Below are 71871 nucleotides of genomic sequence, written 5' to 3' on the forward strand. Positions count from 1 at the left end.
ATCGACATACTCTTCTGACATATACTAAACTTCATGGGCTATTACTTAGCCATGAAAGCATGCGGGCATTCAAAAAATTAACCATTGCTGATACAACTCCTTCTACTAATCCTATCGTCAATACCGCTCAACGGTCCCCCCATTCTTCTACTGACCCTAGGCCCTCTATTGGCCGTAGCTTTAATCGAGGTCGTGGGGGGCGTGGCAGGTTTGATCGAGGTCGTGGTCGTTTTGGTTCACCTGATGGTCGTGGTTCTCAATGGTGCTCCTTTTGCAATCGTAACAACCACTCTAATGCCACCTGCTTTTATCGTCCTCAGCAACCCTATCCATATTCACCACAATCCAATGCAAATTTCTCATATTCACCATACCCAAATCCAAATCCATCTCACCATCACCCTAATCCGCCACTTCTCCCTATCCCTCACCCATCCATCGCTCTCACCTGATACCCTGATACAGGAGCATCTCACCATGTTACTCCTAACATTCATTCTATATCTTCCTATGCTGAGTACACTGGTCCTGATCAGGTGTATGTAGGTAATGGTAAGGGATTACATATATCACATATTGGTTATGATTTTTTTTTTCCTCCTCACTCTTCTCTTTCTTTTCAATTATCTAACATCTTACACGTTCCCTTTATTTCTAAAAATTTACTTTCCGTGCAACAGTTTGCAAAAGATAATAATGTCTTTTTTGAATTTCATCCATATCATTTTCTTGTGAAGGATCGAACCACCAAGACCACAGTATTATCCGGTCCGAGGGAAAGAGGATTATACACTCTCCATTCCAGCCCTTCTTCTTTGTCCGCATTTGTTCACATGTCCGAGAGCACCACTCTTGATGGCTGGCACAACCGTTTGGGCCATCCTCATTATCGCTTGCTTCGCTCCATAGTGAAGACCAATAATCTCTCCTACAAGTCTACATATCTTCTTCCTCTTTGTCCCTCATGTCAGTTAGGCAAGTCCAGTAAGTTGCACTTATCTCCGTCCCATCGTCGTAGTCAATTTCCATTAGACCTCATTTATAGTGATGTTTGGGGTCCTTCTCCTACTCCATCTTTGTTAGGACATCGCTACTGTATAATTTTTGTGGATGATCACTGTAAATATATTTGATTCTATCCATTAATGCGCAAATCTGATGTGTTCTCCATTTTCTTACAATTTCAAGTTTTGGTTGAACAACATTTCTCTCGTACTATTAAATCAATCCAAACTGACTGGGGAGGAGAGTTTCACTCTCTTCCTCAATTTTTTAATAAAATTAGCATTACCCATCGTATCGCAGCTCCCCACACCCACAAGCAACAAGGGGCCGTTGAACATCGTCACTATCATATTACAAAAACCGGTCTGTTTCTTCTTGCTTATGCATTTGTACCCATGTTGTACTGGCACTATGCCTTTGAAACGACTGTATTTCTCATTAATAGGATGCCATCTAAAGTCTCTAGTGGTGTGTCCCCCTTCGAACTCGTTTACAATAAACCACCATCCTATGCCTTCCTATGAATTTTTGGATGTCTATGCTTTCCCTTTCTTCGTCCTTGCAATCGTCATAAAATGAAGTACCGCTCTCAACCGTGTATGTTTTTCGGCTATAGTCCCTCTCATAGTGCCTATCGTTGTCTTGATGTGAAAATAAATCGTACATATATCGCTAGACATGTTCGCTTTGACGAATCTATCTTTCCTTTTTAATCTCACTCTCCATTGGATTGTCCACCACCACCATCTTCCTCTTCCCTACCATGGGGTGTTACATCACTTCGACCTCTACAAGAGGCCAACCCTCCACCATCCATTCCTCCATCTCCTTTGCCCCAGTTGTCCACCTCACCATCGATTGTATCCCCCATGTCTCGGTCTGCCCCAGCACCTCCTTCCATGACCGTTCTTTCTTCCAGCCCCTCTAGTACTACAGACTCTGTATCTGTTCGGATCAGATTACTTACTGACCCCTATTGCAATTCTTTATTCACAAAGCCCTCCCTTCCCACATCTTCCCCCATAACAAGTTTCCAGCAAGACACAACCTCTTCTAAATAACCTACCCAACCCACCCGTACACATTCCACGGTGCTTCGACCCCATCCCAAACAACTATCTGCCCTCACTAGCACTATCCTCACCACAGAACCTACTTGTTATACTCAGGCATCTAAACACTCCGTGTGGCATGCTGCAATGACTGATGAGTTTAATGCTTTAGTTCGTAATGGTACGTGGTCTCTTGTTCCACGTTCATCTCAATAAAAAAATTTGGTTGGGTGTAAATGGGTGTACAGGATCAAGAGAAAGGCTGATGGCTCTCTCGAGCGTTATAAAGCGCGCTTAGTTGCAAAAGGATTCCACCAACATCTTGGTCTTGATTACAATGAGACATTCAGTCCAGTTATCAAACCTACCACCATTCGGGCTGTTCTAAGTATTGCCATCTCTCAAAGTTGGTCCATCAAGCAATTAGATATTCATAACATTTTTCTGCATGGCAACCTAATAGAGGAAGTCTACATGTCACAACCTCCAGGATTTGAAGATCGTGACCATCTAGATTATGTCTACCATCTTCATAAATCTCTATACGGGTTAAAACAAGCACCCCATACCTGGTTTTACCGTCTCTCCGAGTTTCTTCTCAGACTAGGATTTGTTGCCAGCAAGACTGATCCTTCATTATTTATTTTGAGGACGAACTCTCATGTCCTCTATGTGCTCATCTATGTTGATGATATTTTGATAACTAGCAATGACTCTAGTCAGGTCTCTCTACTTCTTCGTCAGCTCGCTACAGAATTCTCCATTAAAGATCTTGGTGATCTTCATTTTTTCTTAGGAATTGAGGCTGCTCAAAACTCTACCAGATTATTATTATCTCAAACCCGCTATATTAGAGATTTTCTTTCAAGAGCAAGCATGGTTGATTGTAAACCTGTTCAGACCCCAATGGCCATGACACAGGGTTATGATTCAGGGGGTGCTCCTTATCCAGACCCTACATAGTATCGCTCCATTGTTGGAGTTCTTCAGTATGTTACATTGATACGCCCTGATATTTCCTTTGCGGTGAATAAAATATGTCAGTTTATACAGTCTCCTAGTTCTGATCACTAGGTTATGGTCAAGCGCATCTTACGGTACCTTCAAGCTACAGCTGATCATGGGTTACAAATTCAAAGATCAACCTCTCGCTCTCTTCAAGCCTCCTCCGATGCAGATTGGGCAAGTAGTGGGACTGATAGGCGTTCCACTGGGGGCTATGTAATTTTTTTTGGCCCCAATCTTATTTCATGGGCATCTCGTAAACAGAAGACAGTTGCTCGATCATCCACAGAATCTGAATACAAGGCCTTAGCAGATGCATCAGCTGAACTAATCTGGCTTGAGTTATTGTTTCAAGAACTTGGCTATCCCTTACATGGCCCCCCCATTCTATGGTGTGACAATATTGAGGCCACTTATCTCTCGGCCAATCCTGTCTTCCATGCTCGCACGAAGCATGTTGAAATTGATTTTCATTTCATTCGTGAGCATGTTGCACGACATCAACTATCTGTTCAGTTTATCTCCACCCAAGATCAGCTTGCCGATATTCTCACCAAGCCCTTGGGTACCTCACGTTTTAGGTTCCTAAGGGACAAGTTGAAGATTCGTGGTCCTGACTCTTCATCTTGAGGGGGTGTGTCAGCACATATTCATTCCACCTCATCGCTCTACTTTTGGCATATACTCTTATTTGTTTTCTCTCTATGTTTAGTAAGTCAACATATATTCATATTTAGTCTGCACATCTATTTTTGGTTTCTCTTTGTTTAGTAATTCTACTTTTGGTTCTTTGGCCTTACTGAGTATGTAATCAAGATGTTCCTTTTTCTTGTAATTACTGTAATTGCTGGCATTGTAATCTATAAATACACTCATTGGAGATCAATGAAATCAAGGTGTGAAAATCAAAAATTAATTTCAATAAAAAGGATAAAAGATATCTCGATTAAATTATGGAAGATTAAGTAACCTGTGAGATACACATATTACACGCGTTGAAACTAAATGCCTTCCTTGTGTCCGCTTGCACAGGGCACTCAGATCCAGGCCCGGAGAATCCAAGTTTATCTGGTCCGAAACTTTATAGGCTCAGCATAGCCTACGCGCAGCCCATCATGAGCCACCCAAACTAGCCCTAGACTTTCATGCTAAACTCAGGCTGGCTAAGGCGCCAGGAGGCTGCATTTTTAAAACTGTACTCTTACTTTAATTGGGCCTCTTTTTGGCCCAATTATTAGATCATATGGTATTTTTTTTTCCAACAAATATGATAATAGTGATGGAGATAGTTCGAGTTAAAATGAAGACATCAAGTTGGCGATGGTAGTGCTGGCAGATGGTAGTGCTGGCAGATCAAATGGTGATATAACAAAGGTGACGACAATGACTGCAGTAATGAGATGGAGGTGATGGCATTGCTAGCGGTGGTGACGCCGATGATAATATGTGACAATATTAATAATATGGTATAGATAATAATAATGAAGGCAATAGTATGGCTGAGGCGGTGGTGATAATGATAGTAGTGATGATAATGATAGTACTAGTGGTAGTGCAGGCACCAATAATATAATGAAGGCAACAGCTATATTAGTGATGATGGGATGACGGTTATAATTGTAGTATGAATAGTAACGATAGTGGCAATGATGATTGTAATTAGAGACCTCAACGACAATGGTAAAGGCAGTTTCAATGGTGCTGGTAGAAAATATTATTTTTTTATTTTTAAAATTATTAAAAATAAAAAATTATTTTTTTTATTTTTTTAAAAAATAAAAATAATAATAATAACATCCAATTTCATTGGCTTCAACTACCGATTTCAACAGAAATTTAAGTTTATCTCCGAGGGAAGCAAACGAATCCACTGTGCAACAGGTGAAGTACACCGTTTCATGTGGAACCTAGACATTTTTCTATTTTTTTTTTGGAGAGTAGGGACCTACACATGTTCCCTTCTCGCGGACGTTCCCATGTGCTAAAGCTAACGTGTCATCACAAAACACGCAAGTATTCACAATGATCTATCAGCTACTTTAGATTACAAAAGGGCCAAGTTGAGTGCCGAATCTTACGAAAGGACCAAGTATTCACAATAACATGCATTTTTTCTACGCCCCATGCAGTGTACAAAGAATTATCCTTCATGCTAAACTCAGGCTGGATAAAGAGCTAGGAAGCTGCATTTTTAAAAATATACTTCACTTTAATTGGGCCTCTTTTTGGCCCAATCGTTAGATCAGATGGCATCTTTTTTTTTCAGATAAATATGATAATAGGGATGGAGATGGTTAGAGTTAAAATAAAGACATCAAGTTAGTGATGGTAGTGCTGGCAGATCAAATGGTGATATAACAAAGATGATGATGATGACTACAATAATGAAATGGAGGTGATGGCATTGCTAGTGGCGGTGGCGACGACGATAATGTGCGACAATATTAACAATATGGTATAGATAATAATAATGATGGCAATAGTGTAGCTGGGATGATGGTGATAATGATAGCAGTGATGATAATGATAGTACTGGTGGTGGTGCAGGCACCAACAATATAGTGAAGGCAATGGCTATATTAGTGGTGGTGTGGTGACAGCTATAATTATAGTACGAATAATAACGACAGTGGTAATGACGATTGTAATTTGAATCCTCAGCGATAATGATCAAGACAGTTCCAAGATGCTGGTAGAAAATATTATTTTTTTATTTTTAAAATTATCAAAAATAAAAAAAAAAATATATTTTTTATTTTTTATAAAAATAAAAATGGACGATCATTGGCTTTAACTACCAATTTCAACAGATATTTAAGTTTATCTCCGAGGGAAGGAAACGAATCCACTGGGCAACAGGTGAAGTACACCGTCTCATGTGGAACCTAGACAATTTTTTTTTTTCTTTTTTTCTTTTTTTTTTTTTGGGAGTAGGGACCTAGACATGTTCCCTTCTCGCGGTCGTTCCCATGTGCTAAAGCTAACGTGTCATCACGTAACACGCTAGTATTCACAATAATCTATCAGCTACTTTAGATTACAAAAGGGGCAAAGTTGAGTGCCGAATCTTCCACTGCCCACGGCGTTCCCTCCTCTCCAAATCTCCTCCTCAGCACCGGATTCACACTTGAGCGTGGACACCAACGGCCAGGGGTTGGCGATACGCCAATCTGGCCACGTGCAACAAAAAGTCAAACAACTTCATAGCCACTCAAACATCTTCATAGCCGCACAAAAGTTAATGGGAATCTCGTGACTTCCATGTTAAAAGGGGTCCTAGAGAAAAGCTTCTAACTAGCTATCCTCTCAAAACAGCTGTCCTCTCTTAACCGACCCCACTAGTTTCTCACAACAGTTTCACTGAACACTACCTTGGGCTCATTGGGCATGACTTGGAGAATGGGGCACGTGAGAACAGATAGGTTTGGGAGATCTTTGTAGATCCTTTCAACCTTCAAGAGATATGGGTTGGTTGGATTCAGTTTGCGTCGCTTGGAAATTTCTCTCTCAATCTTGCTCGTGATGCTTGAGGATGACAACAGCAAGTTCGACTTGAGACTAAAATAACGGATATCGGACTGCTGCTTGCAGGCCAAATTTTTTGGGACTTATTTCTGCTAATATTAATTCCTTGTGGTCAATCCAGACCTCCAGTGCATCAAATATTATTGCAGCTTGTGGTAGTAATCAAGCTGGTGGTACACCACATCCATATTCTATGTCATGATGGACTTGGATCAACTAACAAAAGAAGTTAATGCTATTTGTATGTGTTGCGATAGGCAAAAAGAATAATTAAAAAAAAAAAAAATAAAAGCATACAATATTTATGTGACTAAATCTATTGATCCACGTCTACAGACAGAAACGATGCAAAAACTTCTCTAGAAAATTGGAGATTAGATAACATAAGATTTCCTCACAATTTCTAGTCTCCAACACATCTAATCTCTAGAACATTTATTTCCTCTTTGCCCTTAGGAGTATAAAAGATAAATATAATTCACTAGGTCGATTTAGACACAAAAACATCCTATAACTGGAAGAAATCTTATACTCAATGGTATGCCTGACTATGCCTGGTAGTTTTCTAATCGCCATCGTGGCTTGGAATCCTCTTCACTTATTTTCCCCTCTTTCAACACATTATTTTGCTACCCCAGAGATTAAACCTCTCGGTAACAAGCCGAGCAGGTGGAGACGACATCTTTTAGACAGTTTCTTTTGCTTGTCGTTTTGTCAATGGGATTTTTGATGCGTTAACGATAGAATCTCGACATAACTACCAGTTTGAATGACTCGTGATTAATTAGCTGCCAACCAAGCAACTGGAGTCACTGGCCTGCTTGCTATCATCTTCTCTATTTTAAGTTTCTCAGCAATCGAAGGATCCTTGCAAAGAAACAACAATTATAATCGTTTGGCCGTTCCGCTGTGCTGCTAAACCTTTCGATTTAGCATTACATGGACAGGTGACGAGCCTTGGCTCTCGTTTATAAAGAAGAAGATAACCTCAACAGTTGGGAGGTGACAAGATCCAATCAATTCTAGAGCAACCAAATATAAGATTTTATTTCTTCAGTTACTAAGACTGCAGGCCACATAGCAGAAATTTCAAAACTGGTTTCGTACGACCAAGTCTTCTTCCCTTCTCGATGAAAAGATGAAAAAACATGAGTTTTACCTTGCACAGACATTAACTTCCAAGAAGTCATTTTTTTTCTCACTTCGACCAGTTTCTGACAACCACTTATCGTATATCAGCATATGTTACAGCTTAGATAAAATGCGACTATATGCAAATATAAAGATTAATGCCAAAAATACTTCTTCTTGCCCAACAGTGATAAAAGGAAGAGAGATTTCCGTACCAAAATGAAGTTAATGGCACCTCCTTTCTGTTTGCGTTTCCAAATTCACATCAAAGATGGCTTCACTGCAAGCCTCATGGTAGGGGCTCTAATATAAGATAGGCTCTGCTCAGGCCGGTCAACATCATTGTCCCAGCCAATGAAATACCTGTCAGAAAGAAATCCTTCACATTATATCACCACATCTGACCGTTTTATTTTGTCTTTGGGACCAAATCATCCTATTGTCGCCAGTTTCCCAGACCAACCCTGTGTTCTTTGTTCCTATAGCTGCCTATTTTGCTGAAATATGGATTGCCAATTACTAATACCCACTCCATGATTCTTCAGTCCACTGGATGTTAATGGCAGAAAACCTGTGCAAAAAGTGAACAGTACTAATAGAAATTGTAGCCTTGTATCGGTGATGCCTCCAGAGGTTTACATCTTTCTCAACCTTTTGGCTTAAGATCAAATGCCTTCTGGATGTTTCCAAAGAGTACCGTATTCTGATGGCCAAGGATAAATAAGATGAGATGCCTTTTTTTCATGGCACAATACCACAGAATCCATGAGAGGTACTAGTTCCAAAAACCAATTCAAGCCTAAAGATGAGAAAATTACCTGATCTTCTCTGAACAGTGATCATTATCTAATGTGAAGAGACCAGGATACAAAAGTAACTTTAATTAAATGAAATCTGAGTTTTAACCAGCCATAAATCAATAAGATTTCAAAATCTATGCCTGATAGAGTGTTTGAGCCTAAATCTCTCGAGCATAAAGATGAACTGCATTCCCATGGAGTCAACTGCGTATGCTATCCCGGTGGAGAGCCCTCTGCTGTACAAAGAACTCGGGGCACTGAAAACATTGACACGGATGCTATAAAACCACCCAACAAATGCATCCTTTTGCTCCTCTTAAGAAATGCAATGAAGAGTCAGTAAATGAATGGATTGCATAATATGCATTTGATGCTCCATTTTAAGTTGAGGATCTTTTTCTTTATGGTTGATTCAAAAATCATTATCTAATTTGTGTATAAGTATCTAGTGTAGGACAGTGCAAGTATTACTGTATATGGTGAACCAAAATTGAAGGATGAAACTCAGTAGCACCACTGCAATCAACTTAAATACCTCCGTAAATAATAGCGATCCATCTATGTATTCTGAAGGACTCTGAATAGCTCTTCTTTTAATACATGTAGCAAAACTGGTTTTCGAATCAGGCCACTCATTCCCACCTGCACACATTTCTCCCACGTATCTTCCTCAACACTTGCTGTTAAAGCCACAGTCAGAGGCCAGCAACCACTCCTGAAATTCTGAATTCTCATGGCCACCTCAAAGCCATTCATGTCAGGCATGTTGATGTCCAGAATAACAAGTTGGAAAGGTGTCCCAGAGGTGCCTAGACATCTCAGGCATTGATTCCCTGAAGAAACTGATGAGACACAACAACCCAATTTCTCGAGGAGCTTCTGTGTCACAACTCTATTGATGCCGTCCTCATCAGTTAGTAAAACTTTGAGACCTTTAAACAGAGAGGGAGTAGGTAGGTGGTGCTTGGGAGATCCTCTTAATTCAGAGTTTGGCATAATGGGTTGCTGTTGGAATCGAAGAACTAGTGTCATCATTTCTGGATGTCCTTGAGAATTTGGAACTGCCCAGATGTTCCCCTGCATCAGCTGCAGATTACAGCAAAATATTACGATGATAAAGAGTTGTCAGCTTTCATCCAGATAGATAGATGTAGACACACACACACACACACACACAGTTGTCAGCTTCTAATATAACATGCTTCAAAGTCTCTAAATAACATTTGAAGATTCTGCTGTTTGGGGGAAAAAAAGTAGCATGCCGTAGATTTTATTGCATATTTTATGTCAGAGCTTAAAGATAAGAACTCCTAATCACAGCAGCTATATTCACAGATGAAGCAATAAAAGTAGTTGTGATAAAGTGTTTAACTGGATTGGGAACGAATTGAGATCAGTTCCCTTGGTTGAGATCACCATCTTTTAGTGTCAAGTAACAATTAGCATTCTGGTAAAGTTGCTTAAGTTACAGCAAAAATAACTTGTATGAAATGTTTTTGTTTTAGCCATGAACCAATATTAAATTGAAAATACCTGCACAAGCTTTTTGCACATGCTGAAGCTGAGGCCCATATCAAACCCCTCACCATTGGGTCTCCTGGAAAGCTGAACTGATGAGCTCAAATCAAAACTTTGCAATCTTTTAATCCCGATCTCGAACCTCACACAAGCACACCCACTAGATAATTTTGACTGCCATGGAGCCCATCTCAGACCTTGCCTGTCTTCCACTCCATTATCACTCCGTACCCGTAATGTCACATATCCTTCATCACACCCATTTAACAGATTACCAACCATATGCAGTATTACATGAAATATCCGCCTCTCATCACCAACAACTCGATCAGGCACCAAATTCTCAACCTGGACTCCAAAACCAAAACCCCTAAAGTCACAAAGACACCTTGCAACACTAGCAGCTTCCTTGATCATTGAATGCAAGTGGAAGGACCTCATCTCCAGAGCAAAGTGATCTCTGTTAATGGTAGAGATCTCCACTGCATCATTGATCAATGTTGAAACCACGCAACCAGTTTTTGCCATTGTATCAATGACGAGCCTCTGTTCAGGAATCAAATTTTCTTGTTGCATCATAGACAACAGACCAAGAATGGAGTGGACAGGTCTCCTCATTCCTTGGCTCATTACTCTTTGGAATGCATTCCTTGCCTCATTAGCCATCATGACATTCTGCTTGGCCTGATGCAAGGCCCTGTTCTGCTCTGCTAATTTGTCTCTCATCAGCTGAGACTCCTCCAAAACAGCAGCATGAGAGAGGGCAACAGCCACCTGATCAGCAACAACTTCAACGATCTCAAGTTCATGTTGTCTCCAAATCCTAAAATCATCCCTGGGGAGAACCAAAACCAATATAGCATAGCAAGTTTGAATAAATTCTGGTGTTCCACCTTTGAAATCAGAGACTTTTAACAAAGGCATTCGAATCGCCGCCACAGGTCCGGATTCATCCACTTCTCCACTACTTGCAGACCCAAGCAAAGATTCTGGCCTGAGTATCTTCACACCCTCAGACTTTTTAACCTCCATGACATCAGGGTCATCAATTGGAATTGAAAGCCTGTAAACATCTGAAGAGTTCCTCAGTCTCAACTCATGAGTGAGGTTTATCTTTGTCTTGTCATCATTCGGCATCCACACTGCACAATTCTGGAGCTCCAATGTCTTTGAGAGCTCGACCAAAGTGGTATACAAGATGGTATGCCGGTCAAGTGATTTCCTAATCTCTTGAGTCAGCATTCGCACATGCCAGCTCGCTTCCTCCTGCCTCTTCATATGCCCAACTTCCTGGTCAAGCTCGCGAGCTTTTATTCTCAAGAAATTCTCTCTCACCTTCACTCTCAGAAGCTGCGGGATCAAAGTCAACAAGGTTATTGCCGTCAGGAAGGAGACTAGAGCGGTGAGGAACTTGGAAATGGTAAGAGCCAACATCAGGATGAAAGAGTGCGGCTCGTAGGTGAATACGTTGAGAAAGTGCGTCAGTCCACAGAGGACTATGAAGGCACCAAATTGAAATAGGACCCATTTGAAGGGGAAGAGGTTGGAGCATGTCACAAAGTAAAAGAGCTCGAGGGGAATGGAGAAGTATGCTGCTGCTATAAGAAAATCACTAACTTTCTGGCATCCAAGGATGCTCTCGACGCTCCAACCGCTGTCGCTGTCACAATTGCATTGGGGGAATTCAATTTCAGCAGCGCAAGCAAAGAAATGTAAGGAAAGAATCAACACCCCATTGCACAATGCCCTTAACATTTGGATTAACAAGCATCATTCAATCTATGTGTACAGGAGATCCCAAAACAACTTCCAAGCTCTTAAGAGACTCCGCTGTAAAACTTGGAAGCTCTTCTTATGATCTGAACCCAATAAGAACAAAAAACTCATCAAACAAGGAAAAAGGTAAAAGGAAATCTATTTGCCAAATAAGATGCAAGAGAAAAGAATCATGCAGACTTGAATGCATGACTCCAAGCCTTCAATCTCTTCTAACAAATCTTGTTCTCTCTTCCAAGTTGTAAATTCTTTTATCTGTATTAATAAACGCCGGGTGGCTCCATTTAGTTCACCTTTATTCAAAAGAAAAAAAAAAAAAGAAGCTCTTCCATTACCAATAGTTTGGCAAAAGGAGAGGCCATTTACCTAACTTTGATGAACAAAAAGGATCCTTTCTATCACAGAAAGCTGGTGTATCAAATCCCGGCGCAAGATGAAAACTTTTTTTTCAACCGGAGATATAAACCCCTTGGCAAACCAAATTTCAAAATCTCCTCACAGACCGACACAAACTCAGATGAAAAAACAAAAAGAGAAAAGTCAACAAAATTCGATAGACCCATCAATCCCAAGCCTCAACAAATCCATCCCCGCCTAAAGATTACCTTTTTTTTCACATTCTCTCTCCCTCCCTCCCCCTCCATCTCTCTGGAAGTTCTTATATTTTTTAAAAAAGAGCAACAGGAGTCCATCAATTCGAGGTGAGGGATGCTCGGTATTAAAGGAGAAAAATACTAAACTTTGAACCAGAGCTCAGAAGCAGAGGGAAAGAAGAACCATTACCTATAAAACCACCATCTCGACCGCGCATCCAAGGAGTAGAAGATTAAACTAGAAGCATTTATAAACTCCCACGAGATCTTCACGCCAGAGCTCCCATCAAACGTAGATTCCAGCCCATTTCCATTGAATCCAAGAGCCAGAGGCCGTCAAAGGCCTTGCCTTCAGCCTCGCTTCTCCTCCGACTCCAGGGCCCCAGCCGCAGTACCACCGCGTGGGTCCGAACCTCTCTCTCTCTCTCTCTGTAGCTCGTACAGTCCCACTAAACCCTCGCCCACGGATCCCTCCGCCCCCCCCACCCCGCGGAGAGAAAGAGAGGAAAGAAAAAAAAACTATCTTTTTTCGAGCTTTGAGAGCAGGGAGTAGGGGATGGAGAGGAGTTAGAGGCTTAGAGCTAGGATGTAAGAAGAAGAGAGGAGCTCGTATCGGCAATTTATCTTCCCTCTTTTGGTAATCGCACCCCCTTAATTGCTTCCCCTTCCGGGAGAGGCTGACGGAAGGATCTATAACGGGGTCAAAATATCGGGAAACGCGTTCACAATGCGGTCACTTTCGGGATACTGGTAAAGATCTGATTCGTTTCCCACTTTCCCAATGGTGCCTCATTGGGCGTTGTATGATGACCACTGCTTTTTTTGGGCCACGTAGTGAGCAATGATTTGGGGACTCTTTGTAAGAGGCTAAAAAGGACAAACCGCCGAATTGAGAGAGATATGAAACGGTGCTCTTCAGCTGGGTGTATTTTTGATGTATTGTATGTCGCCTATCAAGGAGATACCTTGCATGTCCACGTTGTGGGAATGGAACCCCTTGTTTAGGGAAAAGGAGCAATTCTTCGTGCACCGCCGGCGGCGAAAAAAATCTGATGCGGACCGCATAACTTCATCCTATTAAATTATATAATTATTATTTTTTAATATATATTTAATATTTATAATTTTATTTTTTTATTTAAAATTTTAAATAATAAAAATATTTTTTAAAAAATTATAATATTTTTTCATAAAAATTATTATATCTTTTTTCTTCTGAAAAAATTATTATATCTCTCCACAGAATTATGACACTTCTTCATAAAAAATTATAACACAATTTTTCTTCAAGTATCATAATTTTTAAGAAGTGGTATCATAATTTTTAAAAATAAATATTATAATTTTTTTTAAAAAATTAAGATGTCATAATTTTTTGTCAGGAATGTCATAATTTTTATAAAAAAATATTATAACTAAAAAGCATGAATATTTTTGTCATATAAAATTTTTAAATAAAAAAGATAATTTGTAGATATTAAATATATATTGAAAAGTGATGTCTATATGGATCAATCGGATAAGATGGTATATTTTACGTCAGATTTCTCTTAAAAAAAGAGTTCTATGAGACCATAAGTGCTTGCTACTGGTCATTCAAAAGGGCCCAAACATTGAGCAGTGCAACTTGATCTGATTAGTCATGTTGGGTCATGGGCTAGGTTTAGGTCAAATCTAACTAAATGCTTACATAAGAATTAGCACATTGCATGATTGCCAAAACTTCCATATGTACCAAGAGCCACAAAAAGTTTCTGATTATCTTGAATTCTAATGGTCAGTCAAAACCAATTTTGGTCGATTTGGTTTTGCACCAAACCCTGGCCCTACCGAACTTCCCTTCAACCTTGCATCCAATCATGTGATGTTGCTTGACCTTGTCCAAGATGATTATGCAAAGAGCAGACATTTTTTCTCAAATACCGCAATTTGTCAAATATGGAGGCCTGATATGGTAGCCCTCTGCAACTCTTATAGAATGCGAACCAATGGGGCTTAAGAAGTATTTGAAAATAATTTTCATGCATGTTTCCTCGTCACTATGGTTTATATGTAGGCATATAGTTCTTCTTATCTACCACATGCTTTGATATCTCCATCATCTAGCAATAGTCCTCCATATGTTCTAGTTCTAGCAATAACCCTCTGCAACTCTTATAGAACACGAACTGTTGTGATCTTTCTTCGATGGATGCTTGTTAGTTGGTTCGAAGCCAACTACGGGCCGTGCCTATTAGTAGGCGACGGGATCATCAGAGAATAATATACTGTCATCGAAAAAGATGCATACAGTGAATGAGAAAGAGAGAGACGATGCTGGGCTCCACTCGAAATTGGAAAAGAAGAACCTGCAAAACAAGTTCTGTCGGAGATGGCTCCAATGAGGACCCTCCGACGCTCAAGTCAGTAAGATAGTTCGAGAGAGAAGACTGATAGAATCTCTGGATCGCAAAAATAATGTGAACACCCTCCTATTCACTTGGAGAGGTCTCTACTTAACTCTATTTATTGAATGAATGGTGAGAAGACAAATAATCATATCGATCATGTCCTATCATACGGTACCGCATGGTGCCGTGTGGGCATCTTTAAATACTGGCGACGAGCGTGCTTTCTACTCAGTGTGCTTATAGCGGTGGATGCTACCGGATGTGGGGTATAATAAATAACCCTGTGGGTGCATTTAATAAAATTATAGTATTCCATCACGATGTGCAGCTAGCGACTAAAGTATGGTGTCTGAGTGACATGATCTTGATGTGGTCTATTAGAATTATATAATGGTCATGTTCGATGCTCGGCTAGTCAGCTGAGATCCGTGTCGTCGAAGTCGTCAGAATGAGACCATCAATTTGCCTTGTCCTTAATTAGCATAGTCGGCCGCTAGCCGAGTATGAACTCGGTCAGAGGTCGAGCGCCATCAGATATCAGAAGTCATGGATGGTATATTAATTTTAATCGGATTGGTGCCAACCAGGGAGAGCAGTCTTCAGTCGGCTGAGAATTCGCATTAGTGTCCAGTGTCAATCTTGTCGGTCGGGACTCATCAATTCGAGTCAGATTGATTGAAGATGGTTTAGTCGATGTAGCTTCCTTAGTTAGTTCAGAGATGAGAAGGGTGGTAGTCGGCTAAATGATGGAGATCTACCTCAATACAGTCCAATGGAGCTTAAAAAGTATTTGAAAATGATTTTCATGCATGTTTCCCCGTCACTATGGTCTGTATGTAGGTATGTAGTCCTTCTTATCTACCGCATGCTTAGATATCTCCATCATCCAGCAATAGTCCTCCATGTGTTCTAGTTGCACTAAAATGATCGTGTTTCCTTATTACAAATTTTTAGCCCAATTTGAAATCTAGCTGAGCTTAGACCGTTGATTTATGAGTTCGATAGTCTGATCAAGCCTGATCTGCTACTTATATAATATGCATGCGTTCGTGTGTGTGTATATATAGTGCAAATTTAGTGAAGATGTGACTATAAATTGTCAATTATATAGATAAAAATATGTATCACTTAAAAGAGTCATTATCCATCTAATTAAAGCTTGCATATATGACTATAGAGAGGAAATGATAATGACTTCCTGGAATTTTGATTAGCTACTAATTTGGACTAGGTGGAATACAGCCCGAGCTTATTTATCCCTTGTTAGGTTGAGCTTGGGCTCATGCATGTTAGGTTAAGTATGTGTTGAGCTGGCATGGACCCAATATCTGGTAACTTGGGTTGCATTCAACGTATCTTATAATCTAGCCCATTCGGTTCGATGTGCATCCCAAAGACTCCTCATTCTTTCTTGTAACTAATAGACGGTCCAAATTCTATACGGTCAATTTGTGGGCATGGGATGGCAAGATCCATGCACAATTTGATGCCGTTCGCATAAGGTATATTGCAGTTTGAAATTCTGAATGCAGCTTATTTTTGAACAGTGTGCGTCTACTAAAAAACCTAGCCAACGAGAAAAAACTAACCGACAACTCATTTAGCAGCTCATGGCACTCCAAAGAAGAAAGGATCATAGAAAATAATATAAAAAAGAAAGTAGACTCCCCCGCCATGGCCCAAAGGGTGCATTGGATTGTCATTGGCCCACGTACCGGAGTTTAATAATGTACAATCCTTCTTCGAACCAGAATATGAAGAGAACCTGGACGCCCCTTGAAAGTAGTGAGCCCCATCAGACGTCACAACCTTAAAAGAGAGGTGTCAGGAGACACCACTTCTAAAACCCCACGTCGCGTAGGATCGCACCATATGTGATTTCAAGTTAGACGGCTTCAGACTACACCCCAGTTGCCACGTTTTAAAACAGAACTTATGGTAGGTCGTCTTCTATGTAGTGTTGGACACATTGATAATTAAATGAGTCAGAATTAAATTCATCTATAAATTTTATAGGATATCTTATTCTTTTGATCTTTTAAAATATATTCATATTAGATTAATATAAACATCCATTTGTATCGGAAAAAAAAAAGCTTGTAGCTGATGATCATATCGAGATCTTGTTAGCAAAATTTTGGCCCATCAAAATGAGATTATATTATGAACCAAAGCAAGACATTAATTGGATGGCTTTATATAATTGTAATGGATCATTGCAAATTGCCAACCATTTGCACCAATCCTTGTAATATACTTGTAAAATTAGTATAGGATGTCATAGATCTGGCCGTCTCTGATTTATCGAATTATATTCTTCTTCTTTTCTCTCCAAAAAATAACAATCATGGCACCACCTATGAAATTAGAGTCATGATCCTTAGTATGTGTTTTGTATGGTAAAGAGCTGTACACCTCTTGATGATAGCCACATCATCCAATCACAAAGACAGATAGTTGTCATATATCCAAATATAATATATCACATGTAGCACGCAACCTAATGTAACCAATCAGGCCTTCTTCAATGGCTATCCATCCGCACAATCATATGATATGATGGCTATCAATAGCTATACATATTTATACAGTGCAAAATAAACATCATAAAGGATTTGAACATATAGAATCATTCATATCTAACACTTAGGCAACCACTTTCCTAAATTTAAACTTACTACTTTGTTTCATGTTATCGAGCAAAGGACATCCACATCAACATCAATTGGAAGATGAATTCATGAGAAAATAGACAATACATAAAATAGGAGAAGGTGACTGACATGCCACATATTCTGTGTGGCTCCCCTGGCGTGCTTGTGAGTCCAACTGCAGAAGGATAATGACCAGGTCATAAAATACTAATGAGCATATCTTCATATATATTCTTGTGATGATATCAATTTATCTGGCTCTGCTTCGGCTTCGTGGAGCTCAAATTGGAAAGAAGCGTGGTGACGGTCCTTGGTTCCGAAGTCGGTAACAAACAATATGGAGCGGTCGAGGTCCTGTAAGAATAACTCTCGTTGCGGCACGTCACCCACTAAACGTACATGCTTTGGATTTAAAGCAATCTTAACGGATTGCTGTCTTAATCCTTGGCCGAGCCATAAAGCATTATTTTTCTTTCTGAATAATGGATCGTTTCTCACATTTTGGGTGGTTGGCAAAGAGAGGCCTTTGGCATTCTAGATTTCACGCGCTTGGTATCGAGCACTTGGCCTTCTTCTGATGTCCTTTTCTTTTTTTTCTTTTTTGATCTTTTCAGATTTCCCTTCGAGGGCACAAAGATTCTGGAATAAAAATGAGGGTGGATGATTTTATTTTATTTATTTAATTAAAAAAATTTTGTTCAGTTTCAATTTCAAAAACAATAAAAATATTTCAATTTTTTAAAATCTAATTTTTATTCTCATAAATTAAATATATTAAAAAATATAATTATTTAAATTTTTATTTCAATCATAAACTAAATGTATTGCTGTAAAGTTTTGAATCGAGATGGAATAGTTAAGGTTGGTACGAGTTTGAAGTGGAGCTTGATTTATCGATGAAAATTTAGAGATAATTAGATATTTTTAAATTCTAAAAGAACAGACTGATCATTAAAGATTTTTTAATAAAATATCTTTCAATACTTAAATGAGTCAGAGCATTGAGGATAATAAGAATGGAGTAGAAAAAAAATATTTTTTTGATTTTTCAAAAAATTTAGAGATAATTAGATATTTTTAAATTTTAAAAGAACAAACTAGTCACTAAAAATTTTTTAATAAAAAATCTTTCAATACTTAAGTTAGTAGCATTGAAGATAATAAAAATGAAGTAGAAAAAAAATATTTTTTTATTTTTCAAAAAATTTATTGAATTTTTTTTTATTTTTTTATAAAAAATATTATTTTAATAATTAATAATTATCATGAAAAATTATAGTTCATGATATTGTTATGAATAATATATCATAAATGATATTAATTATATATCATATTTTATCGTAAGCATCAAAAATTTTATCATAATCGTTTAAAATTTAAGAGAGATTAAATCACTCTACGTCTTTCAGGTAACAGCTCAACGTCTGAGATTTAGAAAATCACCGGTTAGGATCTGATCACAGGATCGATGCTAGTTCGGTGAAATTGTCGGATGCTGGCCGACGACGACATCCAATGATGAAGGTCGAGATGACGTGGACCCACAACAAAATGCATGTTGAATTTTTAGGTATGATAATGTACAAGACGTGGACGCCACATCAAAAAAGTCAGTCCATGCATTCAGTCGAACTGATCAGCACGGCAATTCAAGGACAGTCACAAAGTTCAAAAATCGTACGATATTACATTGAATTCGGCTAACTAGTACACACTAATTAATGAATAGCTCGATGGCTGAAGCACGCTTCTAGATTTTAAATTACATCAAAATAATTTGAACTTTGTTATAAATCAGTGCAAAATAACAGCACCTTAAATTGTTTTGATCTCCGTATCATATTGTACATGCGGATGTTAGTGTAGCATCATGAATATCTCAAATTTATAGCTATCTGAGCTATAATTATATTACGGAGAGATATGCTGTAAAGAACTATTTTTATAAGAGATAAGCTGATTCTAACATGAGTTTTTTTATACTGATACGAGATATTTTGAGTGCCTATGCTAATATGAGTTGGAGTCAAAAGTAATAAATATTTAAAATAAATAAAAATTAAAATTTCTTCTGATTGACAACCTATGCAATTAATAGATGGGACCCTCATTTGCCATGAGGTGATACTACTCATTCAACAAAATCAAAAAAATCAGGCTCGGACTTTGAGATTATTCAAAAGAGATATTCAAATTTCTCACCCAGTATACCGCCAGCAACGATCTCCTCATTTCACGAGAGTGATCGAGGGCTGAATTATCTCGTCCACTATGACAATTTCAATGGTCCGACAATTTCGAAATTGCACGATCACATAGCTATGCAATCAGCTGTCCGATATCCTTTTATATAAACAACCAGAGCTTCGAAGACCCAGGTAAGTCAAATCAAACCCCTCTCAGAGAACTCGTTGCTGCCTCTTTTGTTCTCTGTTTTTCTGACTTGAGCATCGGAAGATCCTCGCCGGAGCCACAACCTTCGGTTTGAAACTTATTTTGCAAGTCTCTGCAGTGCCAGCATCCCTACACTAGGACCAGGTGTCTGATTTCCGACCTCAAACGTCCGTCTTCCGACCTCGACCGATTGAGCAGTAACAGATGGAGGAAGGACCTACTTTTCACAATATGCGATCAATGAAAACTGCCATCAAATGATCGAGGTGATCTACCGCCTCTCAAACCGCTGCTGGTGCTGAAGAAAGCCATGCACCATCGATGCAGCCACCAGCGATTGAGGCTCCTCCGCCAACCCAACTAGTGCTGGTCACGACAAATCATTTTGACCTGCTCTTCTAGTAGGTCCAGATTTTGATGGCCACTGTTCAGACAGTCCAAACTGCTCATGCACCCCTTTCGGCGATACAATCGATACCTCTCTTGGTGGGGCCACTAGCATCTCCTATAGCGCGCGAGCTCCTCCCGACATTGGAGCTGGGCTTGGAGGCTCTAAAGCCCCCCCACTCATGTGCTTCACCTCCAACAATGTCGAGGAACTCGCGTGCGAGCGACCTTGAGGTCCTCTCCTTCCCCCATGTCCTCGAGCTCAACGGCATGGGCAGCCTTCCCACTGGCGGAGATGCTGATGTTCTAGGCCAAATTTTGGCTGTTGCACGAAGAAGCGAGCCCAGATGGAGACGTTTGTCGACCAGCTCGGCCTTTTGAGGGTGGTCGGTACCACCAGCGGCAGCGAGGGCCACCGCATGGTGAAGCTCCACTTCCTTCTCTTCCATTTCATCCTCGTCTGATGAAGGCCTATCTGCACGCCGCCTTCAGCAGCGACATCTACAACCTCTTCGTCGGTGCTCTCATCAACATCACCCTGGTCCCCACTAAGCTTAGCCGGCCGCAAGTGCTCTTCCTCTGAGCTTGCGATGCTCCGAGCTTCTTCCGTCGAGCTCACACCGCTCCGAGCTTCCTCCAAGCGTCCGAGCTCCCGATCTCTGATCAAATCTGAGGTAAAATCCTTCAAATCTGAGGATAAATTCTTCAAATCCGAGGTAAACTCTTTCAAACCCGAGGATAAATCCTTTAAATCTGAGGATAAATCCTTCAAATCTGAGATAAATCCTTCAAATCCGAAGATAAATCCTTCAAATTCGAGATAAATTCCTTCAAATCTGAGGTAAATCCTCCAAATCCAAGGATAAATCTTTCAAATCCCAGGTAAAAATCAGGCTAATCTAAAGCTAAAAATAAGTTCAAATTGAGGCAAACAACAGAAGTCAAGCAAAATCTAAAAAGCTCCCAAACAGTACTCACAACTCTCATAGTAAAAAGTTTTTGAACCTTATCTATTATTTTGTATCATTCTTTTTGAACAACAGGTCTTCAAATATTTAAATTGAAGTGGAGATCAAATCAAAGCCATAAAGATGAGGTGAAATCTATGAGACGACCTCCAAAAAATTAGCCTCAAAGGATCAATATCATCAGAAGGTAAATCTGAGAAAACCAAGGAGAAGCAAACTAACTCAAATGGGTACCAACAGTCTATTTACCTCCAAAAGTATGATTCGACTAAAAAATCAAAAAGCCCAATTAGAGCTGGTTTTACAAGTTTCCTCATCTTTTATGTGCAAGTCCACAACTCAAGATCTCGATGACTTCGAGATGGGACTAATTTATAAGACCCCTGCAGAGTTCGAGTCGTTCGAGAAGATAAAAAGTGCTAGATGCCACAGGCACAAGATTGCCGCAGGCATACAAAGCCACTCATGAGGGATAACTTATCAGACCCTCAGAAGGTTGCCGAGAGTGCATGCTACAGGCACAAGCTCACTGCCGGCACATAATGCCTCTTGCACAAAGACGAGAAGTGCTAGATACCGCAGACACAAGATCGCCGTAGGCACACAGAGTCACTCGTGAGGGATAACTTATCAGACCCTCAGAAGGCCACCGAGAGTGCATGCCACAGGCACGAGCTTACTGCCGACGCATAATATCTTTCGCACGAAGACGAAAAGTGCTAAATGCTGCAGGCACAAGATCGCCACAGGCATATAGAGCCACTCGTGAGGGATAACTTATCAGACCCTCAGAAAGCCATCGAAAGTACATGTCACAGGCACAAGCTCGTTGCTGGCACATAATGCCTCTCGTGCGAAGACGAGAAGTGCTAGATGCTGCGGGTACAAGATCACCACAGGCACACAGAGCCACTCGTGAAGAACAACTTATCAAACCCTCAAAAGGTCATCGAGAGTGCATGCCACAGGCACAAGCTCGCCGCCGGCACATAATGCCTCTTGTGCGAAAATGAAAAGTGCTAGATACCACAGGCACAAGATCGCTGCAGTCATACAGAACTATTCGTGAGGGATAACTTATCAGACCCTTAGAAGACCGTCGAGAGTGCATGCTGTAGGTACAAGCTCGCCACCGACGCATAATATCTCTCGCGCAAAGATGAAAAGTGCTAGACGCTGCAGGCATAAGATTGCCGCAGGCATACAAAACCACTCGTGAAGGATAACTAATCAGACCCTCAGAAGGCCGCCGAGAGTGCATGCCACAGGCACAAGCTCGCCGCCGGCACATAATGCCTCTCGCGTGAAGACGAGAAGTGCTAGATGCTGCAGGCACAAGATCACCGTAGGTACACAAAGCCACTCATTGAAGGCTCTTATTAGACCCTAAGAAGACTTCGACGGCTCCAAGGCGGGGCTAACTTACAAGATCCCTGCAGAGTTCGAGTCGTTCGAGAAGCGAAAGGAAACCTTTAGGCAACCTCCGGAGGGATAACTAAGCAGACCCTCAGAAGACCGTCGAGAGAGCAAGATGCCGCAGACACAAGCTCGTCGCTGGCACACACTGCTTCTCGCACGAAGATGAGAATAGCTAGATGGCATAGGCATGAGATTACCGCAGGCACACAACGCCATTCGTAAGAGATAACTAATCGGATGCTAGAGGAAGAATAAAAAAGAAAACGTATGGATCGAGGCATCATGTCAATAGTACTCTTTTCGTCTAATTCTCAGACTCAGGAGTAGGATGGTATGTTACAGTGGTATCACGGATGCCTCGGATTTACAGCTTTATGAACTATGACTATACTGTGAAGAGACATACTGTGAAGGACTATCTTCATATGAGCTGAGCTGACCCTGATATGAGCTCCTCTATGCTGATACGAGGTATCCTGAGCATCTATGCTGATATGAGCTGAGGTCAAAAATAATAAATGTCTCTATATAGAGAGCATATAAAGACTAAAATCTCTCCTGATTGACAATCTATGCAATTAATAGGTGAGACCCTCATCTGCCATGAGGTGACACCACTCATTCAACAAAATCAAAAAATCAGGCACGAACTTTGAGGTTATTCAAAAGGGGTATTCAAATTCTCCACTCAGTATGCTGCCTCATTTCACGTGAGTGATTGAAAGCTGAATTATCTCACCCACTATGACAATTTTAACGGTCCGATAATCTCGAAATTGCATGATCACACAACTATATAACCAGCTATCTGATATCTTTTTATATAAACAATCAGAGTCTGAAGATCTAGGTAAGTCAAATCAAATTTCTCTCCAAGAGCTCGTTGCTGTTTTTTTTATTCTCTATTTTTTTGATTTGAACATCGAAAAATTTTCATCAAAATCATAATTTTTGATTTAAAATTTATTTTATAGACCTCTTCAGTATCAGCATCTTTGAATTAGAATCAGATATTTGATTTTTGATCTCAAACATTCGTCTTTCAGCCTCGATCGTTTTGCGCAGCAACAGAGGGTATGTTCAGATATATCTACTTATGTAAACCAATAAAACTAAGGCCAATAACCTGATTCTGGCATGATTGAGGTACAAAATTGATCCTATTGGTACCCGTCAATTAAATGCGTGCTTCTGTAGCCTGTACTTTTCTTTGTTTCTGAGTGCAGCATGAATGTGATTATGGATCCAAACGTAGCTAGAAATCTGCCTGATTTTGCTCCATGAATTCAACGATTGGAAGTGGTTCATGCATTTGAGCCACCGTGCATGTATGATGTCTGAGCCAGTATGGCGACCCATGTGATGACTCAGGGTATCTAGTTTTGAGATAGAATCTAGTTTTCCTTGAAAGGTAGGCTAGGGTTTTGACAATTTGAAATGAGCCCAACCTGATAACAATTGAATCCTACCGGGGGGCCACAACCATTGAGATCCAGGTTTGGGAATGGGTCAACGAGAGTTGAATTAAATGGAGGCAAAATTTTAAAGGGTGTTTAGTTTGCGATTGAAATCGAAATTGTAGACTGAAATAGAAATTGAAATGATTATATATCCCAATGTATTTGATTTATGATCGAAATTAAAATCAAAATCAGAATGAAATTTAATACTATAAAAGAGCAAAGATTAGATTTTGAAAGATTAAAATATTTTCATTCTTTGTGAAATTAAAATAGAAATGAAACACTCCCCACCAAGCAGTTAGAATGAGATTCATTCATTTTTGTGCCCATTTTAAATCCAACTCTTCTTGACCAAACATATCCTTAAAGTTTTGACGTTTCGGATGTTTGAAGAAAAAAAAAAAAAAAAAAAGGGCCTACGAGACTCTCTCCCTATTAAAACTTCAAATTTCTAGGTCAGGCCTTCAATTAGACTAGCCTAGGCCACTTACAATCCAAGAAGAGATTAATCAATGATTTGATGTAAAAAAATTATAAAATGTTACTAATCGCCAAACAAACATTAGCAAATTCCTTACCAAAATAAAAAATGTCCCAAAATGCGATGCCAGATGCAACTACTATAACCAATCCTTGCACAGGTGAAGGATCTGAAGAATTAAAAAGATCGCAGCTTTAGCTTGAAATGAAATACGTTTGAAACGTTCACCAAAAAAGTAAAATATGAAATGAGAAGAAATTAGGACAAACAATATTTTTTTCTTATTTTTTGTGTGGCGGCTGCTACGTGATTCTATGGCCACAAATTGTATATAATTTTTATCTATAAGTACTATTATATTAATTATAACAATATCGATTCATATTATCTTATTGTAATTATAAAAGCAATGAAAATGAGGAACACATTTTAGAAAGTAATACATGCCTTTACAAGCACACAACTCTTAATGTCATATCCCCACCCTTGTGGAGAGTTCATATTCGACTAACTCTACAGGAGCAACACTGTTACACCCATCATATTGTGTCCCTCTTTTATAAGAGGAGTACTGTTCCAAGAAAATGGCCCTTCACCCTTCGTCAAGATTCTATGGAAGGAACCCATTCCTCTTATTGTCACTGTAGAGAAAACAGTATCTTGAAACATATATGATTTACCCTATAGTGAATCAATCATGACCAGAAAAAATTATATCTTACACTACGCACATCACATTAGCGATACACCATATGAGCAAACCAAGATAAGGGGCACCCGGCGGTAATCTAAGACCAGCATATGATACATGGAGCCCTTGGGAATTAAGACATATTATTGGCATGGTACACTGTCATATGGTACATATGTTGCCAGGTATAATTTCTCCACAACCAGATGCCTCTTTGGAGGGTTTTTTTCTAAAAAAAGTGCGGTACCATATCTCTAGTGGTAATATCTTGCTTACCAAAGTTACAGCCCAGCCCGGCCCAGCCCAGCCCGTTTGTACATAGACAAAAGACAAGACCCTACCATATCTTGCTGGCCATCTCGGGCTTAATTTGAGCCGACAGAGACCTACCGGCCTGAAGCCACCTAAAATGTTCACAAGGGGCCGAGGCTTCGAGCCCAAGGAATCCAATAACCAACCTATCATTGATGTAATCTCTTACGGTTCCAATAGCCAAGTATAATTTCAGCTTGTTGGCAGAGCATCATGCAACTGAGACCTATTGGCTGAGTACCTCAACCTATTGATCACGTTCTTATTTGTATCTTGATACTTAATCAAATGTGAACATCCTCTCAGAAGCTCTTTTTCAATCTGCACAAGATGTTCTTCCAGAAGACCTACTATTACTCGGTTTGTACTGGATGACTTTCTGAAGCTTGTTATTAATTGGTCTATGAATTGTATTTACTGACCTGAATATAGTATAAATAATGAAAATTTAAATAAATAATAGCCAATTTCTGGCTAATATATGTTCCCTCACAATGATAATTCACAACATCGTGATGGCCATATTTTGTAAATCTAAATCTTTACATTAATTAAAAATTACTTTAGTTCTATGAATATTGATCTTGTCATAATTGTAATTACCGTTCTATACCCAAAAGAAAGCTTAGTCTAAAAAATAAAATACTTTCAAATGGGATTGTTCGTTTTGCAACTAAAATCCCGATACTTATAGCCGAATATTATTTAGTAGATAAACGTGGTTTGTATTCCGGAGAAAACGGTCGTTACAACTTTACGATGGCAATCATAACAGTTTCGGTCCCCTCCGTTATATCATAAAAACACACCAAATTTGGACCAGATCGGCGCTGGCGAGCTCCCATCGATTTCTTGTCAATTACCTTCGCTTCGCCGGCGGGAGTGAGCTCGTCTCGTAGTAGGAATTTTTTTCTGGCATCTAATCATCCCCGAAAGAGGTAAACTTCTTCTTCGTGAATTCCTCTACATTCGATCTCTCCTAATGAAGAACTGTTAGGGTTTGGGGTTTTGGTATCGGTCAGCCTTTCCATCGTCTATTTCCTTTCTCTTTTTTTCGCATTTTTGTTCATCTTCTTGAGTGCAATCCTGGATTATTTCATTCAGATTCTTGCTTGCTATTTGTTCTCCCGATCATTTTCGAGGTTCTTGATTTTGGTCTGATATTGGTGTCTGTTTAATTTCTTCGATCTTATAACTGTTGGGCTCGTAATTTCCTCTTAGTTTTCGTGGTTATTATTATTATTTTTATTTCTTTTGGTTTCGTTGAACATTCTTTGATTTGATCTGATGAAGGATATCTACTTCACTTGGGATCTTTAACTGGAATTCTTGAAAGAAATGAATCTACGAGGAATGAAGCACGAAATTTGGTGGAATTTGGTCTTTCTTTGAAAGCCAAGATGGAACACCCTTTCTAAACCCTTTTATCTCTTTCTTTATCATTGTTCGCGCATTTTCTTTTAATCTTTTCATCACCTCGATGGATTTCCAAAACCACCTGAGTTCCCACAGAGTTAATCTAGTTGAACAGAAACATGATCACGAACAGTGTGATTCATAACTGGAGATCAAGGGTTTGACCTTCTTGGTCTTTTGATGGCGAGATTGATGCTGATCTCTTCTCTTCTTGGCTGAATCTCTTTGTTCTTCTTTCAAAGCACCTTCATATGGGTGGGCAGACCATGATCCTTTCTTCTGTCTTTGCCTATTACAGAATAATTACTAGTTACGTCTAAACTCGAAATGAAATTTATAATCAAAAAGCATTTTTCAATTATTCAACTATCGTGTTGATTTATATAGGTAGAGGAAAATTTGACACTGAAACTATAATATACTATCATGATTAGATTATTATAACCAGGGTAGTGCTACATACTGAAACAATAGTGATTGCAAGATGCCCCTAGTGTATTTAGGAAATTACTGGTATCAAATAACACTAGAGTAAAATATCGATGTTGGTAGAATGGCAGGGCATGATGGAGAGTGTTTGTCATTAATTCTATATGCCATAGTTGCTATTCTGATGTCATATGATGGATATTTGAGAACCTTGAACCTTTTGATTATTTATATGTTAGTTGTTTTGGCTTAGACTATTATAATTGCTATTCAGCTTGGCTTCATGGCTGTTATATAAGCAAATACGAGACTCACTTTCTAATGGGTCTATTCATTGTATTACTATGAACAAAGATAGATGTTCATATATTGATAATTTAGTCTCTTGCAAATGGTAGTCACTTTATGATTTTATAGATGAGGATGCATCTGTATCCATTATTTTGATCAACTCAAAGAGTCTTTTTTTTGTCCCTATATAATGTGTTATTTCTGCTGTGCTTTTTCTGAACTTTGAATAAATTCCATCTTAACTTTTCTATCTTTGTTCGTGGCCCAGTCACAAATAACCATGCCCCTCTTCTTTTATTAAGCATGCTCATATCATATGAATTAATTTTGTATCATTTTCCTTGTTAGTGCTACCACAAATTTTCTTCAACGTGCACAATTCTTTCTTCTACTTTGTATGTTTACCATGTGTCCACTTGAGCTTTATCATCATGCATGTCTCATAATTTTGTCCAAACATTCTATTCCATACAAAATCATCGATCTTGCTATTATGTGAAATCACATTTTAGAGAAGAGGCGTCCTTCACCATAACTTAAATGCTTTATAAATCTCCTTCTCCCTTCCCTCCCCCCACTATCTCATTTTAATTAGTTTGCAAATTATCATTCTTTTTACCCCTTAACATTCTTTTTTATTTAGCAATATATGATATCGGTGAGATCTTTGAAATGTGAAGGACTTGGTTGTTACTCTCACGCTTGTGTCTCTTATATCAAGGATTTAAGTCATGTCGGGATGGGGGCCGTCTCGGCCGTCCCGTCCTGTTCCTCTGAGAATTCGGCATCTGGGATGGGTGCGGGACCTCGAACGAGCATTCGTCCTTTGTCCCGACCGTCCCACCTTCTTTCCGACAGGATCATATGCCGGTACGGCCGTTTCGATCAGGATTTGCACTGTTCCTTTCGATTCGTCACACCGAGAGGGAGGAGCCATACTGACCTTTTTACCACTGCCGTCGTCGTCATCATCGTCATCGGGAGGGAGGAGCACGGCCGTGAGGGAGGAGCCGAGAGGAGCACAGACTGGAGGGAGGAGCCGAGAGGAGCACGGACTGGAGGGAGGAGAGAGGAGGAAGGAGGAGTGTTTGGAATCTTCGGATCTTCGATGAGGAAACAAGGGAGGAGAGAGGAGCGGAGGGGAAGCATCATCGGTTTGCCGAAACCCTCAGGCGGTCTCCACTCTCTACCTTTTCGCCATCGCAATTGGGAATCGATGAAATACAAGGGGTAGCGTGGTGTGGCGTGTTATCCACTGTGGGATTTGCTCGATCCAATTGCACCTGGTGCGGTTTTTGCGCGTGATTGCCCTTCCACGCGTGCACCTGATTGCTTTGCGCGCCCACGCATTTTGCTAAAGCACCTGTCATCCTTGGCCTTCACGCGTGATTTGATAATATGCAGCCTTTACCCGTGATTTTGTATGCAACGGTATTATTGGTCTTGAATCGTTGCGCAACGATATTATTGGTCTTCCCAAGTCCCAATATGGTTTGATTGAGTGCGTCTTGATCTCCGCAGCATCCAATGTGCCATGTAATTTCTATAAATATTCATATCCAACTCTCAGCCTCTCATAGCATAACATTCACCGACAGTTCAACTCTTAGTCTCTCATAGCATTAACATTCACCGAGAGTCTAACTCTCAAGGGAAGCATTGGATCGTCGAACATCTCAATCATATATTCACTTTTAAAGTTTAAATACATTTAAACAATAAATAGATCAGTAAAACTTCAAGATAAATTCAAAAAATAATTATTTATATATATAAAAGGGTATCCCAAGTGCGTATTGGGACGCCTGATCGAGACGGCCACCAGGACTGGGCAGGTCGCGGGGCGTCCCGTTCTGGGAGAAAACCGGGATGCCCCCGTCCCACATGATTCAAAACATTGTCTTATATATCCTTTTTAATCTCGGGCAATCCAATAACTTTCTTAATGCATACCAAAGTTACCTATCGTTATGCTCGATCAGCTTCATGTATTCCCATAAAGTTATTACGAGGATTATTTATATTCTCTGTAAATTATTGAATCAATTGCCTTTGGGGAAGGAAACTGAACTATCAGCAGTTTTAGCATAAATCTTAAAAAAAATGCAGCATTTTTTTTTAGCTTCTCCTTAACTTAGTAATGCAGCCATAAGTTCAGTTCTGCATCAATTTCCAGCCTATAAAGATATTTTGATCTATTTTGGTACTATATCCATACCTTTTGTTCTACATAAGTACATTCATTTTATTGGTCTAGGGTTTTTGAATTTTGAATATTGCATTGATTTCTTTCTGTTCTGAGCAAGAAGTAACCTGTAAACTTCATTGGATTAATGTATACTGAAATGTATCTTACATTTTGCGAAGCATGATAATTCTTTTGCTAAAAGTATACTGCTTATGTAATGATTGTGAGATCAATGTGGTTGCATGAAAATTCAGTTGAAGTCATACATAGCTTAGCTACCCATTTCAGTTTGTTGCAAATTTTCTGATATTATGATTTTTTTTTATAGATGTCGCAATCAAAAGAAGTAAGGTTAGTTGTGCTTCCCATAAAAATTCTCTTTGTTTTCTGATTATCATTCCCAGAAATGTATATACACAAATAATGATGTTTTCAGGTATACTTCTCGATCAATCACACCTCCTCCAAAGAGACGTAGTAGATCAAGATCATTATCGACATCAAGGGAAAGGAGTCGCTCTAGGTACATAAATTTATTCTGGAACTGTTCTCAAAAAAAAGTATTTATAACTGTATATGTTATATAATGTGTTACAAGGAGTCTATGCAGGAGTTAGTTTTTACCAACTCAATTTTCTTCTCTTTGCTGATGGTCTGTGTTCTAATATGTGCAATAGGAGCCAAGATTCTAGAGATACAAGGAATCCTGGAAACAACTTGTATGTAACAGGTTTATCCGCACGAGTGACTAGCAGTGATCTTGAGAAGTATTTTAGCAAAGAAGGAAGGGTATGTGCTTTATGTTTTACTTGTAATATTTTTCTTAACCTAAAAGAACTACTAGTGATACTTTGATGTTCATAATGTTTGTGAATATCCCTTTCTAGCATTTTCATTTTTTGTATTAGTGGTCCAAGCATATTTTAGAGAAATTATCTTCATAGGCACTGCATGAATCAGAACCTACAATTATGGCTTTGGCATATTATTTAAATTTAATTATAGGTGATGTTTTTGGGACTGGATAGAGATCAAATCGAACAGCTGTCTAATGGTGTCTAAGAACTCGCTGAATTGAATAACTTATCTTTCTACTAGGGTGTTGCACTTGGTTTGAGATAATATTGGAAATCACTCTTTTGCTTTGATGCTTGGTCTCCAATGCTTTAAGAGCCATCCAAAACTTTGTATACTTTATGTTCTATTTTTTCTTTTACTAAAGTCAATCTTATTTAACAGAAAATTTGTTATCTACTGTTGTAACATTTTTTGAATCCAAGTCATGTATTTTTCCAATAAAACAATAACAGAAAGCGTATATTTTGTTATTTTATTAATTATGCCAAAAAAATTTCCAATTTGCATATGTGCCCATCATAAAGTAGAAGTGAGGGTGCCTGCATGCGTGAGTGCATGCGTGCATGCGCGCGCATGCTCTTTTTTGTATAAGGATAGCCAATTTGTGCTAAATCAATTAGTTCGGGGCATCCAAACTGGATTGGTTAAGGACCGGTGTAGTTTAGCCTATAATTTCAAGACAAGGCTGGGGTTAAACATCCCTCCCTCCCCCGGTTCACTTATTAAATCCTTCTCGCCTCCCCCCAACCCCTCGCGATGGTTTGAGAGGCCCCCTCCATGTTTTTTGATAAGTTCCTCTTTCTGGATGCCTCCTTCCCTCCCTCTCTCTCTCTCTCTCACACACACACGCGCACTATTGGGGTTAGGGTTCCCTCGGCCATCCCTATTCCTCCCTTTCTTCCTCCCTCCCTTTGTGCCCCCCATCTTTCTCTGCCAAGTTTAAGGTTATAGTTTTTCTCGGCCCTCCCCCTTTCTCACTCCTCCTCTCCCTCCCTCCTCTCTCTCTTCCACTGTCCTTTTGTGTGCGTGCATGTGCGTGAGTGTGCTTGTGTGTGTGTGCATCTGTGCGCGTGCGCGTGCGTGTGCATGTGTGCATGTCGTGCATGCATGCGTGTGTGCGCGCGCACGTGCACATGTGTGTGTGTGTTTGTATGTAATATCGGATGGACCATACTCCTCTCAAAAGGAGATGACATCTACTCTCAAGTCCAAAATTAATAATGGGATACTTAAATGGAAGATCAATTCCATTGATCATGGTTTATGCAATTAAAAATGCTTATAAATAAAAAATCATATGTTTTGGTTATCTTTAATAAGGATGGCCAAATCTTGTGCTAAATCGGTGAGTTGCAGGCATCCAAATTGGATCGGTCGAGGACCGGCGTAGTTTAGCCTTTAATTTCGAGACAAGGCTGGGGTTAAACATCCCTCCCTCCCCCAATTCACTTATTAAATCCTTCTCCCCTCCCCCCAACCCCTCGCGATGGTCTGAGAGCCCCCCTCCGTGTTTTTTGATAAGTTCCTCCTTCTGGCTCCCTCCTTCCCTCCCTCCCTCCCTCCCTCTCTCTCTCACATATACACACACACACACTATTGGGGTTAGGGTTAGGGTTCCCTCGGCTATCCCCATTCCTCTCTCTCTCTCTCTCTCTCTCTCTCTCTCTCTCACATATACACACACACACACTATTGGGGTTAGGGTTAGGGTTAGGGTTCCCTCGGCTATCCCCATTCCTCTCTCTCTCTCTCTCTCACATACACACACACACACTATTGGGGTTAGGGTTAGGGTTCCCTCGGCTATCCCCATTCTTGTCTTTCTTCCTCCCTCCCTCTATCTCCCCTCGCCCCCCAACCCCTCTCTTTATCCCCCCCTCTCTCTCTTTGCTAGGGTTAAAGTTATGGTTTTCCTTGGCCCTCCCCCTTCCTCACTCTCTTCCTCTCTCCCCTTCTCCCTCCCATCTCTCTCTCTTCCACTCTCCTTTTCTCCCTCTCCTTGTTCTCATTACATCTCAGAACAGCATTGTATAGAACCGTACTTATACTGAATTGGTTGCTAGCCAGTACAATCTCCAGTACCGGTTCCAACCTTGGTCTCTAACTTATGCATCAAGTGGATGGAAAAATTTTATGGTTAAAATGACATGGGAGCATGTTTTGCTTCTATATAAGCATTAAAATCTATTGATTTTTCAATTTATATATATTTTGACTTGTCTAGATCATGATCGATAAAGTGGATTCTCAATTTAAATGCTTTATCATGTATTTTAATACACTAGCACAAAGAAAACAATCTATAATTTTTTTCACTTGATGCATAGGTTTGGTTTCTAGGCATTTTTAATGTTATAGACCTTGATCAAAAGTGTGGATCTTTGATTTTGGGAGAAGTTAAGTCCATCGCTCTCTCTCATGTGTGTTTGTGTGTTCTCCTCCTAAAGTCTTAAATATGCGTGTATACTCTTCATGTCATTTTTTATTTAGTTGTATGATTCTAACCATAGGTTGGCTGGGTCAGAAGTTAACTTAATTATGGACTATTTCTTCCTTAATTATATGTAGTTTTCAAAATTTTAGGAGCATGTCTGAGAATTATTGCCAGCATAGAATATATATGTATATGCACAGATGTATACCAGATATATACGTACATGTGTATTGAGGGTAAGTAAGCAATTATGCACTTTTTCTAGAGTCTTCATGCAAAAATTCCTTGAAGAATAAAAATTGTAAAGTAATGCAAAGTTGCAAACTGTTTTGTTGGAGGATGTCATCTTATCATAAGTGCATATATTCAAGTATTAGATATTTGAAGGGGCATATATGCTGCTTTCAGATTTTTGGTGGGGCTATAGAGGCACATTCCACTTTTTAAGTGGCAAATAAGAAAATTAGTTTTTTTTTTTTTTTGAAGTGTGTGCCTGCTTATGCATGTGTATGTGAGGTCTTCAGTAAAATTTTTAGCAATTCAAGAAAAATGGGCCATCGAAATTAGAGATACTATGCCATTACCATGTGCACCATTAAAGAGTCTCAAATTTATGGATATATAGAGGTCTCAAAAATTGCAGGATTTGGTAATAGTAGACTTCTGAAACAGACTTGCAGATTTGTTAGCAGTCCATTTAGTAGGTTAAATCATTCACATATGTCTACAAAGTTCTTATTACATCATTGAAAGACATTTTCTTATCAGAATGTTTAATTACTTATTAATGCAGCCTCTTTTTGCGTTATATGTTTTTGTAATAATTCAGAACTATGATTCATGTTTTATCTGGAAATAAGAAGGTTTCCATATATTTTATGTGGAATTATTGAATGAAACTTGATTCTATGTAATTTATTCTCTTCTTTTGGATGTATATTTATTTAATTTGCATGGCTTGAGAAAAGTCCTAATTTGCAGGTTCAGGAATGCCATGTGGTCAAGGATCCCCGAACAAAGGAATCTCGTGGTTTTGGCTTTGTAACAATGGAGACTGTGGGGGATGCAGACTGCTGCATTAAGTACCTGAACCATTCTGTCCTTGAAGGCCGCTTAATCACAGTGGAGAAGGTAGTGCCTTTCGTTATTTTAAATAGCAATAGGAAAGTGGTAGTTGCAATAACCTAATCAATTTGTATGATAGCTCTTTTCATCTTAAGAAATGTTGTGTGATAACTTTTGGCATCAGGTTTGGTGTGTGTAGCTTCATCGAAATCTCAATACGTGCTCTTAACAGTATGTACCTCCCCATCTCGACATGAGCACTGCATCGACATCTCAAAGTCACGAAACCTGACTAATTACAGAGGATTGTTTGCCCTGTATTCCTTTTTTACCCTGATTATAAACATCATACGGTATGCCCTACAAAATTACGTCAAGTTGTGAACCTTTATCTTTGATTTTGGTGCATCTCCTCTTTGGTGGCGATAATATCCTGATCATACAATGATATTTTTTGTTTTTTAATCCAAGAAGGTGAACTACCATAGGCTTCCTCCATTTGGCATAACTGTGAATGTGAGTCCTGAAATTAAAGTAATGGATATTGAACTGTAAAAATGATGGCAATAACCTCAAAAACTTAATATCAGGTTGTTTTCGTTGTTTTTTTGTTTTCTAATTCTTTTTTGAATCACCAACTAGCATAGGCCATATTATGCAGCTCACAGACCTTTGCATCGTAATTCTGTGTTGTCTTTGTTCTATGTTGATTGCATGGCAGGCAAAAAGGAGGCGTGGGAGGACACCAACTCCTGGAAAATACCGTGGTGCAAGAGAAAGAAGAGGTACATATGGAAGCAGCTCAATTTTGCACCTCTATTCAGTTGTAAAACTATGTCCTTGTTGCATGAATGGTCAATGCAAATATTAGTTTCAGTTTTAGTTTGACAATCTTTACATTATTTTGTTTTGGATATATGCCTGTATGCTGTAAATCATTGTATGATTCTTTCTCTTGCTGATATTCTGTTCATCCTGAATGTTTTTACTAGCTTTCTTCCATCTAACATCAACTTTTCCTCCATGCATTTAAATTATTTCTTAAACAATGTGCTGAAAACTTCTCAGGAATCAAGACATATTTAACTTATATTACTTATTAGTCTTTCAACCTTTTGCTTTCTAGATGGCCCATTTTTTTGTTTTCTTTTGGGCATCGTGATCTTTAATCCTCTCCATTGTTGCCTCTTGTTTTAAGTTTACTAATCCATAGTCTACGGAATCTCATTAACTTATTCATGTTATTAATGAACTCTGGAATATTGGAATCTCATGAACAGAATAGTTTCCATGCAGCTGGGCAATAAGATTTTTTGGTCTTATAATCAGATCAATACCATGGCAGATCACTTATATCTTACGTGTAGTCTTATCTTCTTCCTTTTTAAAAAAAAAATAAAAATGTTGCTTGTTTTCTCCCTCAATCTAATTTTCTGAGGCTAGGTTTTTGGATCCTTCTTTGTCATTCACTTCTACAAGGTGCTACATCTTTTCTTTAACTTTTTTTTTTTTTTTTTTTTTTTTTTGAAGTCCATTCTCACAACTTCAAGTTGTCACAGGTTTCCCTACTTCTTTGGGAAATACATTGCCTCTATCCTTATAGATGACTTTCAAATCTTCGTTGAATGTGCTCATCCTGGTAAATTATTTACCACTTCATCCAACAATCAAAATACTTGAAAACTTCAAAGCAAATATTTCAGAGGTTCCTCATCTGTGCATGAGTTTTGATGCTTCTAATTCGGTAAACCAAAAGATAATTATTTGCCATTAAAAAGTGTTTGTTTTGTGCCCTCCTTTTTCACAGCCCAGAAACTTCAGAACTATTGACTTTTGGTTTATAGGCATTTAAAATTCTGTAAATTATGCTAGTCGCATGGATTTTCAGACTCATGGCCTACAATGCATTCAGATTGAAGGGATCTGGGTGTTCATAAAATTAAAAGTACATGTTTATCTTCACTTGCATAAGATTAAACATTTTGAACACAATTATAACACTAATACTGAAGCATTATTGAACTGTGATTGTGGACGCCATTGACTGATTGACAAATTAAGATGTCCTACAAGTCCCAAGTTATGTTGTCTTGTATCCACTATTAAAAGTTAGAATAGGCCAAATTAAATGTAGCCTCTTATTGCTTAGACTCCAGTTGCATTCATATGTGATCAGAACTAGATCAACCGAACAGGTTCTCATAAATGATCACCATAATGGATATGTCAAAACACTCTTATCCACAAGTAGTCGTGAAATCTCACTTGATAAAGAAGGGAGCCAATCATGAAACTATCATGTCAAATTTTTCAGTTTTGATGCCAAGCATGAAGCATCAAGGGAAGATGTCTAAGGTACGAAATTTTTGATAATCTTTGACAGTAATCTCCAAGGAAGAATTATACATCTCCAGTAAACTGACTAACGATATGCTTTGAAAAATCACATATTGCATGCAGCACAAAGAATCAATTTGACTAGTAATTATAACCAACTGTGGTTCGACCCACTAGTCTTGCAAAAAATGAGAGCTTGGACTGTATTACAATTTTGAGCAGAACCAACAGATATGGTGATCTAGAGAGACAATCACCTTTACCTATTAAATATATCAAAATTCCTTCCATTTTAGAATAGAGAATGGACAGAGCTACTGGTCACATAGAAATTAGAAACTGAAGTGCATGCTTGTGATGTATAATAAACCATATGCCTAGGTGTGTGGTAGATTTGTTTAGTTGGTGGCTCCAACAAAAGTTAAATGTATTCGGAAAAAAAAATGAATTTGGAGCTTTGTGTCTATATGTGATTAGAAATACATTCAAGCATGTCAGATGGAAAATTGTTTCATGAAAATTTTGAGAAATTGTGTCTGTAATGTACATTTAGTCTCTGGGACATGTTTGACATGTTCTAAAGTATGCTATATCTGGTAAGAAGTTAGACCCAGTTTGCTTCTCAGTTTTATGACCAATTTTCTTTAGGCCTAGTTTCTTCATATGGGTAATAAAAAGATGATTATTCATGAGTAATATGTGCTTTGTGCTATAGATTAACATGAATATAGGTAAACTACCTTCTGAAGTCATTTGGCATGTTGATTAAATTCTAGCATGAATAATAATATTAAGACAAGGATCTTCATACTTACCATAATTCATTGCTAGCACTTGTAGAAGAGTTTGCCTTTTGTTGTTTGAAGTGGGAAATTATCTGATGTAGAGGACTAATCTCTGGATCAAAATAAATAAAGATATCAAAGTAACCAAATAAAGAAAGAAAAAAGATATTGAAGCAGGAATATTTTGATTTAACAAACTGATGGCTACTATATGATCTGAACATAACAAGCTGTTGTGGATTTGAGAATTTTCATTCATTAATTCAAAATTATAAACAAACAAAACTGATGTCTTTTCGCCTCTCGTCCGATGAGAGATATGCAAGCAAAAGAGCATTGAGAAACAGATGATCAATTTTATCCAGAGACTATTGTAATCCTCCCCAACTACAGTTCATTAAACTTTAATGTGACTGGATGCCTGAGACCTCTGTCTGACCAATTCCCTCCTTGCTGATCGTGATAGATGGACCTGTCCTTGATAGGAAACCCAAGGTTGCATTGCTGAACACTCCCTTTCTTATCCTTTTATTCTAACATCGTAGTATAAGTTGTAAGGTGCTTTGGATAACCAGACAGCTCTCCTTGTACTGGAGTCGCATGGTTCTTTTAATTGAGGGATGCTAAGTTGCCTGTCATGCCTCAACTAGGAAGCTTTTGATGGTAAGCCATTGGACCTGTTGAATCAGGTTAAGAAAAGATGTTAAGAGGTGCAAGGCAGTTGATGGGGCGCTGCTTGGACCTTTTGCATGAGATGTGGGTCCAACCATCTGAGAGCCTTTGTGCACTTAAAACACAACAAGAAGCAACTTAGATTTTGTTAGTGGAACACTTTGATTTTCATGTTCTAGCGCGTGACCCTTATTAACATGCTGCAATTAGGTCCATTATGTACATTACAAACCTGTTGGTGTACTTTGGCATAATCATATTGCTAGGGATTTTGCTTTATGGGTTTTTCATTTTGCAATTGATGATAAGAGATTGGGGAAGAGGAGTTTGTTCTAAATTAGGAGGTCAAAGGATGAGGATAGAGGAATAACAAATTGTGAGAATGTTTTGGACGTGTACAACAAGAAAAGGGGTGGTTTTTTAGACAAAATTGGGTTATCTTAGGTAAAACTTTAAATACTCATTTGGCTTGCAGGAAGAGGAGAGGGGAAAGTGTGGTCAACGAGAAAAAGGAGAGACGCCTCATGTTTGGTTGGAGCTTTCAAAGGAGAGAGATGAGAAAGTAGCTTTTCCATGGGAATAAGATTCCCATATTTCATGGGAAAGAAAATTCCATGTAGGACATGAGAAAATGACTTTCCCATGGGCTGAAAATTGGGTTATTTTTTTTTTCAAAAGTATCATTAATCTTTTAGATAGAATGGGATAAAATCTTTCCCTTTATTAAGGGCATAACAGATATTTTAAATGACTTTCCTAGGAAAATAGATGCTTAATCAAACATGCAAAAACCACTTCTTCAGGCAGTATATTCTCAAGCATCAACTTTCTAGGAAAAACATTCCAGTGAGGGGATTTTTTCGGACGAATCAAATGAGTTCTAAGGCTTCACATTGGGCATTTTTATGTGCACTTTTATTTAAAGGTTTAGTGTAAGATTTTTTACAGTAGATATTTAGAGGCTTTTGTTTTGTATTTTTGACTAAAAGTAGTTTGCTGTACAAGACCTTACTGCCTATTACCAGGCATATTGTACCATGCAAATAGTGAATCGATACTCAATTTGGGAGGTGTACCGTTGGTACTATGAACCGATCCATGCAGGTGCTGTACGAGAATGAGTGCATGATACTAGTATGGGTACCAAAACTGGTGCTCAAACCATGATGTACATTTATATCATGTACATACCAGTCTATTTGTAGGCATGAGCGTCCTCTCTCTCTCTCTCTCTCTCTGTCTCTCTGGTGCGGGGTGTGTGTGTGTGTGATGGCTTTAGAAACAAAGTACTAGGATTCATATATTGTAGCTTCTAAAATGAAACATCTTTAACCTAGGTAACCAAGGCGTGCGGGGGTAACCTGTGATGACTTAGAAACAAGGTACTAGGATTCATATACTGTAGCTGCCAAAATGAAACAACTTTAATCTGGGTGAGGTTTTCCTTCGAAGTGGAAACAAGTTCTGTGTGATTAGATCTTTTCCTACATGTAATGTGGGCATTAACAGTGTTGTACTGTAGCATGGTGTGACGGAAACTTGTATTTTCTTATGTTATTTTTATTATAATTTCTGCAGGTCGTGGTCATAGACATTCACGCAGCTACTCACCTCATCGACCACGTGAAAGAGATCACCCTCATTCAAGGGGCCGACGGCAAAGATCCCACTCACCATATGAACGGGAGTCACAAAGAAGGCGCAGAGAGCAATCAATTTCACCTACCAGCAATGGCAACCTCAGATCTGATTAGCACGCTAATCTGCGAATCTTCTTATCCACTATGTTTAAATCAGTGTATCAATTATAAGTTCTGACAGAGCAGCAGAAACTTCCTTGCTTTCTTGGATAGGAATGCAGGAATTTCATCTCCAATCCCAACTTTGAGCTATTGGGGTGACGTCCACGTGTATGATGGTTCATCGATCATGTTTCAGACAGCATGCAGTGTTGCCTTGATGCACAATGGGCATTTTATTCTGCCCACAAACAAGTTTCTCGTTATCTTCTTTTTTTTCTTTTTCTTTTGCTCTGCATATGTTAAGGTTTCGCATTTTGACATTTGAAGGATTGCAGGATAAAAAGTGACAAAAAAAGGCATACATTGTGTCAGAATCATTTCCATCATTGTTGTCCGCATGATTTATTGGATGTCATGCAATTCCGCATTGATTTTATCAAGCACCTTGGCGTTGCAACTCGAATTGCAGGATTGCGTTTTGTGCATCCATGTGGTTGCTCCGCTAGCGAATCAAAAGCAGCTGGACTCTTGTTTGCTATGCCTTGTCTTCTTTCGATGATAGCGGAGAAGAAATTGGCCGGGAGAGATTGGGCAATATGAAGTGTAAAGTAGCAGCAAAAATGGCCCTGATTAAAATAGCAGATAAATTGGTATAACAATAGGCTTCTTCCATTCCATGTTTCATCTCTTACGGGAGTACGGGACGGGTGGCCTGCCGTAAACGTAGCGCGGGCTGGACTTGGGCTGGGCCACATACCGAGCAATCCTAGGCCGAACTCTTGTTTGGGACTTCAGGTCCGAAAGTTCTTTCCAAAGCAAGGCCCGAATCCGGCCCAAATATCGATCAGACCCGGCCCAAAGCTTCATTAGGCCGACGCGTTACATCTGTTTGGACTGAAAGATTCGGCCGGACCTGAACTTCTTAGCCCGATTGATTCTTGGGCCCATTCCGCGAGAGGATCCTAACTCCTAATGATTTCGATCCAGGACTGGAAGCGGGTCCCAGGCTCAAGATTTGGGCCACAAGTTGGCTAATGCTTCAGGATGAGCCCTGGCGAGCCATCACCCTAACCGGGCCTAAAAAAGTTTTTGAGCCTTATTTGTAGACCCAAGTCCATCCTGAACAGTGGGGCCTGGCTCAACACCCAACCCAAAGCCGGCCAGGGCTGACAGGCCCGCCGGGCCCATCATAGCCCTAGTCAGAGCAGCTGCTCGATGAATTCTATTAGTTTGATTGGAATATCTTCTTCCATATTTTCTTTCGAATAGAGAAAATTCATCTACTTTACCAATCGTCCAGTCGTGGCAACTGTAATTCATTGAGCAGCAGCGCTGACTAGGGCCATTCTTGCCGACTTCATCATGGTATTATAGAATACAATGACAAAATAATCACAATGAAAACCACACCTCCCGAATATAGAGTATAAATATGCAAAAGAGTTGCTATACATCATAACCATATACAATTAACTTCCCCACAAGGCATCCCAATCCCCATATCAACTAACTTTCAAACTTTACAATGCTGAAGGTGCCTCGTCCAATTTCAGCCTCTGGTGATTTCCTATTCACAAATGGCAGAGAAGATGCCCTCGCTATTCACAGATGGCCGGAGAAGATGCTGTGAGAGAATCAAATCTGCAAATATTAACCTACTTAAAGGAAATTTTATAAAAACTTAGTTTTTTAGTTTAGATCATCTTTTCTCTTCTATGATGGAAAGCTTCCATTGATGGGAGGGCTGGGAGAAGACTTCTGAAGACAAGAGCTCTCTGTAGTCCTTCCGGATGTTCCATAAAATTTCTGCACACCTCCGCATGCTGGGCCGGCTCTGCCTAGTTGGAGCTAAGCATTGCAAGGCTAGCTCAAGGATTTTTTCCAAAGCCAGATTAGTTGCTGGGTTGTGTGGAAGATTTGGGTCCAACGTTCGAATTGCATTTCCTTCTGTGAACTTCTTCATTGCCTGTCAGGTAGGTTTATGAGATGATAAAAGTGCAAATTAAAATCAAAAGACCATCTCAGAATAATGTACATCCTCAAAGTCTTAACACATGTCCGTAAAACAAAATTTGCTTCCTGAACAGTTGCCCTATACCCTATTTGTTAAAGGTTAATCAGAGTTCCACGAGATTATAAGATAAGGTGCTGGGTCGTGTGGAAGATTTGCATCCAATGTTTGAATTGCATTTCCTTCTGCGAACTTCTTCACTGCCTTTCTGGTTGATTTATGGGCCGATAAATGTGCAATAATAATGATTTAATAATAGTAAACCATCTCAGAATAAATTACAGGACACATCCCGTAACTCTAAACTCTTAAGGTCATAGTCTTGGATTCTCATAGAACAAAATTTGCTTCCTAAACAGTTGCCCCATATCCTATTTGTTAAAGGTTAATCAGGGTTCCATGAGGTTCAACATAACCAGGATATAAAGATGTGCAGAGGAAAAAGAGACATACCCATTTTGCTGTTATTCTTTCTTTAAGTTCCCTTTTGGCTTCTATAGGGCGCCTCCCTGTTATTAATTCCACAAGCAACACACCAAAGGAGAAGACATCACTTTTCTCTGTGAGTTGGTAAGTTTTGAGATATTCTGGGTCCAAATAACCTGCAGTTCCTTTAACTTGAGTTGAAACATGTGTAACTCCAATCTCATTTGCACCCAGTCGAGCAAACCCAAAGTCAGCAACTTTTGCACGAAGAGTTTCAGTAAGAAGAATGTTAGATGATTTAACATCCCTGTGGATGATAGGATGATCTGCACAGTATACGCTCACACCAATTAGGGTAGAAGGTTCAAGGTCAAAAATCCACATCAATAAATATGAGATTGCATGTCAAGGCTAGGCCTAACAGGGGGCTTTTACGTTATAAGATAGAACCTTATAGGCTAGGACAAAATCTGGTGAACCCTGTTTGAGGATTAGCTTCTTCATATTCTTTCTTTAAAAAAGTTCTTCATATTCATTTAAAATGCAGGTTTCATAACAGCAAGTTATTCTATAGTCTGTACCAGTCAATTTATGTTCCTAAGCACAATCAGCCTTCCAATGGTACAATGTATACAATTTTACATATATTCTCATGGTAAGTGCCTCAAACCAATGTCCATGCAATTCAAGCCCATGCCCTCATTTGACTTTCAACATCACCACCAACTCAATAGTCAATATGTACATACGCCCCATGAAGGTTTGTGGTTTTAGAGCATAAAAAATGTTAGTAGCATGAACTTGCACATCATAATAACATGCAGAAAGAAAGTGAACTAAATACAAATACTGTTCATATGACACATGATAAGATGAAAAATATCATAGGCCACACACAGCTTCTGAGTACTTCGAACTCCATACCCTATCAATTACATGTTCAGCCCACATAAGGGAGGACTCCCTCATCAGCAGAATTTATATATTCACAAAATTGAAATTAAGTTTCCTTACAATCTTGCATGATATTTGCAGTGCCTGAGTTCTGCCTAAGCATTATATGCACCTAAGATCATCCCCAAACTGCAACCACATTTTAGAACACTATCAAATCACCATGTGATCTACCATGATCAAATAATAGATGGCTATAAAACACTACATACTGATGTAAGCCATCCTACTTAAACTTTCTTCTAGAATGTTAACACAGGGCACAAAATATTAAGCACCTGATTGTTCCAGACAATATGACACACTCCATGATAATGTCCAATATATTTTCCTTTACCCATTACTATTTTGCCCATTTAAGTTGATAATTTAGACTTTGAATTTTATGGCTGAATATATGAAGGCTGAAACTCCCTTGGTCTTGTTGAGCCAGAATTTCAACAAAGTTTTGAATCATCTTAATCCTTTTTAAGCCTAGAAGGAATATAGAACGGGTGTTCCGGTGTTAACGAGTGCAGGAAGAAGGTCAAGGACAGGCATCCACAATATCAAAGGTGCAGACCGAACATAGGCCTGAAAGCCGCTTGCATATGCTACATTCTCCATAACACCTTCCCACAAAGAAAAAGGAAAAGCAAAACAGGCATCATCCTTACCTAACTTCCCATTAATCATTTTTTCCAAGTAACAGATTCGTGTTAATCAGTTTTCTAAGTTGTCATATATGATGTGGCATAGGCAGATGTGATCCCTTGACTGCAGTGCATTGCCTATATATGATCATACCACATATGACCTCAAAAGTGTTATGCTTGGCAGTATGTGTAACTTAGTTAGCAATGTGGCTGCATATCTACCCCAGCTAATATAATGGGTTCAAATGTGGCCCACTCTTATGCAGGCCTATGTGGATGGTGGATGTTCAGACCAATAGTTAGGTCAAGTTTTGGTTTCAATTATGTTGTAACTATTGCTACCAATGTTAACTATTAAAGAATAAATAATAGGTACTGCTTGTTAGTTACTTCTGTTACTAATATTGATATTATTAATCTAAACATACTATCGTTGTGATTATTTTATTATACTTGACATATTTTATTTATTTTATATGGTTAAAAAAATACTAACTGCGTATATTGCCTGATACTGCATATGCACTATATGGCCCTTGATTGCTACATAGAATAGCTACCTTCTAAAACACTGACATTAATAATTACAGGATATTAAGCATTTTATAAAATCCTTGATTGACTGTCTCCACTTAACACCATGTCCTATCTTTACTAAAATCACAGACCAAACAATAAAAAAAAAATGTTATAAAATGCCTGAGATAACAAGCCTAAGCCCCATCCTTCTCCCTCTTGTTTGTGTTCCCTGTTATTTCAGGCCTAAATAATCATCAATTTAGAAAGTTCTGGCCTAGATGGCGAGTCAATTCTTCCTTCCTCTATTTAGAATGTGTCAGTTAATGAAATCTCTGACATGATTAATCAAGAACAAGTCATTCATCAACTCTTATAACCACCTGATTTCATGTTTCACTGGTAATAATGGTAATGTAAGTAGTCCAACAACTAGCTTCTTCGATCTTACCTGTGTATGTATGGAGGTATGTGACAGCATGAGCCACATCAATTGCAACATCTAGCCGCGCAGCAAGGTCAAGATGCTTTCCATTTAAACCTGCATTTTGTTAAAAGTATGTCAGTCGATCTCCATTATCCACAATACTGATGATCTTTTAAAGCACACAGCAGCAGAGATCATGTAATAGATCTTCATGAATATATTTTAATATTGATAAAGGCAAATTAACCAATAAAGCAACAAGGACAATAACCAAAAGACCATAATGGAAGTAGATAAAGGAGATCTATGAAACTTACAATCAAGATGCTCTCTTAGAGTTCCATTGGGGACATACTCAACAACAACAATCCTCTCATCCTCATACTCCAGATACCCAAAAAATCTAACCAAATTCAAATGTTCAACACGCGCCAGAATCTTGATCTCACTTTGGAATTCCACGCTCAGATGAGTATCATACAGGCTCTGCAGAGAAAATCATAAAACAAAATTCCATAATAGTCTCAGTTTTTAGTCCAATCAATAGGGAACAGAAAGAACTGACATATTAGGAAACAATTTGCTCCAACCTTTTTAGCACGCTTAACCGCAACAAGTGTGCCGTCGTCAAGTGTCCCTTTGTAAACAGTGCCAAAACCACCTTGTCCAATCTTGAGAAAAGGAGAGAAGTTCTTAGTAGCTCTCTGGATCTCAGCTAAAGTGAAGCTCATATTTCCAGGTTCTTTCTGGGAAGTAGTGTATGTGCCACTGTATTTTCTACTGTATCCACTGCTATATGTCCCTCTACTTGATCTCCTACTTCTGCTGTCACAGGAGTCACCATGCATACTACCCGATGGAGTTGCTAGAAATGATTAATTAAGACAAGTTCAGCAGGCACTGCTATGATATAATTTCTTTGACATATACATACAGTATCAGCCTTTATAAGACAAATAATCTACAAGAAATCCAAAATCTAAGATCAGAAACATTCAAAAAGCGAAGTAATATATGCATCAAAGCAGGGGATGTTCCAAATTTTCCAGCTAATTACACATTATTGTTCAAAGAGGGGAAATCTTAGATAGAAAAATTAAAAATGAAAACAGATCTAAATAATAGAAACAAGAATGTTTTCCAATTCCGCAGACTTATCCAATAATAAACAATTAAATTTTACAAGAATTATAGCATTTAATTTGCCAAAATAAAGAATGTTGAATACGAGAGACAAGGGGAAGGTCTTGACACCCTCATAATATAATCTTTTCAAAAAAATCCAAGAAACAAACCAAATTCAATCGCAAACGAGGGTTAAGGCGAGAACAAGGAAGAAAGCTTACAAGGAGGAGAAGTGAAGCTTTTCAAGGACTTTGCCGTTGGCGATCCAGTCACCCACGGGCCGAAACACGACCCGATCGATCTGACGATCTTGACAACGGCCCAGTTGACCGTCGACGACTTGCTGCCGGCCGAGGCGGCGGAGCTCTGCGAGAGGTCCCATCGGTCCGGGGTTTTCCGGCCAGCGGGGACAGAGCTCCTCCCCACAGCGGAGCTAGGTTTCCAGCCGCCAGATCTGGGGTTCTGGCCGGCGAGCGGCGAGCCGCTGCTCCGTTTCATCGGTGCCGGCGGTGGAGGCTCGAGTGGTGCCTACTGGCGCAAACTGGAGAGCTATTTAACGTGAGCCGGCCGATTACTTCCGAGCACTGGGCTTGTCCAACGTCCGCCCGAAACGCGGCACGATTGCCAGCCTGCGCCCGGATGTACCAAGTCTTAAAGTCTATTCGGAAGCGTGGTACAAGAGGACGGAGATTCAACCGCCCGATCTGCTGTTTGGTTCCAAACAGCATTCAGCTTAACCAGCCGATGGCATGCTGCTCCCTCCGGTCTGAAGATTGATTTTTAAGGACAAGACTTGGAACTTAAACCATGATAATTTTCATATTTAACATCACCCGTTCTTGACAATGATGTGAATTAACATAGAATTTGTCTAACTCGCATCAAATATTATGCTTAAAGACACGAATGGGCTTAACACATCGAATCCAACATCCCTCAAGAATTTTGCCTCTTAGTGTTTGCACATGAAATCAAGATGCAATTTGTGAAGGTGTATGGATTCCACTCCATGCCCAGATGGCGCTCATTGACGTCCTAGCTCGGCTATGTAAACAAAATCGATCGTTTGTTGTCTTCTGACATAGTTTCAGATAAAAGGTAGCCTCAAAAAATTAAAGATAGCAAATTGGTCACTAGCCTGCATCTGTTGATTTCATTTATTTATGGATGAAATGTCAAAATCATTTGGATGCTCTCACTTACTAGTAAATCACAAATCACCTTGTAGATTTGTACTCGTTATTTTTTTTTCTTCAGAGGCAAATACTTATTACTTGAAGTAAATATCAGAAGCGGAAATTTGCTTGGATCCTTATGAAGAAATTTGACAAAATTTCAATTCATCATCTCTTTTCGAGCTTTAACCATCTGGAATCAAGGCAATTCTAGCTCCTTAAATTGCATCCTTTTTTGAAAAAAAATAAAACGAGTAAATTGCCAAGAATTTGGCCTCTCGACATTTTGATTTTAACCGAATTAATCAGTCCATTATTATGCGGCTTAGGCTAGTTTACCATGGAAGGGGTTAGGTAAAACTGGATTCATTTTCCAGCTACAACAACGCCTTTAGCCTTCAGGCCTTGTGAGTAAGCTACACAGCTTTTAAAGCAAACAGGAGTCATTGGAGGAACAGAAAAAATGACAGGGAGGTGCACATATGGCAAACCGGTTGGTAGAGGACTCCCATACAGTAACTTGGAAGGGATGGTAAGTTTCTGTCTACCAACCACGAGGAGAGACTGATAAGCCAGGTGGAAGGAGTTCAAAGAGTTAGAAAGAGAATGAGGAAGACTGCGGAAATACAAGGAACAAGGTGAAAGGATCACGACGGAGAACGAATAAACAATGAACTATGGAACGAACATATTGTACTTGGTCAGATTACCATTGGAGGAAAACATCATGATGAAGAAAATTGTTCACGAGGACCTTTTCTAACTTAGATGAAATCTAGTGCGAGATTCTTGGACTTTTTCCATTCAACCCCCCAGGGCCATTGCTAAGTCAAAAAAAAAAAAAAAAATGTGATAACAATATCCTACATCATTTTCCAGATAATCTACGATTCTAATTTTCTAAATTCCATTACCCAAATCATCTCAGGCATTCATGGAGAATGAAGGTGATGTTATACAAAAGGGAATACATGTCAAACCTAGGGAAGAGTTCTTGCAAGACCAGTTGTGGTATAAAAAAACAAAGTTACTATAAAAAAAGGGCAAACATGCATGGATATGTTTAAATTAATCTTACTCCTCGATAGATGTCCAAGACAAAAAATATTTTTAAATGAATATAACTTCACAACAGTAAAATTTAACATAGCATAGATTTCACGAGCAACCTCTTAACTTCTCTATTGCTTCTCTCTGGCAGCTTGTTCAGTGTGTATCCTGTAAAATTGAAATTACACTTGCATAGGAGAATGATGCACATATTTTCTTATATTTTTTAGTAGCTATTGTATCATTTAAGGCTATTTTAGTCATTTTATTATTTTTTTTTGATGTGGTATTTGGACTCTATTTAAGGTTCACGATTTGACGAATGTCCCATCAAGTTATGAATAAAAGTGTTGGATAACAATAACCCTCAGGAGGTATAAATGTAGGTTTTTCAAAGGGTGTAAATGTAATTTACCCTAATCTCGGGTGGGTTTATGTGACTTAAGAAATTAACAGCTATTGTGCTAATCCATCGTACGACCGGTTTTCTGGTGGGCAAAGCTAGTCAGTTGCTCTTTTCTACGGTGAGGTTACTTGTCAGCTCAGGAGTCTTTGATGGACAGTCTTACCTAATGAAGTTATATACTGCACTACTTCCTACCAAAAGATCAGTAAATTACATTTGTCGGATTGTTTTTAGACAGAAATGGTATCCCTCTTCACACATGGGATTCTCAATACCTCCACAAAGCATCCAAGGCTACAAGCAGAAGCTGTAGCATTCTTACTTCCACCTATTCATGTACAAATAGTACCTCTCATCTCTTTCCTGTCAAGAGTGGAGAGTTTTCAACCTCCTCGCAGTTTGGATGAAGCCCACAATCACCTGCATCTCATCCACTTGCTTTTGCAGATGGAGAAAACCAAGGTTCGTTCAGAAAAAATAGATGAATAGCGCATTAAATATCTTAATAAGTCTTTAAGTGTATATGGTGTAGACATATATGTTACATAAGTCAGAAAAAAAAATTGAAAAATTGATGGCAACATTTACATGAAGTGCAGGGTAATACTTAATGATCAATGTGTACCTGAGATAAGAAATGATGCTGCACTCTGTGAACCAGTTGCTCCTTAGATGGATTGGGATTGGTGCTGAGCTGCAATTTCGTTCCAATGTTAGTTCTTCATGGAAATGCACAGCTCCGTGAAGCAGAATAATTAGAATCCAGTTGTGAAGTAACAGACTGTGTAACTCACCAGATTGAAATGCCTCCAGTATCTCCATAAAGTGGCAGTTCCAAGTTTTGCCAAATTCACCCTCTGTCATTAACAAATAATTTGGAACAAGGACACAGTTGGCATCTATTTAACACTAAAAAATGTATAGAAATGCCTCCCCGCAGAAAGATATCATAATGATGGTAACATAGTTTTCATCTTCTCCCATGCATGGGTAATCCACTTGAGACCAAACTACTTATTCTGATTCCCACTCTTCTGGATCATATCCTTGCTGATATTCTTGCATCATCAATGTTTTCCAACAATCCAATAATAAACAGTCAATCTAGATGAACATGCAATAATGAGATTCATTACCTTTCGAGGCTTAAAGATATGAGCTTTTGTGTCTCTGTAGCTAGTTTGACTCATTGCCTTGACTGAGGATGCCCAAGGTCTGGTATGCCGAACCCTTCGTTTTGTTGGCTTATGAAGCTCGATGCTGGCTGTACACCAAAGAGGAGATAAGAAATAGTTCAGACAATGAATCGTATTGCTCATTGCAGGTCCTAACCTTAAAACAACAGGTCAAGAATAAGTAATAAACTCACAGTAATCAACATCTTTATCTCCCATGTCAGAGCTACTACAAATCGAGTTATTGCAGTCAATTTCATCATCATCTTCCTCATTTCCAGTTGGAGCTTCCAGCACACCCAAAGCATTCCTCTGCAACTTCACCTCCACCCCATTCTTGAGGACCTGGAACCCCAAATATGCATCATGGACCATGGATTGGACTAGCAAAAACAGTATGCTAAAAAACTATAACAATCACAGCTTTCAGGCTATATTGTTGAAGTTAAGCAACCAAAAGTCAACAAATCATGCCACTGCTGCATTAATCCAATCAGAGACCTTCTCAGTACTATCAGAATGTTGGGGTCAAATGCATGTATTTTGGTCCCATTAGAGCAATGATTAGGACCTTCAGAGTTGACTAAGTTCGAAGAAATTATGTCCAGTTCCTAATTCTTTTACATCTTAAGAAACATGAGTGTTTAGCAGATGAGCTAATCAATATCACGAACAAACCAGAAAAATCATAAAGGTGCTTCTATGGCAAAGAATTATTTTGATAATTAAATTTAAAGAATTGTCTTTGTTGTGGTGTAGAGAGGGTCTCTTTAGTCCTACATCAGTTATGCGTCAAGAGAGAGTATAGCTTATATGAATTGGAACATTCTCTCCCTCGTGAGATGCTTTTTAAAAGACAAAACTGTGAAGCCCCGTGAGACAGTGTCAGAGGCCAAAGCAGATAATACCTTACGTATGCAGGTGCGGAGGCATAAGCCAACCATTCGAGCTATCCGATCCCTTGATCTATGACCGCAACATTGGCACCATTTGTGGGAATACTTCCTCTTCACACATACTTCCTCTTGACTAGGGGGCTATATTGCGATGTAGAGAGGGCCTCCTTAGTCCCACATCGGTTATGAGTCAAGAGGGAGTATGGCTTATATGGATTGGAATATTCTCTTCCTCATGAGGCGCCATTTAAAAGGCAAAACTATGAGGCCCCGTGCGATAGCACTAGAGGCCAAAACGGACAATACCTCACGTATGCAGGTGCGAAGGTATAAGCCAACCATCCAAGCTATCCGACCCCTTGACCCATGACCGCAACAATCTTGAAAACTTTTTTTTTCTTATAACTTCTTTTCAGACATTACCATACCGAAGAAATTTAACCGATTGTAATATTCTTATTATAATCAAACTGACTGGATAATGCAAACAAAGTGCAAGGTACCTACAATCAACAATCATGTAATGATGACGTTACATGACAAGCTATTAAAGTGAAGAACTGCTTTTTTACCAGCCAGTGCCAGCCACCAAGACCAACAGCCTTCTTGACAACACCCTGCAGTCCCACCAAAACAGACTTTGTTCTGTTGTTCCCTGTAACAATGACCTTTGTGTGCCTAGGGACCACAGAAAGCTCCTCATCTCCACTTTCTTCCCGAGATGACAAAAGAGTTCGACAGGAACACAGCTCAGCCTCCATCATCTACCCAAAAAGGGGGGGGGGGGAATCCCTCATGAATTTCAACCAGAATAAAGAGCATACCAAAAAAATTGAAAGCACATCAAAAACTACGTTTTTAGGCAATGCAAGGATATTGCTGGAAATTATTAAAACATGAAATGAGGAATGCCTTATCCAAAAACCAGAAAAATAAAGTTTTTTGTTCGGAAAAAGAAGAAACTTGTTAAACAAACAATCTGTATTCCTTGTTATAATAGCAGTTATGTGGTATAACCTGTCATTCCTCACAATAAATCACAAAGAAGAGTACTTAAGAAAGAAAATCAAAATGGATTTCAAGTTCCCAAGACAAATACTGTTGACTTGCACTGCATTTGCACCCTATTAGGTGTTCACACCTACCACAACCCAGATAAATGATCACACCTCAATTTTCCAATAATTTTTATTAAGGTCAAACTTTACCACCACCACATACAGAAAGGCACACACCCTTGAAGGGGAAAAGAAGAAACGAGGAATCAACTTGGCTTGTTGATCAGGATCGCCACCCAGACAAGATTAGGCAGCTATAAAAGGATGGGGCAGCCCAAGGAACGGAGCATGTGAAGTTAGCACTAAAAGCAATGTAATCCTTATATTCAAACATTATACTAAGAAAAATAAATTATTAAAGACGTAGATCAAAAATTTAGAAAAATTAGGACCCACTAACCATATAATTATGGATTCAACAAAGCTAAAATGATTGCAGTTATACCAAACAATAAGAAAGCAAAGCTTCTGTCCCTACCACATAATAATTATAACTAACAAGCCTCATCTCAAAATAAACAGAACACCAGAAATAGGAAATAAATAAGTAAGAAAATAAATAAAAGCTCACAACCCACTACCTTTTCTGAAACCCTAGACCCTCTGAATGGCAAGCCCTTAAGGGTGAGGTGCCAACTTTGTGCTAACAATTATTCTTATACTTCAAATTGTTGGCCATGTAATCAGAATTTTGATTTTTTTTTTTTTAAAATCATCCACATTTTACAAGTCTCAACTTCATTTTCAGGACTGCTAAAATTAAATTGTGATAAAAAATGTTGTTTAAGTGATTGGAGTTGATCCCATTGTATTAAAGCAATTACCCTGAAGCAAATCCGCTTCTCCAGTTGCATATCAACAAGTAACAGCAGTTTAAGCAAAATCAAGCTTTGAAAGAAAATATTACGCAATTGAAGTATCAAACTGAAGTAAAGCTCTCACCTGAACTAAGATCTCTGTTATCCGGACAGTCTACCAATAAAACCTTCTTCCCTTGAGATCAAAGTAAAATAAATAAAAGAAAAAAGCACGAAAACCAACACCTAAGCACCAATTACAACTCTGGATGGAAATGCAATGCAATCATATTGGAGAAAAGTTCAATCGTCGATTCCTCATTTCATGATTCCCACAAGGCCACAGATCCCATTCTACTCCAACCATCAAAAACCAATCCATCAGCGCTGATTGAACCAAATTACGAAGAATCCAAAGAGCCAGAAACCCTAACCCAACAAAATAATGATGGATTGAAAGCTAACACTAGGCATTGTTTCGATCGATGGAAGTACAAATCAAATCACAGGGGATCACACGAAATGCCACCGATTTGTGCTTCGGCGAGCTCGAAATTGGGGTTTTCCACCATGAAACACCAGATTTTGTACTCCAATTCGCGAAAAAAGCGACGGATCTGAGAGAATTGAAATCAGGCAGCCGGGTTCTGCGATAATGGAGAAGAGGATAAGGAGAGGGTTCCTTGGATTTTTCCCGAGAATAGAACCGTTTCCGAGCATGCGAGAGAGAGAGCACAAAGAAGAAGAGCGAAACCACTAGCTCACAGTGTGCTTTGCAACTGCCAGGATAAACGACCTGCCTTTTTCTTTTTTCGCGTACGGTCCGCAACCGCTCATAGCCGGTCCGAAATTTCGAATTCCCATCTGGCAAGTGATGATTTGTGAAATGACATAATTACCCTCCATCTGAATTTTTAATTTGGAGACCTGGAAGTTTCCGGGCGAGTACCCAAGATTCGGACCGTGTCTCTCTCCCAGTCTTCTAGATGGTTATCTATTTTGGATTAACAAAAAAACCATTCCATTTTGCCGTGTTAGCTTGCATAAAAAGGTACATTTGAGCTTCAAACTTCACCAGGTAGCAATTTTCGCGAGTTACCGTCCGGAAGCATAATTAATTTTTCTTGGCTACGAAATATAATCTTATATTTATTAAAAAAATAAATAATATTTAAAAAAATAATAAATATTAAATTATAAAAATTATAAAAATATTTTTTAATTATAATTTAATTTTAATTACGTCTCTATACTTTAAAAAAATATCAAACTGATTATTCTACTTATCGATATATTTCGACAGAATTCGATTATTTATTTTATCAATAAATAATATTATTCTCTCTTAATAGATGAAAATACCCCTTATTCTTGAGTTAGCTTGAAGGAGGAAGAAGATAAAAAGAAAAAATGAAAAAGAAAGAAGGGGAAGAGAGAAGAGTCGTTGATAAAGACAAAGAAGAAGAAAGATAAGAAGGAGAAGAAAATAAAGAAAAAGAATGGAGAAAAGAATTGATTACCGAAAGAAATATATGGAGGTGAAAAAAGATGTCGTGAAGGGGGATGGTTTGGAAGAAGAGGAGAATAAGGAAGTAAAATAGATAAGGAGAAAAAGAACGAGATAGAAGGAGCCGCTATGGAGGGGAGAAATAAATGAGAGAAAAAGATTTTTTTCGATGAGAATGGATGGATGTAGAGGGGCCATCTTATGGGATATGGCTCATGAGTTGGTTTGGAGGAGAAAGAAGATGAAGAGAAAAAAGAGAATAAGAAGGAAGGATAGAAGGGGAGAGGGGCTGTCGGTAAGGAATAAAGAGGAAGAGGACAAAGAGGATGAGGAGGAAGAAGATGGGAAAGACAAAAAGGGATGGAGGTGGAGGAGGCCACATGAAGGGAGATGATTTATGGGCGACTTGGAGGAGAAAAAATAAATGAGGAAAAAAAGGAGGAGAAAAGAGAAGAGAGAAAGAGGAGGAGAAGAAATAGGTGAGAAGGAAGAGGAGGAGGATAAATGAGTGGAGAAAAGAGGAAGAAAAAGAAAGATGTCGGTGATGGAGAAGGAGAGGATCAACCGAAGAGGAGGAAGGAGATGAAGATATAGATATTTTTATTATTTTAAAAAATTTAATTAATAAAAATAGACGATTGGACCATATTGAAATATATTGATAACTAGAAAGAGCAGCTTGATATTTTTTAAAGTACATGAAATGTAAATAAAATTGAGCTAAAGTTGAGGACATGTTTTTGTAATTTTCTCTATTTTTTTTTGATCCACCAACCATATAATCTAAAAGGAAGCTAATGAATATATTCTAGTGCTACCGGTTGGATTGCATTATCTCCACCTGATGATAGGATTCTTGTTTCAACAAAGAGCAACACTTATGAAAAACATTTTATGCAAGGGTCGGGCCCAATTAGTAGCACAAAATTGATTAAAAAAAATAGAACATATGTGATCAACTACTTAAAATCATAGTTATGAGTTTGACATTTAAGAATAATTTAGATTAATATATTGATAAGGGAATTAGGGGAAAAAATCCAAAAAAATTTATCAAAAGCCCAAAAAGAGTTTGGATAACAAAAATTAGAAGAAACTCTTAAAAATATGTAGACTTTCTAAAACTATTCAGAGATTATTTACTTAAAAATAAATACAAAATAGACAAAATAATAGATGGTTGAAAAAAGTCAGCTTAACAAGGATATATGTTGTCATTAATTTATGCACACAAAAGTTTTTTAAAATAAACAATTTGTGAATAAATCATAAAAATTATATATAATTCGAGAATAATAAAAAATTTTGAGGGCAATTCATTTGTGGAGAATAATTTGGTCAAGAGAAAAGTCAAAAATAATTTAAAAAATTAATAATTTAAAGAATATTATAACTAAGAAAATAATATGAACAATGAGCCTAATGTCCACAAATAGCCCGAGTTGATGCCGTTATTTGTCATTATTTATTAGGGTTAAGAAACAACTTTAATATAGATTCACTCCTAGCCTAAACCATACATGAAATATTTTTTCTAGATTCCACCCTCTCCTAGTACTCAAGAGGGAATGGTGGGAGTAAAAAATGATCCCCTGATTCACGAGGAAGGTATTAATGATTCTTACAAATGTGAATGTGAATATAGTTTGTGCTTGTATCTTCGAGCATTATTCAGTAGGCAGTATCAATGAAATTATCACTCACCATTAAGTACTTAGCATATTAATTAGGGCACATCGAATACATCTAGCATACAACCTTCTACAAATATGACTTGAACATAGTTTGTGCTGGTATCTTTAAGCATTATTCAGTAGGCAGCATCAATAAAATTATGACTCAACATTAAATACTTAGCATATTGACTAGGGCAATCAAATACATCTAGTTTAGGACCTCCCACGCCAAGCAATAAAAGGCTGGTGCTATAGGGCATTCCAACCTAATGCACCCAAAAGATGCTACCTGATACCAGATGCCTAAAGAGGACATGATAAATGACATACATAGCGTGCCTTTTTTCTTTTTTAATACCAGACATGGAAACCTATGCTACCATGCGTGGCACCTGGTCCTACAAAATAGCGCCACCCTTTGCTTGCGTTGGACTCCAATTACATATCACAAGGCCATGTATGATACATACCATAGTTCGGCGCACTGAATCGTGAAGAATGTGACGTATCATGTTAACATGTATGATGGAAACCTGAATCACACCCAAACATTGAGCTCCAAGATCAAGTGTTAGATGTCCAAAACCTTAAGGATAGAAAAATTATATCCTACACCACATGCACCACAGAAACCGTTCAAATCCTATGACAAGATGAGGGAGAGAGGCAACAATTCGAGACAAGCCATATGAACCCATAGGAACACAAATCTAATTAATATGGTGTACAAGGACATGGTGCATGTGATGTAGAGTATAATTTCTCTTAAGAATGGCCAATGACTGCCCAAGGAAACAATCCATCTAAGGCAATTTTGCCGGCCACGCCTCCTCCTGCTCCTACAGTTATTCCACATGATGTTGCCGGCTCCATCTAAATTGTGCATCATGGCACCATCACCCACTAAACGCCTTCCATTGCCTTCAACCTCCTGATGCAGCCACTTTAAGCTGGTTTGGATCTTGGCAATAATAAGCAATGAGTTCAAACAAAAAGCGTCAGCTCTATCCCTATCGAAGACCAGTAAAGATCAGAGGCTTGTGACCCATTTAAACCTGTGTCGGTTCTGCAAGTATAGACCACGATACAGCCAGACCATCCCATGTATAACTTGTAAACTTTTCCACCGCCTGGTTCTCCCACCTAACAGTGTTATCAGGATTCGAACACATGAGCCGCAAGGACATGATGAAGTCAAACGACGGAACTTTAATCTCTGACAACCGCCATCTTTCCCGTACAAGTTCTCCGCAACATTTTTGAGGCGCCATCCTCATTATTTAACGATATTCTCTTAATTAATTAGGCCCGCGTGTAAATTACTCTACTCAACCGGGCCACGTCACTCCCCACCACCGACGCCTAAGCCACCTATTCTAATAATTTCTAACCAGGTATTTCGATTTTGACAGAATTGATACAGGTTTCTTAATATTTGCATGACAAATCTCTTTTTTTTTTTTTTTTTTGACCAAAATAATTTTATCATGTCATCATCGAATAAGTAAAGAAAGAGAAAAAATAGAATAAAAATATAATATATATAAAATAAAATATAAAAAAATAATTTGAAGAAAAAAAAAAAAATATTTTCTCTCAACCACCAACTATAGCCCACCACCACCATCTCACCATCATCCACACCATTGATGGTCTCCACCTCTATCCATCATCGTTAATGTCCATCGTCACTGACCATTATCGATGAGAAACAAAACAAAAATTTATATATTTATTCTAAAAAAATTATTGCTAAAATGAGTTAAATAGTGTAAAATATTTTATAAAAAAATCAAACCATAATTAATATCTCATCCCTAAAAATCTAAATATTGAATATTTTATGACAAAATAAATATTACCGCTAATATATATACAATTCATGACAAAAAATTCGACGCTAAAGTTAGTAAAAGACGTGTCCAAATATAGGAAAGTTAACTCAAAGGGTCAAATATGTTATTTTTGTTACAATGATAATTTTTTTATGCTAAAAATATTTTTATAATAAAATATTTTAGGAATGAAATTTTTCTACATAGTTAGTTACTATTCAACAATCATAATAACATGAGCTTCTAATATAAAATTATAGTCTATTATAGCTATTAAAAATCATTTATATTATAAAATATATTTTAAAAATATATTATGATATTTGATATTTTAATAATTAATTATTTTCATAAACTTTTGATCACTTTTTTTTTGACAAAAAGATGAACAATTTTGTTTTTCATAATATTTTAAAAAATCCACAACATTATCCCATAAGGCCGCATCTTCCATGAAATCCGCCCAAACACAAGACTTCTAATAAAAACTAGCCAACCTAGTCATATATGTACAAATAAAAATAAAACCCAAGTGATAAGCCCTCCCATTCCATCAAAAAAGAAAATGTTTTCAAAATCTTTTATTTAACATATTTCAAAATATCATTCTGTATATTTTTCTAAGATTTTCTAAAAATAAACACTCATGATTTCTTTTATATATGCTTTAATTAAAAAGTAATGATATTTAATAAATTTTTTTTAAATATTTTATAACATATATTTTATTTAAATAATTTTATTTTAAGTATACTTCTAACATAAATCTGGTTGAATTAGTAATCCAAATCATAGATTCAATCGATCTTTGTTTACAGGTGACAAAACTCCATCATTAAATAGCTAATATTATGCCACAAAACTATATACGTTGCTAAAAAAGATGTATTTAATAAATAAATATTCTTATTACTAAAACTTAAATAGATAATTAGCAAAAAAATATTATTCTCCTTTTGTACAATGAAAAATGCATAAAGAAATACTATCTCATCACAAAACTATAAATATTATGAATGAATGACAAAATTATAGATATCACCAAAAATTAAAAATCCGTTTGCGACAAACTATAATTTTGCCAAATTTCATTGCTGAAATTTCTATATAGATAAAATATATATTTAATAACTAATTCATGACAAGAATATATTATTGCTAAATTTCATAGTATTCTGACAATAGTATTTTTTCTTGCTAAATTATTTTTTATGACAAAAATTAACAATAAAATAATACTTCATGACCAAACAAAACCACTCAAGAATCATTCTATGACGAATTTTTTACTGTATTGCTTTATGATTCTCATTAGTAAAAATTATATGTCATAACGAAAGATTGTCACTGATCGACCATTTTATAGAGTGGCAATGGAATGGTTGGTAGCGGCAGCAAAGAAACCTCTCTCTCCTTTCTCATCTCTTCAATTATCTTTTTATATATTTTATTTTATATAGAAAAATTTTCATCACATTTTTTTTTCTTTTTCATATTTTCGAAAAAGGATGACATGAAGATAAATAAGCAGGAAAAAACATCGACCGAGGTTATCAAAAATAAAAATGTGGTGCTCTGTTTTTCAAAATACCTATTAGAGCCCACCAGGCGATGGAAGTTTGACTCACCTAAGTGGCCACACCACATTACCCTTTGAGCCCACGAACTCTTTTCCAGGCCCACCAACCCCGAGGTCCCACGCGCTCCTCTAACTCGTCAAGTTCTGCAACTCGGACGTACGCGATTCGGCTTCCCCAATCCGGTCCGACTCGGCCGCACCGGCCGAGCTCCTTCCATCCGAACGGCCACCACTCCACGACGATGAGATCCCGCCCACCGGCGGGAACGAGTCCCCGGCCACTAGCGCCTCCAGAAGCCGCGGCAGCAACGGTACGGTCACCTCCACGGTACCCTCCAGCATCTTCACCACAGTCCCCATGGACGGCCGCGCCGCCTCCTCGTCCTGGATGCACCACACAGCCACCCGCGCCGCCCGCTCCGCCTCCCCCCGGTCGTACTCTCCCTCCAGCGCCGGGTCCACCACAGCCGCCACCTCCCCCTCCACGATCCTCCTCGCCGCCCAATGCGGGAAGAACCACCCATCCTCCGCCTCTGGCGGCGCCGACGCTTCCACGTTGCGCCGCCCGCCCAGGATCTCCAGCAGCATCATCCCGTAGCTGTACACGTCCGCCTTGGCGGTGATCGCCGTGCCAGCGATCCATTCCGGCGCGACATATCCCCGCGTCCCCCTCATCGCCGTCATCACCCGGCTCCGATCCCGGCCGACAAGCTTCGCCAGACCGAAATCCGACACCTTCGGGGTGAAGTCGCCGTCAAGCAAGATGTTCTCCGGCTTGATGTCACAGTGGATGATGCGGTCCCGGCACTCCTCGTGGAGGTAGGCGATACCCTTCGCCGTGCCGACGGCGATCCGGAAACTCGCCGCCCAACTCAGCGGCAGACGGCGATCGCGGCAGAGATATGCGCTAAGCGATCCGAGGGGCATGTAGTCGTAGACGAGGATGCGGTGGGGGTCGTCGGAGCAGAAGCCCCGGAGGCGGACCAGGTTGACGTGGTGGACGCTCCCTATGGTGCGGACCTCCGCCCGGAACTCCCGATCACCGCCGCCGCCAACGGGGCGCTCCAGCCGCTTCACGGCCACCGAGGAGGAGTCCGGAAGCTCGCCTCGGAAGACCGCGCCGAAGCTCCCGTGACCTAGCTTCTTCGAGAAGCCCCGCGTCGCCGCCAAGAGCTCCTTGTAGGTGAACACCTTTACGTTCGAGAAAGCTCCTTCGTCTTCCTCTCCTCCTCCTTTCCCTTCTCTTCTCCAGTTCCTTATCAAAACCACCACAAGTAAAGCAATGGGTCCCAAAATCGCCGACAAGCCTCCACAGCTTATCGCGATTATCATCGTTTTCTTCCATGTCGCTTTGGATTTTTTTGAAAAGTTATCGCTCATCGAGGCCGAAACCCTAAGAAAGAAAATTCGGGAATCCGTGCTGTTCCGGAGATTATAGGCGTTGCCGTACAAATTCCGGCAAACACTGGTTTCGGAATCGTAGTTTAGACCGAAGCAGGAGCAATTTCTCCAGCACGAGTCCTCGCAGGAGCTTCTGCTTACGCCGGAAATTTCGACCGTGACGGCGCCGTCGAAATCGACAGCACCGATCTCCTTGAATCCGTCGGCGTAGCAAAGGAAGTCGTCATCGCGGGAGCACCCGCCGGAGAAGTCGCCGGAGCTCCAGGCTGCAGAATCGGCGGGGCGGAACCCGGAGGGGCAGTCGCAGGGGCGGAGGCCACCGACGCAGAGACCGAGGCTCCCGCAGCGGCCGTACACCCGGCAGACGCTGGCCGGGCGAGACCAGAACATGTCCCAGCTCGCCGCCTGCTGCGACCAGATGTACTGCATCAGCTGGCCGGAGGAATCGACAACGAACCTCGTCAAGACAGGCCCCGCGCCCTCCGTCGGCGCCGAGACCACCGAGTAGGAGAAGGACGCGTTCGGGCCGAACGGGTCCGAGAACGAAAAGTTGTAGATGTACTGGACCGTCATCTCCGGCACGCCGGCGAACAGTTTCCCCGTCCACTTCCCGGTCGACCAGTAGCTGGCAGAGCCGGAGAACTCGAGCTTGAACTCGCCGCCGCGGAGGCGGAGGGAGTAGAGGCCCGGGGAGGGGTCGGAGGGGCTCCGCCAAGAGACCAGGGGGCGGCTTGGGGTGACGGCCATGTCCGGAAGCCAGGTGTCGGCAGGGTGGTCGAAGCTCTGCCAGACGGTGGCGCCGCCAGGGGAGAGGAGGAGGAGGTTGCCGGAGTTGAGGAGGCGGACGGAGGAGGCGGGGCGGGGGTTGTCTGAGAGCCAGACGAAGGAGCCGGAGGAGTCGGCGACGGCGAGGCGGCCGTCGGGGTGGGTGAGGAGGGCGGAGGGGGAGCCGGGGCGGCGGGGGACGGGGGCGGCGCGGTTGGCGACCCAGACGACGGTGCGAATGGGGAGGGAGGCGTACCAGATGGCGAGGAAACAGGCGACGCCGGCGTTGGGGCAGAAGAAGCCGAGCTCGAAGGTCCGGTTGGGGCTCCGGAAAGTGGAGTTGCCGACGATCAGCACGGTGGCGATGGTAGAATTGAGCTCGGAAGCCATGGAAGCACCGAGAAGAGTTGAGAAGAAGAGGAAATGGCAGGCTTTTCTCGCCATGTTCACGGAAGAGGAGGAAAGAACCGCCGCGACTAGCGATGAAAAGGCGAAAGACCCAGTTCTGACTTGACCGGAGTTGCGTGAGCCAATGAAGGCACCCGACGGATTAGAATTCTTTATTGCGCTAACTCCCTTGGGCTATCGAAGTGACTTCCGTCTAATCAAAAAAGTACTTATCAGTAGGAATTGGATATAGGGAGCTTTTGACATAAATAGATTGATTGTCTTGATTCTTATCTGTTTTTCTCAGTAGAGCAGCCAGACTAGCGATCGGCTCGGCCACTTGACGAGCCGAGAAAGGGAGCACAGATTCGACCCATCGAATGCTATCTTTCTTAATCGAAGAAATTTAAAAAAATTTAAAAAGGTGTTTGATCGGAAGAAACGGAGGTTTGAAATTAAAATAAATAATTTTTATTTTAATTATTTAATTTAAAAAATTATTTTAATTTTAATTAAAAAAAATGATACAACCTATATAAAATCAATACTTATTTTTTGTGGGTTCAAATTTTTATTTAAATTTTGATTTTGATTTCAATTTTAATTTTGATTTCGATCATGAATCAAATGCTTTGAGTGATTTTGATCATTTCGATTTTAAGTCATTTCGATTTTTGATTTAGATTATAAATTAAATATTTTTTAAAATTTATTATTTATTTTGAATAAAGATTGAATATTCTTCAAATTTTTTTAATTTATTAATTTATTGATCTATTTAAACATGATCCGTACCTACATGACACCCGTACAATTCAAATGAGCTGTAAAGGATAATCACTATTACTATTGAAATTATTTTTTTTAAAATTAATTTAAAATTATTTTTTAATTTTAAAATTTTTTAATATAAATATTTTTTTATATAATTAAAAATTATAAAATTATAAAATATTTTTATATAAATTTGATATGGATCTTATCGTGACTCAAAAATTATAAAATTGAAATATAGAAATAACATCTCTACACAATAATATGATGTTGGATACATCAAATAATCTAACGCTTCATAAATATATAATAACAAAAATCTCATGCACCAAACCGTCCATTGGCTCCCTGGATCCATAACGGTTGTAGTCTCATGCACTAAACCACCTTTGATACTTGATAATCATATATATTGCAACATTGTGTTCATCCATGAGATATTCAAAGCCGCAAATAGAAAAATGCTCTTTGATACCTTATGATTATGTATGTTGCAGAATTGATGCTCATGTGTGAGATATTTAAAGTTGCCAATGCCAAGTTGTGCTATAGCCAAACTTTGTCATTAATGGGCCACGTATGATCATATAGTACAAGAACCTCTATCCAGACCATATGAGCTGGGGTGCACTGACCCTAATAGTTAACGAGCTATTGAAGCTTAATTCAAGTCCAAATTCGGCTTAGTGCTATGGTTATCGAGCTTAGATAATTTAAATATTTTTTTAAATCAAATTTAAATAATAAAATATTTAATCTAAAAATTTATAAATATAATTTTATATATATATATATATATATATATATATATATATATATATATATATATATATATATATATTATCATTGGGAAGTCGGTTGGAGAGTTGAACTGGCTCAAACCATTGAGCTAGAGTTAAATTCGAGTTTAAATATAGTTTGACCCAATATGAGACACCATCCAAATCAATCCTATATAATGACTAGCCAACCAATTGCAATGGGTTCCCATCGTATCTTTCGTATGAAAGAATGATTGATCTACTTCAATAATAGTTGATCTACTTCAATAATATTGGCCAATGAATCTCCTATAGATCCTAAAATATTTTGGACTTTTTCATTTATCCATCTGCGTGGATATCGTGGTGGCTAATATGTAATCTAGAAGTGAATTATGCGGAGGAAGGTGAATTTAACCACCGTCTGCTTGCGGTAGCTAGAATCCAGAGTCCTGAAAATGCTAAAAAGTAATAGTGACATAGCATGGTGGGGAGACGTTTTTGAGTTGACAAAGTCGTCACCACTTTATCGCTCATAGCTAATTTTGACAAGATGGGAGCACCGTCCCGAACCACCGAAGAACAAGGACCATATGCTTGCTTTTCCAAGTCTCCACCTTACGCCGAAAGCGGATCCATCTTTGGGTGTCAGATGGTTATTACTCGGTTCCATTGTTGAAAAAGATCAGAAGCGTCCATCCTTATTTCGTAGCATTAATTTCCCATATTTACTCCTCGATTGGCTAATCAAGGCATAATCGTAAGATGCACATGTTTTCTGATCGACACTTGCTGTACTTGAGCATTGCCATTTTCCAGAAGATTATATCGCACATTTTCCTTTTTGGTAAATGAAATTGTCTTCGAGCTATTTGAGACCACAGGTTAAACATTAAAAAAATATTTTAAGAAAATTGGATCGTTCATTTGACCGTTGGCAAGGCCAAACACTGATATCACCTGATCCTTAAAAATTAAATAAGGTATTTCAGTGGGACCGGTTGAACGAACATTAATCTCAATAAAATCTACTAGATATGTTTGTCTCACTAGATTGAGCACAAGCATCACATTTAGTAAAATAAATATTTTAAAAAGAAATTCACTTTGACCTGGAAGGTTGATTGAATGGATCTAAAACAACGTTCTAAAAGCACTTTCCACACTTTGCAAGTGCGCACTGAAAAATACCACAGCTCAGAATTTCATCCTTAAAAATCCGAGCGTAAGCGATACATCCGCAATAGAGGAAATAGTAAAAATAGTTAATTTTCTCAAATTAATTTTTTGGGTAAACCACCGCTTTTAGCGTTTCTGTTACAGTTCCTATGGAGCAATCAGAACCAACCCCACACCCAAAGAAGGAAGCACATTTGCTAAATTCATGAAAATGTTACAACACTCAAACCAATCCCCCGCTTTTCCTAGTTCCTTTGCTTGGGCAGAGGTTGAAAAGAGGCCAATCATGTTCGACACCATAATTGAAAACGCGAATATGCACCTCTCTCTCTCTCTCTATATATATATATATATTAGATCATATTTCTTCTTGAAACAAAAAGAAGAGATGTATCATGGAGCATCAATACACCTTATATATAAGATCACATTTCTTCATGAAACAAAAAGAAGAGATGTATCATGGAGCATCAATACACCTTTCATACACGGATAAGGAACATCATAGAGAAGAAAAAAAAAGGTCCACATAAAATTCAAACATTCAAGGCAGATGACAGATGGCCAGGAGTCCAGTATGTGTCTGTATTGGCTTAGAACCATACAAAGACAACCGACGCACCTGAAGTGATTTAATGATGAAAAAAACGTAGCTTTCAAAAATAGGGCAAAAGAATTGCTTGCCTTGCATCTGATCCAAGCACAGGACCACAACACTCCCAATTTCATCTGCCAACTATTCAGCATCACCAAAACAAAGGAACAAAAAAAAAAAAAATCAACACTTTACATGAATGATGCAGAACAAAGCAAACGTTTCAATCACATATCACTTTAACCTCTTTCTTTCTCTTTTAGGCAATCCAAAAGAATTTGACCCACAATATAGACACCTGAGACTAGAAAGCTTTATCTTATGAACAAACTACGTAGAGGCATTCGCTTCCACCAATTACTACTGAAAAGATGAGTACAACATACTTCCATTCAATCTGGCATCCACTCCGACGGGGGCTGAGAACTAAAATCTCAACTATCGTAGACATGTAGACATCCAATGCTACTCACTAGACATGTGATCGATCACCATGATCTGCAATAAGAAATCATATGTTCAGTATTCCTAGGATAACAAAACTCCTCAATAGCCAGACCATGCGAAAGCACAATTCAATCATATGTATGGTTCACATGCATCATTGGTTCATTCTTCTTTTCCAATTCCCAACTGGAACATAAACACTCGCTTTTCATTTTTTAAGATATGTTACAGATAGATAAAATATATAGATTAAGGCAGGTAAAGACTATATTTTTGACAAACTTCATGAAAATCATGTATACATACACACAGATAGTGATCAACACCTATGGTTTCCCAGCAATTGATATTCTGCAGAACCAATAAGAACTTGGCTTGGCAACTATGTACAGAAACAAAATGGCCAAATAAAGAGGCCTTATACAGTTACTTAAAAACAACCGAAATTCTTTGCTGGGCAAACCTGGTCACAAACGGGGCAGGTATCACTTCTCTCCATCCACTCAAGAATGCAAGAAAGATGAAAGTGATGTTCACATTTCGTTAAAATGCGAGGGTTCTCAGCATCATATTCTGCAAAAGAAAAAGGTAATGAAAATTCATCAGATCCGTTAGCTGTCACTGCATTATGAACACTGAGGTTGCTTCACGCATTTGTGATTGATCTGCAATCAAGACAATAGACTCCTGATAAATGCCATCAATCATGACATGTAGACTCTTCATGGGAGTGTACGAACAAGAAATTGCACGCATAATCTAACTTGCCACTGATTGTTCACTTGCTTAGGAATATATATCAAGTTCAGTATCATCTTAAATATGGTCAATTTTCAGAAGCAAAAAGCATGTGATTTTTAAGATAGGAGGAAAAATTCATGTGGAAACATTACGAATACTAGCTTGATTCAAAGCAAAATAAGTGCCAAAAACAAGAGGAAACTTGCAGTATCTATACAAGGCTAAACAACTGTCTTAGCAATGATATATTAGTTGCTAACAAATACAACTGTTTCTCACAAACTACTAAAACAGAATAGAGAAGCACATAGCCCATAATGCTATACTTGACTGAAAGCTGACTAAAGAAGAAGTTAGCTATTTGATCAACCAAATCAATCAACTAGTCCTTATTGTTTGCCTTTTGAAGTAATACATCATAAATTATAAGTTAGGTAATGCCTCATAGTTAGTTAAAGCAGGATGTGCCCAGTATAAAGAAGCCATAGGAATTTCAAATGTTATCCTCAATGTTTAGGAAACATGCCTTTCCTTCATGACTTTTATGTCAAAAAGAAAATGCTGCTTAAATGTTACAGGTTTCTAGAGCAACCATACAAATTATCATGTTTCTTTCATTTTAATCATATGTTCAACCCAAGAGAGAACCGGAACAAGTTACCAAAGTTGAAAAGGCTATCCTCATCCTCCCACATCACATAGTTCATTAAGTGCAAACTATACTCTCGTCGTTGCAATGTGGCACAAAACAATACCTTCAAGACAAGTGGGGCAAACATCTTCATCATCAGTAACTGAAACAATAGGTGCATCCACCTTGGAAGGTTCATCTTCTGTTTCAGGGGGCTCATGTTCAAAAACAGTTTTACTCTTGCAGTCGGACTTTGACAAAGTCTGACATGTATCTGATCCTTCTAACCTTCCATCAGTTTCTCCTATTGGCTGAGAATCTGCTGCTTGCACATGATCGATCTTGATTGGACGGTTTTCCAAGTTTCCAGGTGAAGTTTGTGAACTTGTTAAGCCCACATCGTAAGGCAATGGTGCAGGAGGTGCTCGGTAAGTGCCTGGAGTAGATGTCTCCAAATTTGTATCAACAAGTAAGCCGCTAGATACTACAGAAGATGTACCACGGTTGGTAGACAATGGTTCACGCTCTTCTAAATCTTGCGGGCACTGCATAAAGGACCAAGGTTTGACAATATGTATTTAGATGGAAAACTCGAATCTCAAAATGAATAATCCTGACATTAGAGGATCTCATTAAATAATAATAATAATAATAATAATAATAATAATAACAACAACAACAACAACAATAATAATAGTGCTTTATTATATTTTAGCATAGCAAGATGTGTTAGCTAGCGAAAATCTCCAATGCAATTGAAGCTGGAGCAAATTAGTCAAAAGGGTGCCGAGATGCTTCATCTCCAAATTCCTCCAAACTAATCAAAACTATAGAAAACAGCATCACGTAAATGCAGTAAACTACATAAAGGAAAACACCGCAATACTCGTTGTATACCTAAGCAAGATCCCATGAAGGGCAAATCCATGTAAAATCCCAACATACACCATCAATGAACCAATTTCTATAAAAAACATAATATTGTATTAAACGCATATTCTTTTTATAAATCTAGCATACTACTGATAGAAATATCTTTAAGATCAGTTGATGATGCTCTTGCTATGAAATATTTGACTCCTTAGATGCTTTAGCAAAAGGATTGAAAGATCATGCATTAGCTTTAAATAGGTTATCAACAACAGAATTATGAACACTACAAACATTGATAGATCAGACATCCCTGAAAAGATCTTGAAAACTCAAACTATACGATGAAGAAAAGAATATAACAGAAAAAGAACACAAGATTTCACTGATTTCTTTGAAATTGCACTTAACAATCATACCAAAGGGCTATAGGCAAAGGTAGTTGGATGGAGAATTCAAGATTTATTAGCCGAATCTCAAACTATAAACCAGAAAATGGGCTTGGAAAACCTTGTGCCTGCCAAACACCTTGTTGAAGGACATAAGCAAGGAATACTTTTAATGTCAAACCTACTTATGCCAGGCATTAACTATTCCAAGTAAAAGCGATCATAAGCTATTTCTGGCTCAAAGCCTTTATTTATGCTTACATGCTTTTTTCATAATGGGCAGAGGCACCCTCAACAAAGAGTTATTCCAAAAATTGTAGCTAAGCAAAAGTTGGAACGGTTACTATTTCTATCCCACATTTTCTTATCCCTAAACAAAATGCAGCCTAATAGAGCACATGATCATTAATTAAATCTGACCACAAGAATTTGTGTACAATGTTGGGCATGTGCATTAGTTCACAATGTTTAGTAATTCTCAAGCAAATGCTCATCAAGTTTCTTCCATGCTTGGCAAATGAAAGCAGCAGGGGGAAGTGTAATCCACGGTTCCGCTTTCTTAAAGCATAAAAGCAAGCAAGCAAACAAATCCACCTTTCAACAAATAAAAGTCATATAAAATTCATAATTTATGTATCAAAGCATTATTCTTTAAAAACTGAATTAAATAGCTAATAGTAGATCAAAACTATAAACAAGATAGGTTAAATGTGACATATATTATTTTAGAAAAAAAATAACTAATGGAAAAAGCAGGAACTACGCACATAGTAATAAACTGGTGCCCTATCTGCTTCAGCTCTTCTGGATGAACAGCAACAGCAACCACCCATTTTCTATTTATCTGTTTGTTCAGTTCACTGTAGTCCAACAGGAATTATAGGTTGTTGGAGCATTGTTTCTTGTAGAATGCCATAACAGACAAGTCTATTAGCTACAGAACACACCTCTGAATTCATAATTTTTTAGCATGGCTGAAGCCAGAAATAGTGATGCAATATGTAAGGCAGCATAAAATATAAATATATTTTTTTTGGATATTTTTTCCGTGTGCATGCATGTGCAAAAGAAACAAGTCAAAAATTGTTCAAGCATGGCTTTCCAAACATCCAAGTAAAGCCATCACAAACCAAGATTATTCCAATCTGGGAAATACGAATGCATAAGGATTTAAAATGACAAAAAGAAGGATCTCAAAACAATAAACTGGTGGATGTTTTAACGTAATTATAGTTTGATATTAAATCATGTCTAACGAGTGCTAGATCCAAAACCTGTATCAGGTTGTCAGCCAGTGAAACTGAGGTTAACGAGAAATTCTCAACTCATAAAAAGGTCTTTTTAACTCATTTGATCAATGGGTTTACCAAAAAATTCTTCATATAGATCATGACACATATATTAATCATGATCAAAGGATTGTAATCACTTTCATACATGTTGTTCATCAAAATATTATTAAAAAAACTCATGATCTAGAACTAATGCTGGTAATTAGAAACATATCTCTGCACCACCCAGAGTCCTCCTTCATGTTACACATAGGAATTGTCAGAGGTTGTTGCTTTCATGCAATACCAATGACCACATCACTAATCGTTTGATCATAATAAGCAATCCTCCAAATAATCAACAACCACAATCACGTACTTTAGTTCACATTGGCTAACATGATCCTCCCTCAGATTCAACCAGAGAAAGTACATTTAACCAGGCCAAACAATCTAGATGACAGATTAAAATTTATACACAATTTACCCAATCCTTGGATGCCATCTGCACAAAAGAACTCCTAACTCCTAAAACACCTGAGTTTAAAATCAACAAATCTTCAACAAATAAAGCTTTCTGAAATTTGACCATAATCGAATTGTATCAACAACTGATTCACTGTAGTGCACCTCATTATAAGTATACCTAGTTCCAACTCTTATGATCTCTAACCATGAATGGCGATAATTTTTCACCAGGGATGTTGGATATTCAACAATCAAAAGTCAGAACACTAGAAATATCCTCTATACTTCCTATTATGATGTGTATAAGTATCTGCTGTTTAGTCCTCCAACCACACAAGACTGCAAAGTTAATATCCTCCCCAGCAATACATCAGCATCCCCCTACTAGACTGTGAGATTATAATACCAGTTTGCACTATAGCTTAATCATACAAGACCAAGCAACTACCGTGCATCAATCAGATAGAGGCGCTTTCCCTACCACCTTAAGAGTATAAGTCATCCTTCTGAGCCCACTAACCTACAACATAGCTCAGTCTACAATCCAAAATGACACTTGATTCTTAAAGACATAATTAACCAGATGTCCAAAAAAAGCAACTTGAAAAGAAATTTCAGCTCAACAATCTCATTTTAGCATGATAAGACTATCAAGCTCTTGAAAAATCCCTTCACAGATATGATAAGCAAACAATAAATCAAGCCTAACAGATTTATCATAAATTGCTGCTCAAAACTTGATAAGCAATTTTTTTGGCAGATTTTTTGGAAGCAACTCCAGCAACCCTAACCATAGACTTGCTCAACTAGTAAGGGAAGATGCAGTGTGCAGGAACAGGAAGAGTACACATTGTATATGTTGGGTATAAAATACCCACAGCCGAAACCCCCAGCGGAATCGACGACGGAACAGAACGGCTCCGCCCGGACTCCTACGGGAGCCGGGCTCCGCCTTCGACTTCGAGCAGCACGGCTCCGCCCGGACTCCTACGGGAGCCGGGCTCCGCCTTCGACATCAACAGCAGCTCGGCTCCGCCCGGACTCCTACGGGAGCCGGGCTCCGCCTTCGACATCAACTGCAGCACAACTCCGCCTCCGACATCAACTGCAGCACAGCTCCGCCCAGACTCCTACGGGAGCCGGGCTCCGCTCTCAATATCAGCTGCTGGTAAGCTCCGTCCGGACTCCTACGGGAGCCGAACTTCATCTTTAACTTTGATTACAGAGGGCTCCGCCCGGACTCCTACGGGAGCCGGGTTCCGCTTTCAGTATCCACTGCAGGTAAGCTCCGTCCGGACTCCTACGGGAGCCGGACTCCACCCACGACCCCAACCGGAAGGAGGACCCCTCCCGGACTTCTACAGAGACCGGACTCCGACCGCTGCCGAGCCTCGATCAACAAATCCGCGCCCCCTGACAGATCACAATAACAACCATGATTCTGTTCCACTTCCTGTAGCGGATTCCGCGCGGCTCCATCACCCCCTGCGGCGAACCCATCACTCTCTGACAGGCTGTGTCAACGGCCATGATTCTGCTCCGCTCCCTGCAGCAGGTGCTGCACGATTCCACTACTCGCTGACAGCTAGCGGCAACGGACGCCGCTCCACTACCTGCAACAGGCCCTACGTGGCGGGCTATGACAATAGCCACGGGTCTACCCCACTACCCTTCGCAATAAATTCCCCTGACCACGGACGGCCCACTACCAGACGGTTACAGGTGTCGCCATCAATCCGTTGCCCCCTCCGCCTATAAAAGGGGGACTCAGATACGTTATTCTCTAAGCTCATCTCTTATCTCAAAACTCTGCTAAATTCTCCGTTCGAGCACTCCATTCTTGTTGAGGCAGAGAACTGACTTGAGCGTCGGAGGGTCTTGTCGGAGCAACCCCACCTCCGGTTTAGACTTCCCTTGCAGGTCCCGGCGGCGACCGCGGCTTCCCCGACTCCAGCTTCTCCGGCGCAAGCAGATTTTTGCACCAACAGTATACATGGCTTTTGTGTACATAACAAGGCATATCTTGGAACAACACAGGAAGTAATCTAGGAGGCGTTCTGAATTACATTGAGATGTATTACTGTTTGCAACAGTTACCTTAAAAAACGAGTTTGCATTTAGTGAACTTACACCAAGAGCCAACCTTAATGGCCTTTCCTCTAT

The 71871-nt window shown here is 39.1% G+C and overlaps 6 protein-coding genes across 17 annotated transcripts in view; 1 reads left to right on the forward strand and 5 right to left on the reverse strand.

Moving 5' to 3' along the window:
- Window positions 1–7607: 7607 nt before the first annotated feature.
- Window positions 7608–13030, reverse strand: LOC105055597 (ethylene receptor 2). 4 transcript variants are annotated; one of them, XR_012136050.1, is made up of 5 exons: window positions 12596–13030; window positions 10052–11895; window positions 9031–9604; window positions 8537–8577; window positions 7608–8421 (listed from the first exon to the last, which is right to left on the reverse strand). XR_012136050.1 is itself a non-coding variant. In XM_073247151.1 (4 exons), the coding sequence occupies exons 2-3, from the start codon at window positions 11789–11791 to the stop codon at window positions 9077–9079; spliced, it is 2268 nt and encodes a 755-aa protein (XP_073103252.1). In that variant the 5' UTR covers window positions 11792–11895; window positions 12596–13030; the 3' UTR covers window positions 7608–8577; window positions 9031–9076. The 4 variants fall into 4 exon arrangements, 2 of the variants coding, with proteins under 2 accessions (XP_073103252.1, XP_073103251.1); XR_012136049.1 differs by having other exon boundaries at window positions 8537–9604; window positions 12596–13029; XM_073247151.1 differs by having other exon boundaries at window positions 7608–8577.
- A 13291-nt stretch (window positions 13031–26321) lies between these two features.
- On the forward strand, window positions 26322–40155 carry LOC105055598 (serine/arginine-rich splicing factor SR45a). Its single transcript, XM_010937467.4, has 7 exons — window positions 26322–26502; window positions 30217–30239; window positions 30325–30411; window positions 30566–30677; window positions 34162–34311; window positions 34967–35030; window positions 39618–40155. Exons 2-7 carry the CDS (start codon window positions 30217–30219, stop codon window positions 39791–39793), a joined length of 612 nt encoding a protein of 203 aa, XP_010935769.1. The 5' UTR covers window positions 26322–26502; the 3' UTR covers window positions 39794–40155.
- Window positions 40156–41192: 1037 nt separating this feature from the next.
- LOC105055599 (calmodulin-binding receptor-like cytoplasmic kinase 2) lies at window positions 41193–46528 on the reverse strand. The gene is given in 7 exon segments (XM_010937468.4): window positions 41193–41532; window positions 41535–41747; window positions 42246–42544; window positions 44775–44864; window positions 45068–45236; window positions 45341–45615; window positions 46097–46528. Coding segments are annotated over 7 exon segments (1380 nt in total). The 5' UTR covers window positions 46374–46528; the 3' UTR covers window positions 41193–41475.
- Window positions 46529–48476: 1948 nt separating this feature from the next.
- LOC105055600 (uncharacterized) lies at window positions 48477–53221 on the reverse strand. 2 transcript variants are annotated; one of them, XM_010937471.4, is made up of 7 exons: window positions 52578–53221; window positions 51150–51341; window positions 49876–50026; window positions 49643–49770; window positions 49301–49363; window positions 49132–49200; window positions 48477–48940 (listed from the first exon to the last, which is right to left on the reverse strand). In XM_010937471.4, the coding sequence occupies exons 2-7, from the start codon at window positions 51339–51341 to the stop codon at window positions 48923–48925; spliced, it is 621 nt and encodes a 206-aa protein (XP_010935773.1). In that variant the 5' UTR covers window positions 52578–53221; the 3' UTR covers window positions 48477–48922. The 2 variants fall into 2 exon arrangements, with proteins under 2 accessions (XP_010935773.1, XP_010935772.1); XM_010937470.4 differs by having other exon boundaries at window positions 48549–48944; window positions 52578–53220.
- Window positions 53222–58885: 5664 nt separating this feature from the next.
- LOC105055601 (G-type lectin S-receptor-like serine/threonine-protein kinase SD2-2) lies at window positions 58886–61807 on the reverse strand. Its single transcript, XM_010937472.4, has one exon. It carries the CDS (start codon window positions 61637–61639, stop codon window positions 59159–59161), a length of 2481 nt encoding a protein of 826 aa, XP_010935774.1. The 5' UTR covers window positions 61640–61807; the 3' UTR covers window positions 58886–59158.
- A 3316-nt stretch (window positions 61808–65123) lies between these two features.
- Window positions 65124–71871, reverse strand: part of LOC105055604 (probable E3 ubiquitin-protein ligase RHB1A) — a 13441-nt gene continuing 6693 nt past the window's right edge. For 4 of the 8 annotated variants that reach the window (XM_010937473.4, XM_073246479.1, XM_010937475.4 and 1 more), the window contains 4 exons: window positions 68737–68870; window positions 66835–67255; window positions 65802–65911; window positions 65124–65389 (listed from right to left, as the gene is read on the reverse strand). In XM_010937473.4, coding sequence (XP_010935775.1) covers window positions 65357–65389; window positions 65802–65911; window positions 66835–67255; window positions 68737–68802 — 630 coding nt within the window. In that variant the 5' untranslated portion in view covers window positions 68803–68870 and the 3' untranslated portion in view covers window positions 65124–65356. The remainder of the gene's footprint in view (window positions 65390–65801; window positions 65912–66834; window positions 67256–68736; window positions 68871–71871) is intronic. The other 4 variants (XM_010937476.4, XM_010937480.4, XM_073246481.1 and 1 more) reach the window with 2 other exon arrangements.

Source organism: Elaeis guineensis, chromosome 12 (assembly GCF_000442705.2).
Source record: "Elaeis guineensis isolate ETL-2024a chromosome 12, EG11, whole genome shotgun sequence".
Lineage (NCBI taxonomy): Eukaryota > Viridiplantae > Streptophyta > Magnoliopsida > Arecales > Arecaceae > Elaeis > Elaeis guineensis.

Excerpts from the sequence above, each read along its gene's own strand:
- LOC105055600 (XM_010937470.4), bottom strand. The coding sequence starts at position 51,341 with ATGATGGAGGCTGAGCTGTGTTCCTGTCGAACTCTTTTGTCATCTCGG. Across the intron at positions 49,771-49,875 it reads AGATAAAGATGTTGATTACT|CCAGCATCGAGCTTCATAAG; the intron begins GTGAGTTTATTA and ends TTTGGTGTACAG. Across the intron at positions 49,201-49,300 it reads ACTGGAGGCATTTCAATCTG|CTCAGCACCAATCCCAATCC; the intron begins GTGAGTTACACA and ends ACGAAATTGCAG.
- LOC105055601 (XM_010937472.4), bottom strand. The coding sequence starts at position 61,639 with ATGGCGAGAAAAGCCTGCCATTTCCTCTTCTTCTCAACTCTTCTCGGT.
- LOC105055597 (XM_073247151.1), bottom strand. The coding sequence starts at position 11,791 with ATGTTAAGGGCATTGTGCAATGGGGTGTTGATTCTTTCCTTACATTTC. Across the intron at positions 9,605-10,051 it reads TGTGCAAAAAGCTTGTGCAG|CTGATGCAGGGGAACATCTG; the intron begins GTATTTTCAATT and ends TGTAATCTGCAG.
- LOC105055598 (XM_010937467.4), top strand. The coding sequence starts at position 30,217 with ATGTCGCAATCAAAAGAAGTAAG. Across the intron at positions 34,312-34,966 it reads GCTTAATCACAGTGGAGAAG|GCAAAAAGGAGGCGTGGGAG; the intron begins GTAGTGCCTTTC and ends ATTGCATGGCAG. Across the intron at positions 35,031-39,617 it reads TGGTGCAAGAGAAAGAAGAG|GTCGTGGTCATAGACATTCA; the intron begins GTACATATGGAA and ends TAATTTCTGCAG.